This window comes from Durio zibethinus, chromosome 3, assembly GCF_047325235.1.
Source record: "Durio zibethinus cultivar Kanyao isolate XHJ-2024 chromosome 3, ASM4732523v1, whole genome shotgun sequence".
NCBI lineage: Eukaryota > Viridiplantae > Streptophyta > Magnoliopsida > Malvales > Malvaceae > Durio > Durio zibethinus.
This window is the reverse complement of record NC_143164.1, coordinates 29,129,814-29,201,902: the sequence shown is the minus strand read 5'-3', so window position 1 is coordinate 29,201,902 and position 72,089 is coordinate 29,129,814.

Here is a 72,089-nt window from a genome sequence, read left to right as displayed (position 1 = left end):
GGCGTTTATCATTTTCATCTTATTTACCCTTATTGGCTTGCATCCAAGGCCAAATCTATCCTTATTGTGGGTATCATTTAAGGCTTTTTGATCCCTTAAAGATTCTTTCCTAGTCTAATCCTAAGACACCAACTATTTTTTATTACTTGTTTGATATTCATGCCAGTTGTTACAAATAAATGAGTAGTATAGCGTTTAGATCCTTCCCCCATGAAAGTTGCATTAATCATTTTAAAGGATTTGTAAGAGCATTTTAATGCTAGCATTTTAATGTTTCATCTATTGCTTTCACATATGGAGTAGATAATGGCTGTGTCACCAACAAATCTTCTTCTCTAGAAATAAGACCAGATAACCATCAACAATAAATTTGACTTTTAGTGCAAAGAGAAAGAGATAGTTTCTGCCATGTGAATTCATGGTCTTTTTAATAGGCAATTATATGTTGGAGAAATGTCTATAACTTGAAATTTGACATTGAAAGTGCAAGGACCAATTGACAATGGTATTTCAATATCTCTCAACATTTTCGTTTGAGAGCCGTCAAAAGCCCTTACTATCATATGGCTAGCTATTATATAAAACGTATTAATAAGGAGCCTAGCCTAAGTACTAGTAGGCATGACATTGATTGAAGAGCCATTATCAATAAGAATTTTGGCAATAGTTTGAGTCTTGCACCTAGCACTAATGTGAAAAGCTTTTGTGTTTCCTCATTCTTTAGGAATTATCTTATCATTATTAAAAGTTATGTAGTTTGTGAGTACTAAATTTTCAACAATATTACCAAAATCTTCCACATATATGTCATTGGCCATATATGTTTGGTTTAAAACTTTACCAAAGCATTCTTATTGATTTTGAAGAAAGAAATAGTGATAGAAGCAAAATCCTTTAAGGTATCTTATTCAACTGTTCCACTGCACTATATTCATTATGCTTGATTAGCTTCAAGAATTCACATGTTTCTTTTTCAATTATTGGCTATTGGTATCCCACATCAAGAATCTCTACTAGATTATTTTTGTCACATTTTTCTTTTTTTTTTTATTTCTACTACACCTATTTTAAGTTTCTCTTGTTCCTTTGCATCATCTAAATTAGGAACTTGAATTGGATTAGATGCTTTGATATCATGAACAAAAGTGATGTGCCTTTAAAATGAGTAGGAATAGTTGTTGAAGGTATGTCAATATGCATATTAGGATAACCTCTAGTAAATGGCATTAGTTGTGGCCCTTGAAATGCTTATGCTTGTTATGAGTCAAAACTAGGGGGATACAATGGATCATTTTCATTTTTGACAACCACTTTTTTAATCACTTTCTTCCTTTTGTTCAGATTTTTTAGCAACTTAGCTATATTTTCTAGTTGTCCCTTCAACTTCTTTTATGCTTTTTCTATATTTTGGGTACGAAGAGCATATTCTTCTTCCATGGTCCTAACTTGATATCGAGTATTGCCTCATATTATTTAAAGATTAAGCTATCCTTAAATTACGATTTAACATAATTTTAAAATTAGGATGACATGTTATTATGCATATTTAAAAAGAAATTTATAAAATCATCCCAAATTTGGAGAAGTTTTGTATAATAATGATTAAATGCAAGCAATAAAAAGGATTTACCATATAACCATTATTAACAAGAAAAATTATTAATGAATTAAAAGTTATTTTTAACCAAATCTAAAATTACATCCATAAAAAGCCTAAATTTTTTTAGGAAAGAAATCCCTAATCTATCAATATTGGCCTTATACTTCATTTAGAAATCTAGTAGTCCTTGACCAAATGCTCTAATTGGTAGCATCCTTGTCTTTCACTTTCAACCTTTCTTACCATGTCTTTAAGTTTATAAATACCCATAGTGAGTTGATCAAGCAAGCACTTTAACTAGTTATGTTTCCTCACATATACATCTTTTGGTTGCTCAAATTCCTTATTCAAAACCACCATTTGTTTTCCAACTTCAAGAATAACCCCATTAAGCATTTGGATGTGCTTTTGTGCCTTAAAAAATACCTTTTCACCTTTTTATACCTTTTTTTGTAATCGTCCACTTTCTTTTAGGAGTTGTGCTAGCTCATAAATAATGGATGATTGCGTTATGTTAAAATCTATGAATAGACTATTCAATTCATTCCTTTCTTGTTTGAGTTCTTGAATTTTCCTATCTTGTCAATCTAATCTTTTTTCTATTTCCCTTTTAAACCTTTTGTTTTCAAGCTTCAATTCATCCTTTTCAACTTGGAGCTTTCTTTTCTTGGTTTTGATTACCACTAGTAGATTAAGAGGTACCTATTTGACTAAAACATTTAAGACCCTTTCTTTAGGAAGTATGATGTCTTTGCCTCACCTAATAGACCACACAAAGTATATAAGGGTAACTTTATTTGACCACCATCTTTTACCTTCTCTTTAAGTTTTCTTCCATGCTTGCATGGCCTTTGCTATTTTCATGAGGCATCAGCTTCAGCATATGAGAATTCTATCTAATTGAGTTCAAAAGTGGTTAGGATAAACTGTTTATAGCCTAACTGTCTTTAGACCATAATTGGCAAGTAACTTATTACCCCCCAAAGGCCTAGAAGTGGAATCCAAAGTTTGTCTTTATAACCATATAGTATTAGTCTATGTGGCATCCGTAGTGCTCTCCATATCACTTATTAACTTGTAAGCTTGCACAAAAATGAGACCAATGCTTCTTTGGACTTTTGGTTAGGCCATTTATTCTCACAAAATTCTTTGACAGAGGTGCTTAAAAGAAGATATGGTTTGTGAAATTTACCTTTATTGCACTCAAAGTGACATTTCATCCAGATGGTTAATAGTTGTGCACATTTGGTTAAGCACCTTTTTTCATTTCATCGGCAATGGTTCAAAGATCTGATAGTTTTTATCAATATGGTAGAGACCAATTGATTCGATAGTCAAGTTGGTCGAAGAAATCAACTACCACAACATCTAAATATCTTATTGCCATTAGGAATATCACCATCCTATAAAAAGGCCAAGGCCATCAAGTTCGTTCCTTTTTCATCATCCAAATGCTTGTATATGAAGTCACGCATAACAAACTAAGGAAGGCCAACACTTTCACCCTTTTCTTTCAACGAAGCATCAATAGTTTGGACATCCATTGCCATCAAATGAGTAAGCTTTTTTTGGTACCTTATCTTCTTACTCTTCCAATATATCTTGTCTGGATTGGGAAGGTCCAAGCAAAGCAAAATTAGTATTTTTCAATTATGGTCGCCATATCAACCTTATTAAACACCAAGCAACAATATGACGGATCCCAAAATTGTTTCATGGCTTTAATTAGATGATTATCGATAGTGACTAAAAGAAGTTGCATAAGATCTCCATACTTCCTTTGAAAGGTTTCTTTAGTAATGACATCCTAACGCTTCCCAATGTTAGCCAAATTGCCTAAGATCATTCCTTTTGAGATTGAGATGAATCCTAGCTAGGAGAGTGGATATATAACGGTTTGGTAAGCAATCTCCTTCTTTGAGTTGAGCTTTCTTGTATCTCATTTTCAAGCCAATATGGGACTATGCTAGGCTTTTCATAGATGTAAGTAAGATTTTTTTTGTTAAAATTGCTATGTAGCAATCATTCCTTATAATAGATTTGATGATGCAAATGCATGAGCATATCATAAAGTAAATGTGTTAATAAATAGCTAGAAAAATACAATTTTACAAGTAAAAAGTAATAGATGTTCCTTCATGTATCCTATTTTAGGATTTTCTATATAAAGGGGAGGGCAAGATTCTAACTTAGGTTTGGATCCTAATAGTATCATACACTAAATGTGTTAGTAAGACAAATACAATTTTACAAGTAAAAAGAAATAGATGTTCCTTCATGTATCCTATTTTAGGATTTTCCATATAAAAAAGGGGCAGGATTCTAACTCAAGGTTGGATTTACATGCTTAGTTTAAAGGCCTTGATGATATAGAGGTTCTTAAATTATTTCTCACATCATCACCTATTATAGACAAGTAAGGCACTCTAATTTTTACCCATTATAGGCTCAAATGGAAAAGATTCGATTTGAGTGAAAGTCTTTCGTTAGCTCGCACGAAGGTTTTCACCTTGCAAGAATATAGATGCTCGTTTCTTCCTAAAAAAAAAAGACAAAGGTCAAGTTTAGAGCTTACGAATGACTATGTATGTGTAGTGTGTGTGAAAGGACATACCAAACCTTTTTATTCATAAATCCAATATCCCAAATCAAGTACTATACAAAATTACAAAACAAACAAATAAATTAGTATACATGAAAAATCAAATGCTACAAAAATACAAAGCCAATAGATTAGTACACATGAAAAAATCATAAATAATCACATAAAAAACCATCGAAATAAGGCTTAAGATAACATATAATTAACTAATAGCTTAACTCTAAAAAGTTTTTAGTAGAGTCACCAAACTGTTATAACATTCAAGTTAGAAAGCCTACCCATTAGACACAAAAATATGGTGTGACCACCAATCTTTTCTATCTAGCTATGATTGGTCACCTATGTAAATCTATCCTTTTTAAGATTATTCTAAGCTTAAATTAAGAGTTTTTAAAAAGAATAAGTTTTGGTCTATATCAATAAAATTAAGTTTGGGAGTCAATTATGTGTGGGGAAGGTTTTAGCATCCCACAGTGTCCAAAATTGCTACCAAATTAGTCTTATGTTATCTTGTATAATCTTTAATAAAAAATAGTTATATTAATTTCAATATTTAAATAATAAAAAATATCTTTAAGCTTTCACCAAAAAGAAAAAAAAATTTTTCTCAAAATTATTCAAGATAAACTCATTGTTTACTTGAAGAAGCTCTATAGTTGAATTTATTAAATATCTTATGTCATAGAAACCGATTTTTCCTTTTTATTTATTTACAAAATAATTTCATACAAAAATATTATAAAAATAAAAAAATAAAAAAATAATATCATAATAAAAATATCATAAGAAGATCATGCAAAATAATCCTAGTAAAAAATATACAAAAATAAATCATTTACAAATATCATAATAGAATCATGCAAAAATATCATAACAGATACATGCAAAAATATCATAAGAAAATATCATGCAAAAATATAATAAAAATGTAATAATAATAAAAATCATACAATAAAAAAAAAACAATCATGCAAAAAATTCAATTAAACTTTCTTTTTTCTTTTCTTTTTTTTCATTGTTTCAAATTTAAATAAAAATAAAAAAATAAAAGATAAATTAAACCCAAAAAAGAAAAGGAAAGGAAAGGAAAGGAAAAAATACCAAAAAAAAGGAAAAAGAAAACTTTATGGGATGAGCCGGATCTAAAGCCAGGGTAATACGTGGGTTTTGTGAATCAAGGCATTAGAAAAAAAACCCTTAAATGCCAAAATGGCGTCATTTGGTCTCAAGTATAAGAGTCAAAATCCTTATTTTTCTTTTAGAATTCCTTTTTCCTTTCTCTTTATAGCTCTAAATTCCTTTACATTGTCTCTAAAAACTTCACGAAAACTTTAATAAAATCACATAATTAAGCCAAAAATTCCAAAATCTGATGTTAGGAAATTCAACCTTGCCTAGGAAAATTCCAGAAACCCAAAAACCGATGAATCTTTCTATTGTCAATTGCCATCAATCTTGCTAGAAAACTTAAAATCATGTCGAAAAATTCAAAGATTCAACCTAAAAAACCCAAAAATTCAACCAAATTTCGAAAGACCCAGAAATTCAAAAATTTTTTATAAATCTCAAAAGAACCAAAAAAGAGTTTCAAACAATTTCCTAAACTCTACTCTTTACTAGAATTACCATAAACAAATTTTAGAAACACCAAAAAAAAAAATGAAGTAACTTTTCTAAACGAAAAACTAAAATTCAAAAACTTTTGTTTGCCTTCTTATTGTTTATTGCTTAATTGCTTGTTTGCTAATGAATTCCTTATTTGTGTGTTGTGATCTTTGTATAGATATCAAAATCTCAAACTTAGTAGGAGAATCTCCAAGCAACCAAATCAATCAAAATTTTGTAAAATTTTTTTTAAGATCTTTTCTTTTGTCAATACTTGCTCAAGTATTTCGAAAACTAATTGAATCCTTAAATTTTAAATCTAAACAAAATTGAAAATTTTTTATTTTCGATTCCTTTCCCATTTTCAATCTTGGTTTTCCTTTTTCTTAACAAAAATAAACAAAGAAAATAAAAAAAATTAAAATCCCCCTTTTACTTTGACTTGGATTCTTTGACCAAATAATAAGAATAAAAATAAATAAATAAAAATAAATGAAAATGAAAATGAAAATGAAAATGAAAATGAAGATGAAAATAAAATAAAAATAAAAATTCATTTGGGTACTAAAATTTGGACTTAAAGTTCAATTTCTCAATTAAAGTCTAATAATAAAATTTGAATCCTATTGAATAGAAAATAATTTTGGACAAAATGGGATATCTACAATGTCAAAATTTGGTAGATCTAATGAAAAGACAATGACAAGGGCAATGCTTGCTCTAATCCTATATTAAATTTTAAGATGGCATCCAATGCAAAATCAATTAGCAAATAATGTAAATCACACATCTAAATTAAGGGCACATAAATTTAACAAAAATTATCTAATTATTGTCAATTGATTTTAGGTTTGATACTTAACATTGTGTCATCGCATACATATTCGAAAACTTTATCGTTAGACACAAAAAGAGTCAGTACTAAAATTTTTTTATGTGTGATTGGCAACGTAATTGAATTTATTCCCTTTAGGCAATGTTTGGTATCTTTTGCAAAATCATCATGGTAATGTTATCATTGGGTTATCTTATTATCAAAGTGACCTTAACTCTTGTAATTTGAAATCACTTTTTTTTGTTTAACAATTATTAATTATTAGGAATTAAAGGTCATTGTATTTGGTATACTAAAAATCAAACATTATTTTTTAAAGTATGAAAATAACCATGCATATTATAATAGTTATATAAATTAATAATTTTAAGTTTGTTTAAAAATAATAATTTGTAAAATATTACTAATATTTGTTTATTTTATAATAAAATACAATTAAATTATTAAATTAATAAATATATTTATTAATAGGTAAATTGATTTTAATAACACAAATTATGTAAAAAATTTTGAATTAGAAAATAAAATATTATATATTATATATTATATATTATATATGCAATAAAATTTATAATGAAAGACAAATAAAAGGATTATATTATATATAGAATATTAAAAAAGTAAAAAAATACATACATTATTTTTGAATTTATTATAATGAATATTAGTTTGAAAATATACAATTTATAATATAAAATAATTACGATTTTAAAATAAAATAAGTTTTTAATTTACATATTAAATGCATAAAATTGATTATTATTAATTTTACATATTATTTTATCTCAGTGACAAAAGTTTTCTACTCATTTATATAGGAATTACATCACCCTCCAAAGCAATGATATGATCACTCTTTATGATTCAAGACCACCATCACATAAGATCATTGAGTGTTTCTCAAACACAGTGATCTAATCGTCGTGTGTAAATCACTATGATTTTTGAAGTGATCACCCTATATTAAATTTTACTTTAAAGAAATATCAAACTTAACTTAGGCTTCTTAAAAGGAATAAGTTATAATTTTCGAAACCAACACAGATTCAAAAATTCGATTATATGTAAGAAAGGTATTAATTAATACCCTTACAACACTCGTCAAAAGATAATACTAATTGATTTCGTGTTATCCATAGCCTCAAAAACATCTTTGAAAACTCTTTTAATAATTATGTTAAAATTATTCTTAATTATTCAAATATTTTGATAACAATTTAAAAATATTTTTACACATCAAGAGTATTCAAGAAAACTATTATTTTTTGTAAAAAGGTTCCGTCTTCTTATTCATTAAAATTTTAAACAAAAACTTTATTCCAAAAAATACCATTTAATTGGAATCTTAATATTGGAAAAACTTTTTTAAATTCTTCAATATTTTGATAAAATTTTTATTTGCAATTTTCTAGTAATTTTATCGTTGAAAGATTTAAAAATTAATTTATCACATGCTTAAGATGCACATGAAAAACATTTTAATTCTCCAATATTTTGACAAAATTTAAAACAAATTTTTCATCTAAAAATTTACATAAAAATTACTATTTATAACTTTTTAGTAATTTAATTATTAAAAAATTATAAAATTAATTTATCACATGCGTAACTAGTTAGAAATATAATGCACAAGATAAACCATAATTATTTAATAATTATTCTTTTTTTAGAAAATCTTTTATTGTAAAAGTTATTTATAAAATATTCCACTATTTTGATAAGATTTTGTTAATCAAATTTATCGAGAAATTGTGTAAAAATTGATATTGCAACTTTTTTCAAGAAAAATATTTTTAGAAAATATAAAATCTTTCAATATTTTGATTGAATTAATGTTCATAAATTAATTGTCAAATTAATAAAATTTTTCAATATGTTGACAAGATTTTATGAATTAATCTTCAAAAAGTAATTTTCAAATCAATAAAATATTCTAATATGTTGGCAAGATGTTATAAATTATATTTTAAAAATTAATTTTAAATTTTATAAAACCTTTTAATATGTTGATTGGATTTTGTGAATTAATTTTTAAAAAATTATTTTCAAACTTATAAAATCCTTTAATATATTGCTAAGATATTACGAATTAATTTTAAAAAATTCTTTGTTTTTTTAAAAAAATTCCTAATTTAAACAAATAAATTAATTAAAAATACCAAAATTGGATTGATCAACAAGTCAACTAACAATCAACGGCTTGGCTAACTCAGTTCAGCGACCAACGGCTCAATCCAGGTCAATCAACGGCTTGTTGTCTGAGCAAGTGAATTGGGTCACATTTGGGTTGAGTTTTTCCGGGTTGATGTGTGAATCAAATTTTTTTTTATTCTTTTAAAAACTAAATCTTAAATTTTTTCCTTCATTTTTCAAATTCCATCATTTCCCTACTTTCTCTCTCTTGCCTATTCTTTCTTATCTCTCTAAAAATCCCAAGGTCACTGTCAAAATCTTCAAAATTTTCAATTACCGATGGGATTTTTTCAAATTTTGATGTGTCCCCTCTATATCGAGTGTCATACATCACCAATGGCCATTATTCGTCGACGACAAAAATTACCTATAAATTTTCAAGAAATCCTTTTAGTTTTTTGAACATTCTGATCATACTGAAATTTTAAAATAATGATACAAGTTAATTGAAAATGAAGAATTTAGGTTGATGCAAGTGTTACGGGTCGAGACTCAATCTTTAAGCCTATGCAACTCTAGGATCCGAACATGCATTCATCTGATATCTCAAATTAGCTTAAGGTCTACACTCACGTGAGATATTATCCTTTCTGACCCCTCTGACCTCACGGTTTTATCCCACAAAAGGTACCTCACAAGGAGAGAGCAATGTGAATCTATATATCTCAAGACCAACTCTAGTACACAGTTGATGTGAAATTCCTATCTCCTCTCTAAGACCGTGATATCTTCCCCCACTTCAACGGAGACCCACCATCTTTGGTGGTACATCGCTAATACCCCTAGAGCTGGCTTTGATACCACTTGTTATGAACTAAGACTCAACCTTCAAGACCTGGGCATGCACTCATCTAGCATCCCAAATCAACCTAAGGTCTACATCCTTGTGAGGTATTATCTACTTTAGCTTTTCTGATCTTACGATTTTGTCTCACAAAAGGCGAAATCATGATCTTAGAGAGGAGCCATAAATCTCACATTGACTGTGTACTAGAGTTGATCTTAGGATATATGGATTCACATTGCTCTCTCATTGTGAAGTACTTTTTATGAGATAAAACCTTGAGGCTAAAGGGACCAAAGTGAACAATACCTTACAAGGGTATGGATCTTAAGCTAATCTGGGATGCTGAATGAGCGTATACTCAAGCCCTGGAGCGGCATGGGCCTGGAGGTGAAGTCTCGATTCGTGACAGTTAGTATCGGGTAAGTTTCAGCAAGAGTGGTATCAGAGCCATTTTGGGGGTATAAGCGATGTGCCACTGAGGATGATAGACCCTCGTTAGAGTGGGGGAAGATGTCACAGTCCTAGAAAAGAACCATGAATCTCACATCAGTTGTGTATTAGAATTGATCTTGGGATATATATAGGTTCACACTGCCCTTTCCTTGTGATGCGCCTTTTGTGAGAGAAAATCGTGAGACAGTAAGGGTCAGAATAGACAATACATCACAAAGATGTGAACCTTAAGTTGATCTAAGACGTCGGATGAATATATGCCTGATCTTAAAATCGTGGGACTTGGAGGTGGAGTCTCAACCCATGACAAAGAATCTACCCAACCTTGAGTAAGAGAGGAAGAAAAAGAGTATGAGAAGAAATAAAGAGAATAAAAGAAATCAATTTTTTTTTCTATTGTATTATGGAATTGTCGCATTACAACCTTTACGTTAGCTAAATACCCATTCACAAGTAGTGACTCAACACATAATTAATCCCCTTGATTAATTAGGACATAATGCTAATTACCAGACCTAAAATATTTACTTTCTAGAATGAGATGAACACACTACCAGCCTAACTCTCTAAGCCCAATATCAACCCAGATGCCATTTGACCTGTAACAAATAAGCTCCTAAAAGTTCCTAGGTTTGAACACCTAAATCCCTCTTAAATCCTAAATGGAAATTCTTAAAAGGTTTCAACCAAAAACAAAAATGTTGAAAAGTCACTTCTGTTTATTTTTGCTTGATTATTGTTCTAATGTCTATTGTTGTCCCTGTTGTGTTTTATTGTGCTTTTTTATATGGGCAAACAGTCTTGATTGAAACAGGACTCCAAACCAAAGAAAAGTTTCACATTTCTATCTTTACGGGATTTGAATCGAAAATTTGTCTTTTTTCATTTCTATTCTTATCAGATTCAATCTCTTTATCTTTAAGAGCTTGATCAATCTTATTATCTTCAATAAAATTCATTTTGAATTGGTTTAGGATTTTTCCTTTTATGAATATCCAAAATTTTTTTTGTGATTTTTTTTTCATCTTTTTAGAAAATAATAAAAGAAATAAAAAGAACGAAGATCAAGAAAAAGAAAGAAACGGACATGGAAAATTTGGGTCTTTTGTTTACTTGGGCCTGAAACCCAATAAGGAAAACTAAATTAAGTCCCAAAAAAAAAAACTCCAAGTGCAAAAGTAAATCTTGAGCCCATACCAATAAAAATTTCTGAAAGCAAACCTCAAAGTCTAATTAAAAATTTAGAAGTCCAAAAATAAATCTCAAAGCTTCGCTTAATTTGGATAAACATAAGAAACAAATTTAACTTGAAACTTGAATTCAAATAAATTTTAACAAGGTAACTAAATTGAACTTGTCAAAATTGCTTTTAGAAAATTTTTTTTAAAAGATTTCGAATAAAATAGATTGTGTACACATGGTATCTAAGCAGGCATTGTTCTGATCATTGATGCCAGTGATATGTTTGTTAATTATGCCTACATATAAATTCATTGTTTCTGCACATGAGGCGAGGATTAAAGTGAAGATAAAGTGAACTCTCTGAAGTGTTATTAATTCGGTGCTGCCATTGGCAACTCTGCCAATAAGGCAAAACCCATGACACCACGAATAAAGATTAGAGTACCTGCGTAGTCGTTTTCAGAGTCGTGATATAAATTTTCTATGAAGTGTTCATCAATTATCGCCTTTGTCGGGGAATTAGGGGAAACTTTAAATAGTCATATTTAATACAGTCGGATTGATTTCAGGTTTCACCTGTGTTTAAGTTCTTCGAACGATTTTAATTACGTGCTTTCTCAAATTGGGACAAGTTTCATCGCCGGTTATAATAAAAATTCTACTCCATGTCTCCATCCTGTCATGAGTTTGGGAAAAATGTACTCTTTTTAACAAAATTAGAATTGGGAGAGATAAATTTTCAACTTGAAAAAGTATTTTTGAAAGCCAAGCTTAGTTACTATCAAGCTGATATCTCAACCCATAACTTCAATATTGACTACTTAAATCTTCAATTCATTGCTATGGATCCTATAATTTACTAATATTTCCTTATTTAAATCGGTTATTTTAGCTTTTATGATTGACATGAGGAACATAAGAAAATTGCTATAATTGTCACATGCTCTCTAACTCATATCAAGTGGATAATCTCTTTAAAGTGCAAGAGATTAGACGAAATCATGATTTAAAAAATATCTCTAATCGTATTATAAGAAAACTAAAATAAAAATCTTTAATCCACCATTGGTTTTAAGGTAAACATTAATACATGGTAGCTAATTTAATTTGCAGTTGCTGGCACATTATACCATATATGCGACAGCAGCTGGAAGCCAAAAATACTTCAAATGCAAGAAATTGTTGTCTGGTCATGGTTGTAGATTCTTGGAAGAGACATAAGCATCTGTGCACATAATATATTAATCTATTTTACAATTAAATTTTATTCATCTAAACTTATCATTTGCAGACATTTTCAATAAATAAAACCAGGTAGCTTAGAATTGATAGGAAGATTGGCAACATTTTTTTCGTGATGGATCTGTATATTATTATTATTATTATTATTATTATTATTATTTATCAATTTATCAATTTTTCACAACAAGAGCCAATAAGCAATCAGATTATGAAAGATTTTAAATCTAATCTTTTCCCTTTTGACAATGCTTATTATTCCATTCCATGCATACGGGATTTAGGAAGATCATGATTCATGTTTTTTCTTTCTTCTTTTAATTAATTGTTACTGCTAATTCTGCAGTTCTGGTGTGTTACGTCACATCTGATAGCTCCATTTTCATAGAACAGTAAGAAATTAAAACTAATTTATCCAGAAAGCTATTGACTTGTTAGCCAAATTAAAAAAAAAAAAAAAAGCAATTGCTGTTATCTTCATTTCATGATGAAAACGATATATTAATTTAATAGGAACAAGAAATTAAGATGCTTCAAAGTAATCTCACATATGTATCGATTCATTAATTCGTCAGGTTTCTAGTTAAAAGATACAACATGATTTGAGATATAAAAGAGGTAACTCTTTCTTATTCATTAATCTCACGTTTCTATTCTCCATATTCAAACTCGAAACTTTGATCAGAATAAAATTTTAAGTTTGACATCTTCGCCTTCTTTTGATTTTATCTATAAAACTGTCCTGACCTACGAATCATGAACATAACCCTTATTAATTAAAAAGTAATGATTTTTTATCTGATTACTCATAATTCGTAAATGATATAAAAATAATATATAAGAATTCTACAAATATTTATTATTTTCCATAAGTGGACAGGAAGAATTTTGGAGACTTTAGCATTTTCCACACTTAAATTTAATTTAATTCCTCGAGTTTGTGATCAGTCGGTCCATAAAAATTTTGTTTGGTACTTAATTATTTCTTAATTAAAGGATAAAATATTAAAAAAGTGTTTGAATTATTCTACCTTTTTAAATTAGATTTTATATTTTTATTGTACTTAAATAAATTTTTATTTTTTAATTTATATCTAAATAAATTCATAATTAAATAAAAATTTGATTTAATAAAAAGTTTATTTGGATAAATATTAGAGGTTAAGGGTTTATTTGGATAGAAATTAAAATTTAAAAATTTATTTGAATATAAATTAAAAATGAAGGATTCATTTAGATATACCAAAAATATAAAGATTTATATAATTAAAATAATAAAATTAATTTAACTTATTTTTTACATAATTATTTTAACATTAATTAAACCACTTTCATTAATATCATTCAATCACCTACCTACTGAAAAATTCGAGTAATTGTTTACCTCTCTCTCTCTCTCTCTCTACAAAAGAAAAAGAAAAAAAAGGCGTAGCCATTCTTTTGTTTCAACGAGTGTGAAATAGCCAATCAATATATGTCCCATAAAATTATTAATCATATCTGATTTCCTAATCATATATGTATATACCCTACTTTTTCTCGATTTGTTAGTTTCAGTTATCTCATTTAAGCAAATATTATTAATATCGTATCGGATAATGTTTTAATTTTTTTTAAATATGATATATGTAGATATCAGTTGTTTTGATATATTATTTTAGGTTTTTTGATTTATTATAAATATATTTATAAATATACATAAACTTGTGCATTATAATCATATTAATAATTTACAAAATAAATCTACAATATCTTCAAAAATCAAATAAATAAGTTTAAAAGTATAAGAAATAATATCATAAATTTTTCATGATTTTTTTAAATAGTTAATCTGATAATATGATTTTTAAATAAGTATTTTTTATGCAAATATTAAGATAAAAATAAAGAGATGAAAAAAAAAAAAACTAATCATGGTTTCATGATTGTTAAACTTTAAAAATGGAACACAATTACTTTTTTGAAAGAAATTAAACTACTTATGAACTTTGGTTTGGAAAAAATAAAATATAAAAGAAAACAAGTTATAATAAAAAGATAAAGAAACTCAACTTTTAAAAATTATTTTGTCAATTTTTTTTATTTTTATTAGATTAAAAATACTCAAACAACATAAGAAAAATTAAAATATGTTTCACATTCACGTATTGACCCAAATACGTCAATCCAACAAAATTTAATGAAATCAGCCGAAATGAATAAAAACAACCGGTATTACATGATATTAAATCCGATACGAAAAATTATCTTTAAGTATATCATATTTTAATATAACTGAAACATACCAATTGATACAACCGATTTCGAAATGAAATTAACAATTATGATTTAAGTAGACATGCCAATATTTAGAAAATCTGTCAATTTGAAGAAATGACCACATCAATTTCTTCAACTGATCATAGCAGAAAATATATAGCAAACAGCTGGTTGAGATGCACGAATCATATTAACTAGGCTAGCTAGAACTTAAATTAATTAATATATATGTACAGAGATATTTAAGAAGACAACTGATTATTTTTTTTCAAAACAGCAAGGATTTTTCATCTCTTTGAATTAATTCTTCATTAGCAAGCAAAACTCCTTAACGAATTGTTAGTTTTTTGGATGTGAGTGAACTGGATGACGATTTGAAATTTATATTAGGAACAATCTAAATTTGTAGTAAGAAAATATGATCAAGGGGTGTTGGAAATGGATCTCTCAGATGTATTCCAACGCTTAAGTCAGCCAAGTGTCTAGGGTGTGTTTAGGAAAAAGGTGAGTTGCAGAGAATGCCAAGGAATCTTAGAGGAGAAAGTTTTTAGTTGTCATACTTGGACCTCTTTTTTACTTTACATATGAAACCATGGATGGTGATGTGATTAGAATTGTTGACAGTTGATGTTAAATCTATATGGAGCTCGAGATAGGGTCACGTAGATGAGTGTTAGTTGTCTTTAATGATCTTAGGCCAATGTAAATTGTATTTAATGATCTTAGACAAGTAGGAGCTTAGTTTGTCTGTTATGAGGTGATGCCATGATGGGATGTTAGTGGAAGGAGGTAGCTAGGCGAGTAGTCCATAGGCAAAGGCAAGCCCGCATTGTGGTGAGGAGTTTGTGATAACTTTATAAAACAAAGTTATTTTTAGTTCATAATTATGTGAATTTTACCTTGTTCTTGACAAAATAATTTAATTTGGTTCCTTAATTAGTTTAATTTGTTCATGTGTAGGAAATTTTCAAGAAAAGATGGAAAAGTTGAATTTTTGGCAATTTCGGTTGATTTTTGGAGCAAATATGGAAGATTGACTAAGAGCTCAATTGATGCAAGAAATCAAGTTGGAATTGGTCTCTTAGTTTTAACTGAAATGGCATAAATAAGAATTAACATGGGCTATTGACGTGAAGGCTTGGGAGATTAAAACTAAATTTTCTCCTTCTCATGAGGTATTCAAAATTAACAAGGAATCAAGGTAAGAATTTATATCAATTTTTGAGAGCCTTAAAGCTCTATTGGTTCAAAGTTTGTGAAGAGTTTTACTTTCCTTCAATCAAAATTCAAGAAGCATTCCAACTTTTATACAATTCCATCCAGTCAAAATCTTTAAGATTTACGTCTATAAATAACCAAGATTAGATTTAGAGACGGCATGGTTGGAGTGATAGACCAACCTATCTCTAGTCTTCTTTAATTTTCTTGTTCTAGTTCTTTAAGTTTTCAAGCTTCTTTAAGTTTCTTTTACAACAGGTTTTAATTTAGTTCTTACAAATTTAATTTTCAGTTTATGTTTCATGCAATTTAAATTTTGTTTTGTTTCAAGCGATTTAAATTTTGTTCTTACAATTCCTCAAAATTTTTGGTTTAGTTTCTTGCAAAATTTAAGATTTCGGTTCATGCAATTGGTGATTTCAAGTTCTTAGATTCTTGTTTATAGTTCCGGTTTGCTTTAAGTTTAGCTGGTTTTAATTTTGGTTAATGCAGTTTGTGATTTTTAAGTTTATAAGTTCTCGCTAGTTTCAGTTTCACTTGATTTTCCAACTTTAAAGTTTCTAGATTTCAAGTTCAAGATTCGGGTTTAGTTAATGCATGGTTACAATTTAATTTTCCTGTTTTCATTACTGCATATTGTCATAATATATTGATTCAAATACTCGATTACTAGAAAGTAAAAGTTTAAAATTATGAAAACACAATGAGTTACCACCTAAAAATTTTAATTTTTAATAAAATAATAAAATGGGTTTAAAGTTTATTAAAAAAAAATATAATTTTGGTTTACGAAAATAAGATTAGGTTCAAGAATCGGTTATGTGTAGAAAAATATTAGCATCTTCACTATGCCCATAAAATTGGTACTAATTAATCATGTGCTGTTTATAGTTTTTGGACAAAATAGTTTTTATATGAAATTTAATTATAATTTTTTTTATTTTTTAAGAGATAAAATTATTAAAAATCTTTATTTAGAAATATTATGAAAATCTCTAAATTAAAGAAATATCTTAAAATTCTCCAATATAAAAATAGAATTCGAATATAATCCTTTTCGTTTATGATTATCACAACATTTCATTACAAATAAAAATAAATTTTTTTTGAATGATAATTGTTGATGACTCTTCAACATAGAGGCAGAGTTTCAAAAATTAAATATTTCATAATATTATTTTAAATTTATCTTGTTTATTTATTTTTGAAACCAATTTTTTTTAAAGGAAGCTTTTTATGTAATAAAAATTGAAAAGGCTATAGTAAACATAAGCAACAAAATTGAAATGCATGTATATGCAGAATGAGTGCAAGAAAATAAATATATGCAAATATGCATAAATGACAAGGATATTTAAAATTGAGATCGAGTTTCTGAATATAAAAAGATCACTTAAATTTTTCAAACTCTAAGTAGAGCTTGGGTGCGATATTTTATATTTGAAATCTTATTTTTTTATTTTCTTATTCTTTATTCTTTATTTAATTTTATTATTTTAAAATTTGAAAATATATGAAATTTTTGATAAAATGAAAATTTTTAATACTCCATCAATTAAGTGACATTTGAGAATAGATTATTTCACAAAAAGGTTTTTATACAAATCCTTTAAAATTTAGGATAATTTTGGGGTTTTGGGACTTTAAGGCTTAGGCTTTCATTTAGGGTTTCACCTAGGGTTTTGGATTTTTTAGTTTAGGGTTTCACTTAGGGCTTTTGAATTTTATGTAGGGTTTAAGGTTTTTAGTAGGGTTTCACTTTAAGGTTTCATTTTAAGGTTTCACTTTAGGGTTTCATTTAAGGTCTTGTATTAGGGTTTCACTTAAGGCTTCAGGTTAGGTTTCACATAAGATTTCACAAATTTACAAATATCTTTAGAAAATTTCAACATCTAGACAGATTTTTTGGAGCAAGTTCATTTTTCACAATTTCTCTAAAAAATAAAATTTTTTTATATTTATATATTTCTCTTTTATTAAAAATTTTATTATTATATATTTATTAATCTTTTATTATTTTATTTATTATTTAATAATTTCCTAACATATAGGCGAAATTAAAATTCTTAAAACATGATTTTGAATTTCCTCAAACTTCTATGTATGAATTCCAAAATCATTTTTTAAAAAGGTTTTATTTTTATATGTAACATGGAGCCAAACAAATAATGTAAATACAAACTAAAAAAGGTGACAACCAATGTGACTTATTTTATTTGATCTTATTTATTTTTCATTAGAAATTTTACATCTTGAGAATTTTTCCTTTTTTTAATTAATTTTTTATTAATTTAAAATTTCTTTTAATTTTTCAACATCTAAACAAAATTAAAATTTCAAAGACACGATTTGGATTCCCTCCATTATTTAGGCAGGATTTTTAAGATTATCATTTTCATTTTTTTTACACATTTTTTATTCTTTTTTATAATTATTTTTTATTTTACATAAAACTAAAATGCATGGAAAATGAATTGCATGAAAACTTAAAAGATTTAAGTTACATAAAATTGGCATAACTTAGAAATTCAACACAAAAAAATAATAATAATAAAATGCATGAAATTAAGATTGTAATTAAATTTAATCAACATAAAAGCAACGTGCATGGACATGAGGATATGACATATGCATGAAATCAAACATAATTGAGAACAAACGAGCTTCGGGCTTCCTACTTAAATATTTTTATTTTCTAAAAAAAAGACACAGGACAAAAGATGTAGCTTCAGACCAAAAAACATGAAATAATAAAAACCAGTGCACTCTCCTCAGTCTTATATATTGTTTTGTGTAAAAACAAACTCTTTTTGCCATCCAAACTAAAGAACCACAGATACCAGTGCTTAGAACTCCTATTACAATACAAAGAGGACCCAAAACAGGTTTAATGCTGCCATTCACAGGCCACCTCTTCTCTTTGCCTTTATGTGGTTTTCATTTTTCAATTAGGGAAAGGAGCCTTTCTTTTTTATAAACCAGAGGAACCAAAACCGAAAAGTGGAGTTTTAAATTTTCATGTGCAAAGGATTTCAAACCAGTGTTCAAAACCACAGGGAAAAGAATATGGTGATTTTATGCACGAAGACGACTCGTGAAAGAAGAAGAAGAAAAGAAAATAAAAACAATTACCTTTTATCAGTTTTCCTCAAAGACTATGGCTTTCTATTGTTGACTTCTTCTTCTTCAAACTCTCTCCTTTTTTCTGGTGCAAGTTTTTTTTTTTTTTTACAGTTTCATGCTTATGCTTGCATTTTCTGGTTCAGTTTTTTATTTTTGAATGCCCAACTTTCCTTTGCTACCAGCTCTTTCTTTTGCTTGTACTGCCTCTGCCCATTTTTTTTTTTTTTTTTTGCGGATATCACGTCTGCTGATATGCTTCACGCCTTCTTCTTCCGCTTGCTATCTCCTTTATTTTTTGGTCTTCGGTCCTGCTTCCTTTGGCGTTCACTGCTATTTTCACTGCTGTTCAAGTCAAGTTTTTTTTTTTTTTTTTTTTTTTGCTGCAAACTTCCTAGTTCCATGCAAGTATACCAGTTTTTTCGTTTCTGCTCAGGTTCTTTTTGGTTTCTGTTGCTTTTTTTTTTTTTTTTTTTGCTTTTCTGCTACTGCTTGGCACGTCTTCCTCCGTTTGTTTTTGACGCTTGCTACCCCTGCTCACAAGCCTCAATTCTTTTTTGGTTACTGCCTAGTTTCGCTTGCTGCCAGTTTTCGCCTGCTACCTGCCCATCGTTCACATTTTTCATTTTTTGTTTTTGATTCAGTTTTCCCGTTTTCTACTTCACCCCTTATCTGCCCTCTTCACGTTTTCTGCCCTCTTATTCTTTTCGTTGGCTGACTCTTTCTTTTTTGCTATCTCTTTTCAGTTTTTTTGTTTTGTTTGCTTCAACTGCCCCCTCCTTGCCTGGCTTCCTTTGTTTTTTATTTTTTTTATTTTCCCGTTTCTGCTTGGCTCACCCACGAATGACCCCATGTTCCTTTAATTTTTTGTTTGGTTCGGCTTTTAACCCTCCTCTAACGCCTCCCCTCCAATTTTTTTGAACCGTTTTTCCTTACTCCTTTCACGTACCCACATTCTCCCCACCATGTATTTCATGCATTTTTTCTATTTTGTTGCTCACGTGTCTTTAAACATCTTCACTTTCATGCAAAACTCTAGCTAGGTCAAATGGCCATGTCTTGGGGTTTTATTTTTGGGCTAATTTTGGGCTTTTTCACTTGTTTTGTTTTAGCTTCAATTAAGCCCTTACAATTTTATTTTAAGGCCAACCCATTTTTTATATCTACTCTTTATTTTATTTATTTGTTTAAATTTAATTTCTTATTTATTTTTTTCGATATTTAATGGCCAACAATGAGCCATGGATGGGCTTTAAGGGTGACTCTTTTATCATGCCTTTTATTGGAGAATTTTGGGCTTTCATTTGGGCCTATACAATGGTCTCACTATAGGGCTCATAGCTGGCCTCATTTTTGGGCATTCAAAAATTGATCGTGTAATGGGCCAAAAAAATTATGGTCAATGCCCAATTACAAACTAAGCCCAGGTTAAAATAATAAAATATTTCAAATAAAATTAGGTGTTTATAGTTGTCCCTCGTTATATATTTTTGAGGATCAGGAATAATATAAAGATATAAACAACAATTTTATTCGAATACTTCCTCTTTTTTTTTGTTTCCTTTTTTTGTGTTTTTTTTTTTAATTTATGACACCAAGATTAAATCATGAGTCGAAGAGAAAGATAACTGGGATTAAACCGTAGGTCGAATGTAATGATTGGGACTAAACCCCAAGTCGAGTGAGGTAACTAAGATTGAATTGCATGTTGAATAGGGTGACCTCCAATGTGAGCTTGCGTGCCAGCTAATCTGAGCTTTCATGTCAGCTATATTGGGCTTAATTTTTATAGGTACCATTTAATTTAGGCTTGCATGCCAACTAAATTGAGTTTAAATTTTCATTGAGTACCAGTTAAACTAGGCTTAAAATTTCATTGGTGCCAGATAATTTGGCTTTAAATCTTTTTCCACAAGTGCCAGCTAAACTAGGCTTAAAATTTTTTACGAGTGCTAGCTAGACTGGGCTTATATTTTCCTTAGTACCAACTAAAATGGGCTTAAATTTCATTGGGTGTTAGCTAGACTAAGCTTAAGTTTTCTTTGATTGCCAGTTAAAGTGAGCTTAAATTTCTTTTAGTGCCAACTAAACTGGGCTTAAAACCTCATTAGGTGCTAGCTAAGTTGAGCTTAAATCTTTTCATGAGTGCCAGCTAAACTATGCTTAAAACTTGAATGAACTTAGATTTTTCAAATAACTGGCAATCTCTATTAATAAATGAAAGAGGAGAAAATTTTCTTTCCAATGGATTAGATGGTTTTGCACCCAAAGATTTCTCTTGATTCAAAAAGACTTTACCATTTAAAGGGGATACAAAGAGTATACTTTTTCAGCTAATCTGGGCTTGCATGCCAATTAATCTGGGCTGATATGCTAGCTAAACTGGGCTAATGTACCAACTAATCTGGGCTTATGGCAATGTAAGCTAATATTGGGCTTACATGCCAGCTAATCAGGATTAAATTTTGATTATGCCAGCTAAACTAAGTTGAAAATCTGGGTGCTAGCTAAACTAGGCTTAAAATCTATCTTAGAAATTGGTGATCTCTATCAAAAATAAAAGAAGTGAAAAATTTCTTTCTAAATTGATCAAATGGTTTAGCACACTGAGGTTTTTTTGTACATTTAAAAAGGTTTCTTTGCCTAGTGGTGTTCAAAACATGGCCATAGTGTCGGAGGTAACTACAAGTTAGGTGGTTGTGTGCACAACTAAGTTGCTATTTCATAATAGCGAAAGTGAGATACGGCTAACATTTCCCACAGATAATGCTAATTATTGATAGTTTTTTTAGGCTGTGAGTGAGCTAGATGATGACTTAGAAGGTGTGTTGGGTGCAACCTAAACCTGCAATAGGAAAGTATGATTAAAGAGGGCTAGAGTTGGTTCTTTGGGATATGTTTCAACGCTTAAATCAGTTAAGTGTTTAGAGTTTGTTTAGGCGGAAGATGAGTTGTCAAGAGTGCTAAGGAAGCTTAGAGGAGAAGAGTTTTTAGCTGTCATACCTAGAACATTTTTTTACCTTATATATGAGATCGTGGGTGGTGACATGACTAGGGTTGTTGATAGTTGATAATAGTACATATGAAACTTGAATAAAAGTCATATGAGTGAGTGTGAGCTACATTTAATGATTTTAGGCAAGTTGAAGGCCAATTGATCTATTAAAAGGTGATGTCTTGATGGGATGAGACTTTAATGGAGGAAGTTAGGCAAGTCTTCTATGGGCGAGGGCAAACTAGCATTGTGATGAAGAAACTAGATATCGACCCTTTTCAATGGTGTTGTGGTAGTTAAGTGTATGGTAACTTGATAAGCATAGGAATTAATTTGAATAAATGGGTACGTGTAATAAACAATTAATTTCCAATACATGCATATTTTCCCTTGAATCTTATGCTATATATGTAACACCCCTAATCCCACAATGGAAGCATGTATGGATAAGGTATAATATATATGTAAAGATCTAAACCCAAATCAATGAGGCACCTTTTGTGGGATAAAATTGTAAGACCTTTAGGTCGAAATAGATAATACCTCGCAATTTGGGTGCGGATCTCCATAAATAATATCAAAGTGGTCACTAGTTGGCGGAAACTAAGTGCTATACGGTAGGGACGTAGGAGTCACTAAGTGCTACACAATGGAGAACCACCTCTGGAATTCTAATGTCTGGTGTGATCTTGGTCCTGTGGTTAGACTCGACTTGACAAAGACGTCAAGCTTTAAAGGTGAAGAGATTGTAACGCCCCTAATCCCACGTTGGAAGAATATATGGATATGGTATGATATATATGTAGAGATCTAAACCCAAATCTGCAAAGTACCTTTTATGGGATAAAATTGTGATACCTTTGGGTCGAAGCGAATAATACCCCACAGGTTGAGTGTGGGTTTCTACAATATTTATGGCTAAATCACATACCCTACGGTCCCATGTGTTAATATTTCTTCACATTTATCTCATGTCTATTCTATTAATCCACTGGCATGGTCGGTTCAGTGTGGCTGCTGCCCCTATATATGTCCATTCTATCCCACTTTTGTTTCTCATGAGGATTGATGAAGATAATTCATAACAAGAGTGATATGATAATGTTGCTTCCAACTTCCAAGGATACACCCAAAAATCCAACACTCCAACGAATAAAACTTAATGTCATCTTAAAGATTTCAGAGTTTGAATTCTCGGATGAATTGAAAATTTCAATGGAACGATAGAGAATTACCTCTCATAAATACTTACCTAGTTCAAAATTCTTATATAAAATTAAGGGAAATTGTGTGGAGATATTTATACTTTTTATTTATTCATTTTGTGAAGTCAATTACAAGTAAGATGCAAGACCATGAACGAGCCTCTAATTATGAACTTCAAATATATATATATATATATATATATATAAATGAAATCACTCTATACCAAAATGATCTTTATGTTCCTCTGTTCCCCATCCTGCTCTCGCCTCTTTCATAAGAAACTAAAGTATAATTCTCAAGAACGTTTTTCTTTTTCTCTTTAGGCATTAAATTTATAGCAACTATTTGAGATCAATTTGGTCTGATTTTTTCATTTATTAAGAGATCAATATATACATGCGTACGGTCAGGTAATAAATATACGTGCAACTGGCTCTATGTCTACCAAAGTATCACAGCACTTCTTTCACTTCCATTTTAATACTTTATTGTTAGTTGCCTCCAACTAGATTGCAAACAATGGTTTTCCATGCAAAGATAATTAGGATGTTTTGTCCTTTTAATTTGTTTTGTATAAAAACGATTGTTCATAATTATAAAAGCAGGTGTTCTCATTAAAAATAATTTGGAAAAAAATCAATTTTTACGTTTTGAAACAAAAAAATATATGTGCATCAATTATTAAATCAAATCCTGTATACAAGAATATTATAATAGCAAATTTTGACAAACCGACAGTTTGTGGTGAAATTCTAGCAACACTTTCCCCTGGCATTTTACTTTCCGAAAGAGGTCAATATGTGACTTCTATAGTGTTCAGAGATTAGATAGATGCTGATATATATTTTCTCTCCTACTTATTAGTATAAGTTATGATATAAAAGAGACGACATTGATTAGTTGAATGATGTGAAGGAAATGAAGAGAATGGGCCACCAAACTTTATTTTTCATCATTCGGTTTCTGCTTTCAGCACTGTCTAAGACTCCTAAGTTCTAAAGAATTGTCAAAAAGAGAAGGTTCCACCATCACTTTCATTGCATATATACTATGCATATAAGCAATACAAAAAGGAAGAGAAGGGAACGAACATAACTGCCACATGTTTCCTGGGTTCTTCCCTTGGAAACTATGGCACATGATACTTAAATGCTTGTACGATTTCTAACATGGTCCCCATTATTCCATAAGGATAACGATTTATACACCCATTTATTTGTCTTCATTATTTTTAATTGGATTAATGTTATGGATAGTTTTTAAATTATATATATAGTAAAAATTTTTAATGTGTTATTTTAATTATAAATTTGTTAACTCAAGTAATATTTATATGATTTTTTATCTATCATATGTCATTATTTGAAATTAATTACTTTAACAATTAACATTACATTAGTTAATAAATTAATAATTTAAATATTATATTAAAGATTTTCAAATTTTATGTATTATATTAAATATTTTATTATAATTCAAAAACAATTCATAATATTAACCTTTTCTAATTTAGTTATATACATATAAACAATATAACCCTTATTTGAACGAAATTTACTGATTGTGTGCTAATAAGACCTCATCTCAATAAAAGATATTCATAGGTTATTTTGATATCTGTCACTCTTGCTCTTCCCTAATTTTCTAATAAAAAAATTTTGGCTTAGCAAAGAAAAAAAAAAAACAAAAGACCTCGTCACAATGGTAAAGATCGAAGATGCGTTAGAATCATGAAATCCCATATTCAACTTCTAACATATGTTGATTTCATTTAAATTTATATTAAACTTATTTAGCTAGTTTTGTTAATTTGTTTTCTTTTTCTTTTTTTTTTTTTTTTGTTTTTGAAAGAAGGTTTGTATTCATTTACTCATAGGTCAAGTTTGCATCAGTTACAATAATATCATGCACGAAATTAGGGCAATCCTCGTCCCAATACATTCCTTCATCTAACGAAGCCATACACTGCTAGTCTGTGGCCAGCTGTATTGCCCGACCTTCTAATATATATTGCTTTGCATCCATGTGGTTCTAACATTTTTTATCTTGCCTCTTCAATTATTATTCCTATAGGAGACATATCCTGAGTCCATAATCGAAGCTTGTTGATAATCGTCAGTGCATCTCCTTCCAACTCAAATTCCTTAAACCCTAGCTACTTCGCAAAATCCAAAACACATACCGCTGCCGAGGCTTCCACAACAAATGAATCTATCATCCAAGGCAATCTATCTTTATGGGCTCCCAAAACTTTTCCTTCCTCGTCCTTGATGATCACCCCTATCCCACCTTTCCACCTTGCCTTATCCACTGCGCCATCAAAGTTCACTTTGATAGAACCTTGTAAGGAAGTTTCCAGCACCCCCTTCCACTGTACTATTTTCTATTTGTTTTTAGTTTGTCATGTGTAGTAATGGTTTTGAGGGCTGCTACATGAATTTGGAAATAAAACGAATTGCCATCGATCTTTTATAGCTAGGTGTGATTGATCACCTATTAAGACTTACCTTTTCAATAAAAATTTTAACATTAATTAAAACTTTATCAAAAAGATAAATTTTGGGTCTGCAAAATAGTTTAGGTTCGAGAGTTGGTTATGCGTAAGGAAAGATTAGCACCACCATAACACCTGTTTAAAATGGTACCAATTAATTATGCATTATCCTTTAATTTTGAGTAAAATGGTCTTAATTTTGATATTTAAAATTTAATTTTCTTAATTTTCTTTATTGTAAAAAAACATATTTTATTTTATTACTATTTTTTAGCACTTTTGGTTAGAAAAAATAAATGAGAACCTTGTTTATTGAAAAATTCTTGAAAATATTCCAATGCTTTGGCAATATAAAAGAAACTTTCTCACTTAAGGATATCTTAAGAATCACTACTCAGAATTCTCAAAACTTCTATCATTGGTGGTTCACATTTATTTTTGAAATTAATATTTATAGTGCATGTAATAAAATATGGTAACTATAATTTAAATTCAAATAATATTTTGTAAAAATTTATTTCTTATTCTATTAAAAAAATGAGTAATCTTTATAAAAAATTGTATTAAATGCTTCAATACATTGGTAACATTTTAGATAAATTTTCTCATATAGAGATTCTTAAAGAATTGCTACTTAGATTTTTTTAGGATCTTATCTTCGAGTTTCTTTTATATTTGTTATTATTATTTTTTAATAATTATTAATATTTAAAAAATTTATGTAATAATATCATTATAAATTTATTTTCTAAAAGATGCATACTTTTATAAACATCTTATATTTTATTTCTTAAAATTTCAAATTAAGGAAAAATAAAACTTTTTGTATTAAAAAGAGTTTCTAAATATTCCAATGCTTTGGTAATTTTTAGAAATCTTTCCTCACTTAGGAAATTTCATGGGAATTGCTACTCAGGCTTCCCAAAGTCCCATCATCAAAATTTTTCATTCACTTTGCTCTTGTTAAATTTATAAATATAATTTTATAAGGTTAAATTAAAATTATAATCTTAATTTATGTAATTGTTTCTTAAAAAAATGAAAATAATAAAGTAATATATATAGATTTTCATTACCAAAAACCTAAAAAATAATAAATAAATAAATAAATATTTATATAAAAATGTATGCAAAATAAATAAGTAAATGGGTTATATTGAATTTACCAAAAGTTGGGTTTAAACCCAATTTAATAAAGGAGCCCAAAGCAAGGCCTAGGTCCAATCTGTGCTAGGTTGAGACAAAAGAGGTTCCAATAGGTGCAAGCCTTGGTCATGGATTGGATCTTGCTTGGGAGGGATCGATTTGGATCTTATATGGGTCGGATTGGTGGATTGACTAAAAAATTCCGCTTTTTGTTATCAAAATGATGCGTTTAGCACCGAAGCCCTTTTTTTTTGGTAACTATAAATGCTTTTTTTTTCTAATTCATTTTTATTTTCTTGTAAAAAATAACCTAACTTTGTTTGAAAAAAATCCTCCAAGTAGAAATCGATAGCAAATTGCCACCTCTACTATCGCTTGTTGCTCTTGCTGCCTTTTGTCACTTTGGTTATTAGAGCTTTTTACACGTTGCTGTTGTTGCTTCTCTTTTTTTCCTCTTTCTATTGTCACAGCTTCTTTTCTTCTTCTTCTTTTTATTTTTCTTTTTTTTTTCTTCTAGTTTTTTTCTCCCTCTCTTCTTCTTTTTTTAATCTAATGCTCTAAGTGAAAAGCCCTTTTCTCTTTTTTTTTTTAATTTTTTTACTAAATTTGATTGTTGTTTTCTTTTTTTTTTCAAGGTTGCTTGGCATTGGGTTCCTCTTTTAAGAGAGGACTGTGTTTTTTTAATTTTGGTTTTGAAGTTTTTTTTGGGTATTTCTAGTGGTTTTTTAGGTATTTCCTAACTTTGAAGGGCTATTTTTTGAGGTGGTTCCTAGTTAGGCTTAGGGGTTTTATGGTGGGCAATAAAGTTGGGTACGGGCGAATTAATTGGATTTTGTTTGTTTGGTGGTTCATGTGGTTTTGGTTGAATGGGGTTATTTTTGGTGGGTATGTACCGAGGCCTTAGGTTTTGTGACGGTTGTTTGGTGGGTCTGTACTGGGGTGATGAGTGGTGTAAAAAAAGGTTGTGGCTTAGGGTTGGTTCTAAGGTTTATCGAGACTGGGCAAGATAGGGACAAGGATGGGCTATTGCATAGGTGAATAAGCTATTTGGTTGAAGGGCTATGGATGTGTAAAGGCTCTAGTTGATTGGAGTTTACAAGGGTAAGGAGTTTGGGAAAAGCTGCTTAGGTGCTAAAGAAAGGCTAATGAAAATAATTGGGTGCTAGACCAAGGTAAAGGTCTTACATGATTTGGTGATTAAGGGATTGGTGCATTGCTGGGTGATTAAGGGAGGTAGTATGCGCTATGATGTTTGCAATGGTGCCCTAGCTTTGTAAAAGTGTGGGCGAGGTTGTCTTGAACAGGGTTGAAACCTAGGTCTTAGCGTTGGTACATGCGCTAGATGAAAAGATGATATTAGGGTCCAAGGTGGCTTCTCCTATGGATAAAGGCAAAGGTTCATGTGCGTGAAGGCTAGGTTATCGAAAAGAGTATAAGGTTATGCGAATGCTAGTTCTAAGAATAGTGCTCAAGCATCTACGGAAGAGAAAGGCTCTCCAGGGTGATTATGGGTGATGGCCTCTCTTTATGCATGGTGTTTGTGAATTTTCATCTATAAATTTCATAACGGGCAAAATTGTAGCATGTTGCAGGGATTGTGAGGGCTAGGCAGTGTGCAGGGTAGTGGCTACAGCCATTACCATTTGTTGTTTAGTTTTGTATTTTTTTGTAATATAATTTTAATTAATAATTAATTAATAATATTTTTGTAACTTTTCAATTAATTTGATTAATTCTAAATAATAATAATAATATCAATAAAATTAAATTAAAAATAACTAATTTGGAATAAGTTTGAACAAACCAAATTTAATTTAACGCTTAAACCGACTTAAATAAAAACATGCAAATTAAGCCTAAAAAATTGAACAAATTTGAAAATAATCCTGAACAAATTGAATGTTTACAGCTAGCCCCGCTTTGCATATTATTGAGAATCAGGAATAGGGTAAAGATATAAAAAAAAATTTTCTTTAGAGTTAATGGTTCAAAGTTTTTCAAAAGTTCTTTTTTCTTATTTTTTTTTTAATTTTTTTGACTTGATTGATTTTTTTTCAATTTTTTTCTTGAATTTTGGTTATTTTATTTTTTATTTTTTTCATTTTTGTAAATTAATAAACTTCACTATTTGAAAACAAATTTGAAAACTCTTTTAAACAAAAACTTAACAACTTTTGAAAATAAAACAAAAGATCATAGTTGGAGTTCTTGCAAATCTCTAAATTAAAATAGATTCAGCTCGAAAGACTTACTAATCCTGCCCAGAGGATTTAGAGATTACACTCGGAGGTCTTACGAATCTCAAAATTATTGAATGCTTCTTATATCAAAGGCATTGAAACTTGAAAATTTAAAATGTTTTGCCTGAAGGTCTTATAGATTATAACCAAAGTCATAAAGATTATGCTCAGATGTCTTACCAATCTTAAAAATCTTCGAATACTTCTCATAGCAGAGCCATTGAAACTTGAAATTGCATGGAGGTCTTCTATATTATGCCTAAAGGTCTCAAAGATTATGCTCAGAGGTTTTACAAATCTTAAAATCTTTTATTACTCCTTGTAGTAGAGGCATTGAAACTTTGAAATTTTAAAATGTTTTGTCCTAAAGGTCTTACAGATTATGCTCAGAGGTCTTAGAGATTATGATATGAGGTTTTAGAGATTATGCTTGAAGGTATTATAAATCTCAAATTCTTTGAATGCTCCTCTAGTGGAGGTATTGCAACTTTGAAAATTTAAAATGTTTTACTTGAAGGTCTTACAAATCTTTGAATGCTCCTTGTATCAGAAGCATTAAAACATTGAAATTTTAAAACATTTTGTTCAAAGGTCTTGGAAATCATCTTGGGTGCCAACTTAATCTGGGTGTCAGCTAGATTAGGCTTAGTTTGATCTGGGTGCCAGCTAATCTAGGCTTAAAATGCTAGTTAATCCAAGCTTACAGTGCTAGCTAATCTTGGCTTAGGTCTTATCTTGTATCATATCTCATCTTTTCTTTCATTTTTTCAACAACCCCTTTGTTTTTTATAGATCATTTTTCTTTCAACTTTTCAAATCTTTTTAACATTTTGGTCACCTGTCAAACTATTTTCTTTTTTTTCTCTCATTTTTTCATGGTAGACTTTCTTCTCTTTTTTCGCCCCTCAAAATAAATATAAGTGACTTTGCATAATGCAAATGCCAATGTTCCTTTCATGTAAATACCCTTATAAATATTTTTTCTATGATGTAGATGTAATGATGAAAATGCAAATGCCTTTCTTACGACGCAAATGCAAATGTCATTCTCATGATATTGATGCAAGTGCAAATGTCTTTTGCTAATGTAGATGTGAAAGTGAATATCTTTCTCATGATGCACATGCAAATATAAATGCAAGTAATGCAAATGCAAATGTCTTTTATTTTTTGTAACATACAGATCAAATGACTTTCTTATGATGCAAATGCAATTGATACAAATGTCATTTTCTTTTGTTTTTTATTTTTTTGTTTTTGTTTTTTTATAGCTTGCATGTCAAATGTCTTTTGCAAGTGTGCAAATGCGAATGTCTTTTTATTTATTTTTTTAAAAGATCTTTGTTCAAATTTTCAATGTTCACTCTCTACCAACAATGATCTCAATATTTTGTACAAAATGCTCAAATAATCTCTGAACTTTTCAAAAGTGATCATAAGATTGCCTCGTATAAAATATCTTCGTAATCAATGAGAAAAATTGAAAATTCATGACTTTCAAATCTCTAGAAAATTAATGATTACTATTTAAAACGCTTGAAGATTGGGGTAATCAATAATTCAATTCTTTTAACTAGTGGACATATCTTAAGGAGGTTTGAAGAGGGTTGCAATGATTACTGTTGGGCTCACAAAAAATATCATTTTTCTAAAACACTTTTCTTTTATTGAAAACATGATACTTAAATGTGAGTCAAAACTAATCATTATTTTTCATAAAAAGATTTGGGAAAAGAAAAAGGTTGGGTTTTTTTTCACGCTTTGGTGAAATGCAAAGTCATTAATGAGTATTGATCTTTCAAAAGCTTTTACATCGTGACTTTTTATTCTGGATAGAACCTTGGAACTCTAAAATTCTTTTCGGGACTCAAGAGTAGCTTTAGCTCTAAACTATTTTTTTTGGGTTTTCACTTAAGAGCTATATTTTCTAACAATAAAGAACTTGATAAAACCTTGCCAAATACTAACCAGTATATACAAATTTTCAAGGTCATAACTCTTCAATTCAAGTGTCCACATTTGATTAGAATGGACTTTTTAAGGTATGTAGTGTAGGCCAAGGTTCAACGTTCTGAAAAAATGGATAAATAGGCTAAAAATATCATACTCGAGGTAATTAGGCAAATGATCTTCTGGAGCATTTTTTGGATGAAAAGCCATGTGCCTTTCTTTCTTTACTCATTTTTTTATTTTTGGGAAACATTTGATTATGACTTTAGCATTCTGCTTTCTTAAGTTTTATCTTCCTTTTTATTTAGGATTCTAACTTATACTTTATTTACTTTTTACCTTGAGCTCATCTCTGAGTACATGTCTTCCTTTTTTTGCTCTTTCTTTTATTGGAAACATCTAACTTCCACTTTAGCATTCCACTTTCTTGAATTCTTTCTTTTTTTTTTTTGGAATTCTAACTAAAGCATTATTCACTTTTTGTCTCGGACTCTCATATCTGAAGTACATGTCTTTCTATCTTTACATTTTTTTATTGGAAACATTTAACTTCAACTTTAGCATTCTACTTTCCCAAATTCTTTTTTTTTTTGGAATTATAACTAAAGCTTTATTCACTTTTTGCCTAGGTTCTCATCTTCGAGGTGCATGTCTTTCTATCTTTGCTTTTTTTTTTTTTGCTTTTTTTTTGAAATATTTGACTTCATTTTTGGCAAGCTACTTTCTTGAATTCTTAAGATTCCAATTGAAACCTCATTCACTTTTTACTTTGGACTCTCATCTTTGAGGTGTATGTTAGGTGCTCTCAATATTAGATGCTTTCCTTGAATTTGAGCTTTTGAAGATATCTTTATTTTACCCCCAATGTAAAAAACGATCATTGGTAAGTATTCATTTTGGAACAAGAAATTTAATAGGCTCAAATAGGTAGCAAATGGATAATTTTTCTATACACAAAGGATAGAGAAAAATGGCCATTCATCATTTCAAACACAATCACTTAGTTGGAAGAGTAAATTATTTGAAAAAAGAGATAAAAGGCTTCATTTTGTTTTTTCTTTTATTTTTGTGTTATAATCATCAATCATTTTTGCGTGACTGATGCTCGATCTTGTTTTTCACTAAAGGTTCTTATGACGGTGAAAATTAGGTTGTATGGGATGTCCTAAATTTGATCACACAATTCATAGAAAGGCTCATTTTGGTTCCAAATTGTTTGGCATTTTTGGTAAAATGAAGGGAAAAAATATTAATGCACGAAACAAATTATCTTAAGCGAGAAGAAATTCTACTTTTTTTAGTCAATATGCTTTAAGACGTGAAACAAAAGCTGCTTGAGAGAGAAAGTTCAAGCATTTTTTGTGTCTATGGTCATTAAGAAAATGGATTAGAAACTATTAGCAAATTATGTTGAAATTGTTGATGGTTGTAAAGCCATTGAATAAAACCACATGTGGGCTCTATCCCATTGTGTTATGGGAAAAACCCTACACTTTATGACATCTAAGGCATTGTGGATGTCTATAAAGATCCTGAAGTGGTCAAAGTGGTTCTCAGGGTTAGTAGTTCCATTGTAGGTTTCTTTGGGAAGTTTGAGGAAGCTAGGTATGTTGGCCTAGCTAATTGTTGTGGATAAGGGGTTATGATCATCTTTTAACCACTGTAACTCTTTGTTTTCTTCTTTTATGATATCCACAAGCTTTTTACGAAGAAAAGCAACTTGCATTATGAGTTCATAATTAGGACTAAGGTTGGTGACAGTTTGGTTTTATGTTGTAGGTTCATAAGGGTAAGCATTGTCTTAAAAGGTTGCTGGTAGCTCTTGGCATGTTAGGGTGGGGCTTTCTATGGCTTTCAAAAGGAGGAAGCAAAGCTCTTTTTAGGGTGAAGTTTTTCTTGTGATAATTCTTGGATGGCTTATTGATAATGTTGGAGTAATCTTTATCAAATAACTACTTGGGCATTTAAAAGTTGTATTTGGTCATTAATGCATGGTAAAATTCTAAGGGATTGTTGCATGTTTGTTTCGTATGAGGGGATCTATAGGGCTAAGAGTGTATCTTGTACTATAAAGGTAGTAGAAGGAATGTTTTGCCAATAGGTTGAATTTATTGATTGTGGGACCTATATTTGGTGTGGGTGGAGTTGGGTTTAATGGTCCAACAGTAGTGGTATGGACCAAAGAGGTTTTAGGTCATATTGAGAGATAAAACTCCCATCAAGTTTTAGTAATAGTTTGTCGGTTACAATGTCCAAGCACTCAACAACATAGGTTTACTGGCAAATGGAAGATGGTGTCATACCTTGGTGTCCATGGTGGGAGATTTGATGATGAAATTTATGACGGTGTTCAAAACATGGCCACAGTGTCAGATATGACTACAAGTTAGGCAATTGTGTGTACAACTAAGTTGCTGTTTTAGAATAGTGAAAGTGAGATATGGCTAACATTTCCCTCAGATAGTGCTAATTATTGATGGTTTTTTAAGGTGTGAGTGAGCTAGATGATGACTTGGAAGGTGCATTGGCTGCAACCTAAACCTGCAATAGGAAAGTATGGTTAAGGAGGGCTGGAGTTCGTTCTTTGGGATATGTTTCAATGCTTGAATCAAGTAAGTGTTTAGAATTTGTCTAGAAAGAAAGTGAGCTGCATAGAGTGCTAAGAAAGCTCAAAGGAGAAGAGCTTTTAGTTGCCATACTTAGAACTCTTTTTTACCTTCTATATGAGATCATGGGTGGTGACATGACTAGGGTTGTTGATAATTGATAATAAGTACATGTGAAACTTGAAGAAAAGTCATGAGTAAGTGTGAGCTACATTTAATGATTCTAGGCAACTTAAATGCCAATTGATCTGTTAAAAGGTGATGTCCTGATGCGATGGGACATTAATGGAGGTAGTTAGGCAAGTTTTCTATGGGCGAGGGCGAACTAGCACTGTGATGAAAAATTTGGATATCGACCTTTTTCAATGGTGTTGTGGCAATCAAGTGTATGCTAACTTGAGAAGCATAGGAATTGATTTAATTGAATTGGTACGTGTAATAACCAATTAATTTCCAATGCATGCATATTTCCCCTTGAATCTTATGCTATATATGTAACACCCCCAATTCCACATTAGAAGCATGTGTGGATATGGTATAATATATGTGTAAATATCTAAATCCAAATCTACGAGGCACATTTCGTGGGACAAAACTATGAGACCTTCTGATCAAAGCGGATAAGACCTCACAATTTTGGTGCCGGTCTCCACAATTTGGAGAGAACTAAGTGCTACACGATGAGAAACCACCTCTAGAAACCCAACGTCTAGTATGATTTTGGTCCTGTGGTTGGACTTGACTTAACAGAGATGTCAAGCTTTAAAGGTGAGGAAATTATATTGCCCCCAATCCCACGTTGGAAGAATGTGTGGATATGGTATAATATATATGTAAAGATCTAAACTCAAATCTGTGAAGTGCCTTTTATGGGACAAAACCATCAGACCTTTGGGTCGAAACGAATAATACCTCCTAGGTTGAGTGTGAGTCTCCACAATATTTATGGCTAAATCGCATGCCATCTAGTCCCGTGTGTTAATCTTTCTTCACATTTATCTCATGTCTATTCCATTAATCCACCGGCATGGTCGGTTCAGTGCGACTGCTGTCCCTATATATGTCCATTCTATCCCACTTTCGTTTCTCATGAGGATTGATGAAGATGATTCATAACAAGAGTGATATGATAATGTTGCTTCCAACTTCCTAGGATACACCCAAAGATGCAACACTTCAACGATTAAAACTTAATGTCATCTTAAAGATTTCAGAGTTTGAATTCTCGGAGGAATTGAAAATTTCAATGGAACGATAGAGAATTACCTCTCATAAATACTTACCTAGTTCAAAATTCTTATATAAAATTAAGGGAAATTGTGTGGAGATATTTATACTTATTATTTATTCATTTTGTGAAGTCAATTACAAGTAAGGCGCACGACCTTGAACGAGCCTCTAATTATAAACTTCAAATATATATATATATATATATAAATGAAATCATTCTATACCAAAATGATCTTTAAGTTCCTCTGTTCCCCATCCTGCTCTCTCCTCTTTCATAAGAAAGTAAAGTATAATTCTCAAGAACTTTTTCCTTTTTTTGTTAGGCATTAAATTTATAGCAACTATTTGAGATCAATTTGGTCTGATTTTTTCATTTATTAAGAGATCAATATATACATGCGTACGGTCGGGTAATAAATATACGTGCAACTGGCTCTATGTCTACCAAAGTATCACAGCACCTCCTTTACTTTTATTTTAATACTTTATCGATAATTGCCTCCAACTCTTTGTTATTTTCAGATTCTATTTAATCCTTTTTCTACTAGACTGCAAACAATGATAATTAGGATGTTTTGTCCTTTTAATTTGTTTTGTACAAAAACGATTGTTTATAATTAGAAAAGCAGGTATTCTCTCTAAAAGTAATTTGGAAAAAATCAATTTTTACGTTTTCAAACAAGAAATATATATGCATCAATTATTAAATCAAATCCTCTATACAAGAATATTATAATAGCAAATTTTGACAAACCGACAGTTTGTGGTGAAATTTAAGCAACACTTTCCCCTGGCATTTTACTTCCGAAAGAGGTCAATATGTGACTTTTATAGTGTTTAGAGATTAGATAGATGCTGATATATATTTTCTCTCCTACTTATTAGCATAAGTTATGATATAAAAGAGACGACATTGATTAGTTGAATGATGTGAAGGAAATGAAGAGAATGGGCCACCAAACACTATTTTTCATCAATTGGTTTATGCTTTCAGCACTCTCTAAGACTCCTAAATTCTAAAGAATTGTCAAAAAGAGAAGGTTCCACCATCACTTTCATCGTACATATACTATGCATATAAGCAATACAAAAAGGAAAAGAAGGGAACGTGGTTCTTCCTTTGGAAACTGTGGCACATGATACTTAAATGCTTGTACGATTTCTCACATGGTCCCCATTATTCCACAAGGATAACGATTTATACACTCATTTTATTTACCTTCATTATTTTTAATTGGGTTAATGTTATGAATAGTTTTGAAATTATATATATAGTAAAATTTTTAATGTGATATTTAAATTTTTAAAATTTTTAATACGTTATTTTAATTATAAACTTGTTAATTCAAATAAAATTTATATGATTTTTTGTTTGTTATATGTCATTGTTTGAATTTAATTACTTTAACAATTGCCATCACATTAATTAATAAATTAATAATTTAAATATTATATTAGAAATTTTTAAAATTTATGTATTATATTAAATATTTCATTATAATTCAAAAACAATTCATAATATTAACCTTTTCTAATTTAGTTATATATATATAAGCAATATAACCCTTATTTGAACGAAATTTGCTGATTGTGACCACATCTCAATAAAAGATATTCATAGATTATTTTGATGTCTGCCACTCTTGCTCTTCCCTAATTTTCTAAGACAAAATTTTAGCTTAGCCAAAAAAAAAAAAAAAAACAAAAGACCTCGTCACAATGGTAAAGATGGAAGACGCGTTAGAATCATGAGATCCCATATCCAAATTCTAACATATGTTGATTTCATTTAAATTTATATTAAATTTATTTAGCTAGTTTTGTTAATTCGTTATCTTTTTTTTTTTTTTTAAAGAAAGGTTGTATTCATTTACTCATAGCTCAAGTTTGCATCAGTTACAATAATATCATGCATGAAACCAGGGTAATCCTCGAGCGAATACAATCCTTCATCTAACTCCGAGCCATACACTGCTAGTCTTTGGGCAGCTGTATTGCCCGACCTTCTAATATATATTGCTTTGCATCCATGCAGTTCTAACATTTTTTATCTTGCCTCTTCAATTATTAGTCCTATAGGAGACATATCCTGAGTCCATAATCGAAGCTTGTTGATAATCGTCAGTGCATCTCCTTCCAACTCAAATTCCCTAAACCCTAGCTCCTTTGCAAAATCCAAAACACATACCACTGCGGAGGCTTCCACGGCAAATGAATCTATCATCCAACGCAATCTATCTCTATGGGCTCCCAAAACTTTTCCTTCCTCGTCCTTGATGATCACCCGTATCCCACCTTTCCACCTTACCTTATCCACTGCGCCATCGAAGTTCACTTTGATAGAACCTCTGTGAGGAAGTTTCCAGCACCCCCTTCCACTGTACTATTTTTTATTTGTTTTTTGTCATGTTTAGTAATAGTTTTGAGAGCCGTTAGACGAATTTAAAAATAAAAAGAATCGTCATCGATATTTTTTAATTAAATGTGATTGGTCACCTATTAAAATTTATATTTTCAATAAAAATTTTAACATTAATTAAAACCTTATAAAAAGGATAAATTTTGAGTCTGTGAAACAGTTTAAGTTCGAGAATCGGTTACGCATAGAAAAGAATTAACACCGTCACAACACTAGTTTAAAATTATACAAATTAATTGTGTATTATCCTTTAATTTTGAATAAAATGATCTTAATTTCGTTATTTAAAATTTAAGTTTCATAATTTTCTTTATTGTAAAAAAAAACATATTTTTATTTTATTATTAGTTTTTAGTACTTATTGTTAGAAAAAATAAATGAGAACTTTATTTATTGAAAAATTTTCAAAAATATTCAAATGCTTTGGTAATATTATAAGAAACTTTGTCAGCTAAGGATCTCTTAAGAATCATACTCAGAATTTTCAAAACTCCTATCATCGGTGGTTCACATTTATTTTTGAAATAAATATTTATAATGCATGTAATAAAATATGGTAACTATAATTTAAATTCAAATAACGTTTTGTAAAAATTCATTTCTTATTCTATTTAAAAAAAATGAGAAATCTTTATCAAAAATTGTACTAAATGCTTCAGTACATTGGTAGCATTTTAGATAAATTTTCTAACCTAGAGATTTTTTAAAAATTGCTACTTAGATTTTTTTAGGATCTTATCTGCAAGGTTTCATTTATATTTATTATTATTGTTTTTTAATAATTATTAATATATAAAAAATTATGTAATAATATAATTATAAATTTATTTCCTAAAAGATGCATACTTTTATAGATATCTTATACTTTGTTTTTTAAAAATTCAAATTAAGGAAAAATAAAAATTTTTGTATTGAAATGAGTTTCTAAATATTCTAATGCTTTGGTAATTTTTAGAAATCTTTCCTCACTTAGAAAATTCTTGTGAATTGCTACTCGGACTTCTCGGAGTCCCATCATTAGAATTTTTCATTCAATTTACTCTGGTTACATTTATAAATATATATATTTATAAGGTTAAATTAAAATTATAATCTTAATGTATATAATTTTTTTCTTAAAAAAATGAAAATAATAAAGTAATATATATATATATATAGATTTTCATTACCAAAAACTTAAAAAAGTAATAAATAAATAAATAAATATTTATATAAAAAATGTATGCAAAATAAATTAGTAAATGGGTTATATTGAATTTACCAAAGTTAGGTTTGAACCCAATTTAATGAGATAGCCCAAACCAAGGTCTAGGTCCAATCTATGCAGGGCTAAGACAGAGGAGGTTCCAATGGGTGTGAGCCTGGCTCGTGGATTGCATCTTGCCAGAGGGGAATCAATTTAGATCTTATATGGGTCGGATTGGTGGATTGACCCAGAAATTCCTCCTTTTGTTATCTAAACGATGCGTTTACCCCCAAAGCCTTTGTTTTTTGTTTTTGGTAACTATAAATCCTTTGTTTTTCTTTTTTCTAATCCATTTTTATTCTTCTTCTAAAAAATAACCTAACTTTCTTTGAAAAAATCCTCCATGTAGAAACCGATAGCAAACTGCCACCCTTACTGTTGCCTGTCGCTCTGATTGTCAGAGCTCTTCGCATGTTGCCACTACTGCTTCTTTTTTTTTTCTTTTTTTTTCTACTTTCCTCCTCTTATTGTTGCAGTTTCCTTTCTTCTTCTTTTTTTTCTTTTTTTTTTCTACTTTCTTTCTCCTTCCTTTCTTTATTTTTTGGTCGATGTTCCAAGCGAAAAGCCTTTTTTTAAAAAAAAAAAATTTTTTTTACCAAATCTGATCGTTGTTTTCTTTTTTTTTTTTTACAAGGTTGCTTGGCATTGGGATCCTCCCTCAACAGAGGACAGTGTTTTTTTTTTTATTTTGGTTTTGAGTTTTCTTTTTGGGTTTTTCTAGTGGTTTTTTAGGTATTTCTTGGGTTCAAAAGGCTATTTTTCTAGGTGGTTTCTGGTAGGGCTTGGGGGTTTTATGGCGGGTAGTGAAGTTGGGTATGGGCAACTTAATTGGATTTTTTTTGTTCGATGGTTCATGGGGTTTTGGTTGAACAAGGTTATTTTTTGTGGGGTTGTACTAGAGGCTTAGGTTTTGGAACAGTAGTTTAGTGGGTTTGTGTTAGGGTGAGGAATGGTACAAATAAGGGTTGTGGCTCGAGGTTGGTTTTAGGGTTGACTAAGACTGGACAAGACTATGGATGAGGATAGGCTATTGCATAGGTGAATGAGCTATTTGGTTGAAGGGCTATGGCTGTATAAAAGCTTTGGTTGATTGGAGTTTACAGGGGTAAGGAGTTTGGGAAAAGCTGCTTAGGTACTATAGAAGGGCTAATGAACATAATGGGGTGCTAAACTGGGGTAAAGGTTTTGCGTGATTTGGTGATTAAGGGAATAGTGCATGGCTTGCTGATTGAAAGAGATAGTATGGGCTATGGTGTTTGTAGTGGTGCCCTAACTCTGTAAAGGTATGGGCAAAAGTGTCTTGAACAGGGCTAGAGCCTAGGTCTTAGTGTTGGTACTAGGGCTGGATGAAAGGCTGATATTAGGGTCCAGGGTGGCTTCTCCTATGGATGAAGGCAGAGGTTCATGTGGGTTAAGGCTGGGTTGTTGAAAACAGTAGAAGGCTATGCAAATGCCAATTCTAAGAATAGTGCTCGAGCATCTGTGGAAGAGAAGGGCTCTTTGGGGTGATAATGGGTGATGGCTTTTCTTTATGCATGGTGTTTATGAATTTTTATCTATAAATTTCATAATGGGTAAAATTGTAGAGTGTTGTAGGGATTGTGAGGACTAGGCAATGTGCAAGGTAATGGCTATCGGCCATTACCATTTATTGTTTAGTTTTGTATTTTTTTGTAATATAATTTTAATCAATTAATTAATTAATAATATTTTGTAATTTTTTAATTAATTTGATTAATTCTAAATAATAACAATAATATCAATAAAATTAAAAATAACTAATTCGAAAAAAGTTTGAACAAACCCAATTCAATTTAACGTTTAAACTGGCTTAAATAAAAACATGCAAACTAAGCCTAAAAAATGGAACAAATTCAAAATAATCTTGAAAAAATTGAATATCTATAGCTAGCCCTGCTTTGCATATTATTGAGAATTAGGAATAGGGCAAAGATATAGATAACAATTTGTTTCAAAGTTAATGGTTCAAAGTTTTTCAAAAATTCTCTTTTTCATTTTTTTTATTTTTTTGACTTGATTGATTTCTTTCAATTTTTTTCTTGAATTTTGGTTTTTTTCTTTTTTAATTTTTGTAAATTAATAAACTTGACCATTTGAAAACAAGTTTGAAAACTCTTTGAAACAAAAACTCAACAACTTTTGAAAATAAAACAAAAGATCATATCCAAAGCTCTTGCAAATCTCAAAATTAAAATAGATTCAGCTTGCAAGACTTACAAATCTTGCCTAGAGGATTCAAATATTACACCTGGAAGTCTTACAAATCTCAAAATCATTGAATGCTTCTTGTATCAAAGGCATTGAAACTTTGAAAATTTAAAATATTTTGCTAGGAAGTCTTACAGGTTATGCCAAAGTCTTAGAGATTATGTTCAGATGTCTTACAAATCTCAAAATCTTTGAATACTCCTCATAGTAAAGGAGTTGAAACTTGAAAAATTTTAAATGTTTTGCTCAAAGGTTTTATATATTATGCCTAGAGGTCTTAGAGATTATGCTTAGAGATTTTACAAATCTTAAAATCTTTTATTACTCCTTGTAGCAGAGGCATTGAAACTTTGAAATTTTAAAATGTTTTGTCTAAATGTCTTAGAGATTATGCCCAAAAGGTCTTAGAGATTATGCCTGGAGGTTTTAGAGATTATGCCTGGAGGTCTTACAAATCTCAAAATCTTTGAATGCTCCTCGTAGTGGAAGCATTGAAACTTTGAAAATTTAAAATGTTTTACCCGAAGGTCTTACAAATATTTGATTGCTTTTTGTATTAGAAGCGTTAAAACTTTGAAAATTTAAAATATTTTTCTCAAAGGTCTTGGAAATCATCTTGGGTGCCAGCTAGGTTGGGCTTAAAATGCCAACTAATCTGATCTTACAATGCTAGCTAATCTTGATTGAGGTCTTATTTTGTATCATATTTCATCTTTTCATTTATTTTTTCAACAACCCTTCTATTTTTTGTAGATTTTTTTTTCTTTCAACTCTTCAAATCTTTTTGACATTTTGGTCACTTGTCAAACTATTTTCTTTTTTTTTTCTTATTTTTCTCTCATTTTTTTCATGGTAAACTTCATTCTCTCTCCCCTCAAAATAAATACAGGTGACTTTTCATAATGCAAATGCTAATGTTCCTTTCATATAAATGCCTTTACAAATATTTTTTTCTATGATACAGATGCAATGATGAAAATGCAAATGCCTTTCTTATGATACAAATGTAAATGTCTTGGTTATGATGCAAATGCAAATGTCATTCTCAGGATATAGATGTAAGTGCAAATGCAAGTGATATAAATGCAAATGTCCTTTGCTGATGTAGATGTGAATACGAATATCTTTCTCATGATACACATGCAAGTGTAAACGCATGTGATGCAAATGTGAATGTCTTTTTTCTTTTTTGCAACATACAGATCAAATGACTTTCTTATAATGCAAATGTGATTTTCTTTTGTTTTTTTGCAGCATACAGGTCAAATGTCTTTTGCAAGTGATGCAAATGCGAATGTCTTTTATTTTTTTTCTTAAAAGATCTTTGTTCAAATTTTCAATGTGCACTCTTTTCCAACAATGATCTTAGTATTTTGTACAAAATGCTCAAATAATCACTAAACTTTTCAAAGTGATCACAAGATTGCCCTATATAAAATATCTTCGTAATCAATGAGAAATGTTGAAAACTCATGACTTTCAAATCTTTAGAAAATTGATAATTACCATTTGAAATGCTTGATTATTAGGGTAACCGATAATTCAATTCTTTTCACTAGTGGACATATCTCAAGGAAGGTTCAAAAAGGGTTGCAATGATTACTCTTGGGCTCACAAAAAAAGATCACTTTTCTTAAACACTTTTCTTTTATTGAAAACATGATATTTAAATGTGAGTCAAAACTAATCATTATTTTTTAAAAAAAAATTTAGGAAAAGAAAAATGATGGTTTTTTTTTTCACTCTTTGGTGAAATACAAAGTTTTTAATGAGTATTGATCTTTCAAAAGGTTTTGCATCATGACTGTTTATTTTGGATAAAACCTTGGAACTTTAAAATTCTTTTGGGGGCCTTAAGAGTGGGTTTAGCTCTAAACTATCCTTTTTAGGTTTTCACCTAAGAGCTATATTTTCTAACAATGAAAAACTTGATAAAACCTTACCAAGTACTAACGAGTATATACAAATTTTCAAGGACATAGCTCTTTAATTCAAGTATAAACATTTGATCTGAATGGGCTTTTCAAGGTATGTAGTGCAAGCTAAGGTTCAAAGTTTTGAAAGAATGGATAAATAGGCTCAAAATAGCATATTCGAGGTAATTAGGCAAAGGACCTTATAGAGCATTTTTTGGATGAAAAGCCATGTGTCTTTCTTTCTTGACTCATTTTTTTTTTATTTTTTGGGAAACATTTGATTTCAACTTTAGCATTCTTCTTTCTTAAGTTCTAGCTTCCTTTTTATTTAGGATTCTAACTTATGCTTCATTTACTTTTTGCCCTGAGCTCATCTTCGAGGTACATGTCTTTCTTTCTTTGCTCTTTCTTTTATTGGAAACATCTGAATTCCATTTTAGCATTCCACTTTCTTAAATTTTTTTTTTTTGGAATTCTAACTAAAACATTATTCACTTTTTGTCTTAAACTCTCATCTCCAAGGTACATGTCTTTCTTTCTTTGCTCTTTTTTTATTGGAAACATTTAACTTCAACTGGAGCATTCTACTTTGCTAAATTATATTTTCTTTTTTTTTTTGAATTATAATTGAAACTTTATTCACTTTTTGCCCAGATTCTCATCTCTAAGGTACATGTCTTTCTTTCTTGCTTTTTTTTTTGTTTTTTGTTTTTAAATATTTGACATCATCTTTAGCAAACTACTTTCTTGAATTCTTAAGATTCCAACTGAAACCTCATTCATCTTTTGCTTTGAACTCTCATCTTTGAGGTGCATGTTAGGTGCTCTCAATATTAAATGCTTTCCTTGAATTTGAACTTTTGAAGATATCTTTATTTTGCCTCCCATGTAAAAAAAAATCCTTAACAAGGGTTTATTTTTGGAACAAGAAATTTAATAGGCTCAAATAGGTAGCAAGTAGATAATTTTTCTATATGCGGAGGATAGAGAAAGATGGCCATTCATCATTTCAAACACAATCACTTAGTTGGAAGAGTAAATTATATAAAAAAAAGTGATAAAAGGCTAAATTTAGTTTTTTTTTTTTAATTTTTATGTTATAATCATCAATCATTTATGTATGACTGATACCCAATCTTGTTTTCCATTAAAGGTTCTTATGATGATGAAAATTAGGTTGTATGGGATATCTAAAATTTAATCATACAATTCATAGAAAGTCTTATTTTGGTTCCAAATTGTTTGGCATTTTTGGTAAAATGAGGGAAAAGGTATTAATGCTTGAAACAAATTATCTTAGGAAAGAACGAATTTTACTTCTCTTAGTTAATGTGCTTTAAGCTGTGAAACAAGGGCTACTTGAGAGAGAAAGTTCAAGCATTTTTTGTGTCAATGGTCATTAAAAGAATTTGGATGGTTTAATCAAATTGACAAAATTTGATACATATTAAATTACCAATAAAAAATTTGACAGAGTACCTTGCTTTGTTTTCAAAAATCAAAATGAATTTTCAAAATTGGCCTCTTTTGTTCATTGCCCAAGAAAAAGATTATTATTTCAATTTATCAAATGACAACAAAGTTCACAAATTGAAATTCATGCCCCTTAAAGGATTATGACTAGTGAGTGAGGTTATTCAAAAGGATTAAAGCATGTTAGTGGTCAAGCAATGGTGTGAAGGTATTGAATAAGTTTATTTTTAATAGTAATCACCAATTACTTCGAGACTCATTCTATCTTTTATTACAAAAGAAAACTTCTTTTTCTCTTTCTTTTTCTTCCCTTTTTTTTTTTTTGTAAAACATTTTTCATTTTATGGTTTTGGAAATTAATTATGTGGGACAGTTATTCAAACAAATGTATAAAGATAAAATTTTATAGAAAAATCAAAAGCATCCATTTCTTCCAAAATAACCAAAATAACTTTTAGAGACACTATACACTTGTCAAACACAACAAGTCAAAGGTTCAAAAGAAAATCATCCTATCTTGATCTTTCAACACTCGATACCTTCTATCACATTTCAACTCCTCACATTTTGTAGTTGAATAAAGTTAACTTCCATTGTTCCATTAATTTTGGAGTCAAAATACCACTCTTGATAAAATCTTTAACCTTTTCCTTTAGCTGTCTATATTTTTTAGTTGAGTGATTGATTGCCTCTATATGATAATCACACTTAACATTAGGAGCATAATTCTTTGTTAATGGATTTGATGTTCTTTTCGGAGGCATAAGAGTGAGGTATCGGCCTTTTATTAGCAAAGGTAAAAGGTGAGAAATATAGATTGAAAGTTTCTTTCGATCATTTCTTAGTCTTTTTTTATTCTTTGTTGGTTGGGTGATAGGCTTAAAGGTAGGGACTAGATCGTAAATGGTCATTTAATGATGGAGATTTGCTAAAAAACCTAAATGCTAGCTTGGTTGACAAAGATATAGGCTTTAAGAGATACGGCCTATGACTGAGAAATAGAGTTTATGAAAAGAATAAAAATTACATGGGATGAAGTTCCTAGGCAAATACCACTCATGTGTGATTACTTGCACCTCCCTTTTATTATTTTTTGATGTATTTTTCTTTTCAATATTAACTACATCTTTCAACTTAATCTTGCCATTCTTAATTGCATTTCTATCATTTCCCTGACAATCACAATGTTAGTAAAGTTTTTGAAAATATTCCTAATCATTCTTTCGTAATAGAGAGTGTTCAAGGCATTGACAAATAAAACTATGATCTTTTTCTCTAACAAGGGAGTTGTACTTGGGCTGCCATGTCTCTCTATTTGTGTACAAATTCTTTAAAAGTTTTAGTTGCCTTTTTTTTATGTTTTGTAAGGACAACCTATCTGGTGCCATATCATTAACATGTTTGTATTATGCTAGGAAGGCCTTAGCCAAATTATTCCAAGAGCAAATCTTACTTCAATCTTACTAGGTATACCACCTTATTGTAGACTCGGTGAGACTATCTTGAAAGCAATGGATTAGCAACTTACCATCATAAGTGTGACTTGTCATTTTTCGGTAATACATGGTGATGTGTGTTAAAGGGCATTTCATTCCATCATACTTCTTGAAATCTAGAGCTTTAAACTTTGACAGAGTAACAAGATCAAGCATTAAACTAAGCTCATTAGCATCAACACTTTCATATATATCATGGCCTTTAATGGCCTTCAATCGCCTTCAGTCTCTCTTTTAACAGATCATATTTATCCTTTATCATTGTATCTTTTGATGCATTCGGGACCCTTTTTACTTGCTCCTATTCTTTTAGATGATCCAAATTAGACACATCAATGGAGTCATAAAAAGTAGGTTCAAGATTGACTTTTATCAATATAAGGTTGATAAGTTGCTAGAGGTGCTTGTGACATATGAGGATCTTGAGCATATGGAATGTGAACCTAGGTGGACACAATGGTGCTTCAACAACTGTTTCCTCCCCTGCCCCATGTGTTTCAACAATTCCTTTTCCTTTTGTCAAACTTGCTAACATCTTTTTTAATTATATCAACTATCTATCCATATTTTATTGCATTCCCATAATTATTTCCCTAATCTCGCCTTAGGCCCTTTCCATTCTATCCATCCAACTTATATTTTTATTTTCCATGATTCTAATACATGCTCAAATGTTATAAGTGCATAGATTTAACTGATCTTGTTTCCTAAGACGTGCTATCTTTCAACCTTTTATTAATTACCAAAAGTAAAAAATGCATTACCTGAATTATATTATTAAAACTTTTTAAAAAATCATTTTGTTTCAAAGGTTTAACGAAAGTATATTCACAATTATCACTCATTATCCTTAGTTGGCATAAAAAATAATGAATTCAAACAAATGATGCATGATATGCAAGTCAAATTTTATTATTGAGAATTAGCTCAAATTCCCTCTTATATTTGAGTTAGGTTATTATAAACATTCTTTCCACCTCAAAAGTTTGGTGAAAACATATTTACAACCATCCTTCCTTTTCATGAGCTCTTTTAAGGGTACCATTATTTAAAAATGAAATGTAAACAAAGACGTCCATTCATAGAAAATTCAAAAGTTTTCATTCATTCCCAAAAGTTTCAATTTTATACATCATGAGCCATCATAGAACAAGGGCCAAGAGGTATTAAACTAGCTCTTACTCCTCCTTGCCTCACCTAAGAAATCCAAAAGAAGTTGACAATAATTGTTAGTAAGGATGACCCTTTGCTTTAAGGCTTTTACTTTTTATTCATTATCTTGGCCAGTTTGACTACTGCCTACAACACTTCTTGCTATCTCAGCATGGATCAATGAAGGATTCCTATAAATAAATGGCTTCCTATAAATAAATGGCTTCATTTTGGCATCAAAACCCTAAAGTCCTTGTACCTAATATTTCAAAGACATGTGATCTTCCATAGAACGGCCTACAATGCCAAGATGGTATTCATATTAGGTATTAATGTTATACCATTTGGAAGAGATGGTTTGAGGAGTTTAACATGAACAGAGGCAATAAAGTAGTTTTTCTGAAGCAGTGGATATAACTCTATGTAGGACATGGGTATTAGGTCAATAGGAGCTTTTCCTTTGGTGTTATGAGAGTTTTTCTATTCTATGGTTGGTTTGCTTTACTAGAAAAATGGTGGTTTAGTTGGTCTTAGAGTGCATTGGGAAACTCTAGGATAAAAATTGGGTTGAGAAGGTGGTGATGGGATAGCTTGTTGAACAAGTGATTATGACATGTGAGATGGTGGACATGAATTCAAGTATGGAATTCTTAGAGGTTGCATGAAGTTTGGGGGACGAATCCTAGCCACTTAGAAAGGAGGTTGAAAACAATCATGAAAAGGATTTAGGTGAAGGTTTGGACTCGAGATAGTTGGTAATGGTTGTTTGAAGCCAGGTGACTCCATCTTAGAAGTCAAACTTTTGAGTTTAGTCATTTTTATGGCCAGTTCATCCATTCCTTTCTTGAGCTTGCCCAAACTTTGGTCATTGTTCAAATCACCCAATACCTTAGTATGCTCAAGAAAAGTGCTAGAGCTAACAAGAGCCAGTTGATCTTGATTTAATGGAATCGAAAGTGACAAAAATCTTTGTGGAGCAACAAACTTCACCTTCCACTACCATTAACCATTTCTATCAATTAAGCCATTTGTTGTTTTATCTCCAAAAGCTTAAGCCAAAATTTCTATTGATTTAACTCCAATGCACTAATTCTTGCTTTTGATTGATCTCTCATTTTTGCCATTTTGATACCCACCAAGACAATAATTTTATTCTATGATTTAGACCAAACATTCTATATTATTACCCTTATTTAATGAATGACATAAAAATAATTTCTAACTTATATAACACGTAGAGTGTGTTTATGAATATGATGAGGATGTAAAAAAAGTCATGAAATGTTGAAATGCCTAAGATAATGAATTTTCGCATATATAAGCCCTAATGATAAAAATTTCATGATCTATGATTATAAATACAAAGAATGTAATTTTATGTTGCAGGGATGGTGGGATATGAAATGCAATGAATGTTCTATAAAACCCTACCATTCATGAATCCATATGCATGAAATGCAATGACATACTTACATAAGTCATGAGATATATTCCTATGACTAATGCCACCTACTTGTATGAAATGCACAGACCTATCGTGTGCATAAGATATATCTATATGGAATGCAATGTATATGTTGTGTTAGCCTAATGAGGTTGACACTGCCTTCGGATATGTCATGAGATGGAATGCGTGCACTACCTATTAATATGTGCATGGGATACATATGCACGAATGGAATGCAAACACTCTTTATTAATGTGGATGAGATAGAATGTATGTATTATCATATTATGATATTTATGAGATAGGGTACATGTATTATCTATTAAGATGCTTGAAATGTGATGCATGTATTATCTATTAGGATACATGGGATAAGGTGTATATACTATCTAATTATCTCATTTTTTAATTAACATGATAAAAATGTATGTGAAAGATCAAATTAAAATGTGAAAGATGAAACAACATTCAAACTTAAAGTTTTTTTTTCTTTTATTTGGAAAAGAAAAAATTCAAGAACACATTTTTTATCACATAGAATAACTGGATTCGAAGATTTTTCTCTTTTTCATTAATTTTTATTTGGCCAATAAACAAAGAATTTAAGAAAAACCTTTAATTTTGCTTGAAAATTTTTGCTTTTTTTTTTGGTTGGATAATGCTGAAAAAAGTTCTTTCATTTTATTTTAAAATTTTTTCTAAAAATACAAATTTTGGATAATCACTGAATGAATGAACTATATGTCAAAAGAAATTTTTCTTTTTTATTTTATGTTTTTCTTTTATTATCTATTTCTTTTTGTTCTAAATTTTAATACATATTTGGGTTATTTCTTCAAAAGGGTCAACAAGGCTTTATCAAAGGCAAGCCCCTAAAGTTCGTTATATGCTAAGTGAGGATTTATACATCTAAAAATTTCCAAATTGTTCCTTATTGGTGTCCACACAAGACTAGTAAGGCACCTTGATCCTTATTCATTACAGGCTACGAATAAAAATGGTTCAATTTGAGTGGGAATATTTCACTTGCCATTGTGGAGGTTATTACCTCACGAGAGCATGGGTACTCTACTCCCTCCTAAAAGGGACAGAGCTTGGGTATAAAACTTATGTATGATATGAATGCATTGTGTGTGAATAAGAGAATATAAAATTCTAATTTCTATCCTATATGCACCGTAATTTATTAAAAGTAACATATACAAAAAATAAATAATGACAAATGACATAATGAAAATGAAATGCATGTAAATTTTTTATTATTTTTAAAATAAAATCAAAAAAAAAAAATTAAAGTTAAATGCCAATTATGACCATTAAATCAAAATTAAGTTAATTTTTGGCTTGACTCTCTAAAAAAAATGGCATCCCTAGTGTAGTCGCCAAGCTGTCGTAACGATTTTGAGAGTCATTAGACAAATTTGAAAACAAAAGGAGTCACCACCATTTTTTTTTGGCTAGATGTGATTAGCCACCTATTAAAACTTACCTTTTCAATAAAAATTTTAAAATTAATTAAAATTTTATCAAAAAGAAAATTTTTGGGGTCTGCAAAACAGTTTGGATTTGGGAGTCAATTACGCGTGGAGAAAGATTAGCACCACAATTTCCATTTAAAATGGTGCCAATTAATTATGTATTATCCTTTAATTTTGAGCAAAATGGTCTTAATTTTGGTATTTAAAATTTAACTTTTTAAATTTTTATTGTAAAAAAACCATATTTTTATTTTACTATTTTTTTAGCACTTTTGGTTGGAAAAAATAAATGAGAACTTTGTTTATTGAAAATTTTTCAAAAATATTCCAATTCTTTGGCAATATTAAAAGGAACTTTCTCACCTAAAGATCTTTTAAGAATCACTACTCGAAATTCTCAAAAATTCCATCATCAATGGTTCATATTTATTTTCAAAATCAATATTTGTAGTACATGTAATAAAATATGATAACTATAATTTAAATTCAAATAATATTTTCTAAAAATTCATTTTTTATTCTATTTAAAAAAATGAAAAATCTTTATAAAAAATTGTACTTAATGCTTCAGTACATTAACATCATTTTAGATAAATTTTCACCTAGAAATTCTTAAAAAATCATTACTCGAATTTTTTTAAGATCTCATCTTCGAGATTTCATTTTTACTTATTATTTTTTTAATAATTATTAATATTTAAAAAATTATGTAATAATATAATTATAAATCTAATTCCTAAAAGAAGCATACTTTTATAAACATTTTATATTTTATTTCTTAAAAATTTAAATTAAAGAGAAATAAAAATTTTTGTATTGAAAAGAGTTTTTAAATATTCCAATACCTTGGCAACTTTTAGAAATCTCTCTTCACCTATGAAAAACTCGAGAGTCACTACTTGAACTTTTCGGAGTCCCATCATCAAAATTTTTCATTCAATTTTAATCTTGTTACATTTATATATGTCATAACGTCTAGATCCGAGTATTTATCGCTGGACATTGGCTTGAAGGAGTCGCCACCAATCTTTTTTATCTAGGTGCGATTGGTCACCTAAGGAATATATCCTTTCAGGGAACACCTAAGTTTAAGGGTCCCTAAAAGAATAAGTTTGGGTCTACTAACCAGAACAGGGTTTAGGAGTTTGGTTACGTGTGAGGAAGGTTATAACACCCTCACAACGCCCATCAAAAGATGGTACCAAGCTTAATTTTGTGTTATCCAATAAGCCTTAAAAATTTACCAAGTAATTAGTTGTTGAAAATTATTCTCAATTAACTCTAATACTTTTAGCAAAAAATTGAGAAAATCCCCTCACCTCAAGAGTATGCAAGAAAACTACTGTTTCACTTGCAGAGACTCCATCGTCGGATTATTTAAAAAGAAAATAAAAAGGAAGAAGAAAAAAATGACTGCTTTTGTGCAGGAAAAATTGATACTTTCAACTTTTCTTCAAAAACCTTTTTTGAAAATTTATTTTTAACGAAAATTGATACTTTCAACTTTTTTCCAAAAATATTTTTTAGAAAACTTTAATTTCGAAGAAAATTGATACTTTCAACTTTTCCTAAAAAAAAAAACCTTTTTTGAAAATTTATTTTTAAGGAAAATTGATACTTTCAACTTTTCCTAAAAAAAAAAACCTTTTTTGAAAATTTATTTTTAAGGAAATTGATACTTTCAACTTTTCTCCAAAAATATATTTTTTTGGATTTTATTTAAAGAAAATAAAATAATAAAATAAAATAAAAGTGAAAATAAAAATAAAGAAAAGTAAAATAAAAATAAAAATAAAATAAAGATAAAAATAAAAGAATATTAAACAAATCTAATCTAATAATAATAAATAAATAAATAAATAATGAAAAAAAAAACCTGGGAATGGCTCGACTCGGCTCGCCTTGAGGAAGAAAAACAGCTCGAAGACTCGGCTCAAAATTCTAACACACCAAAACCCTTTTTTAACTTCTGTTTCTTCTCTGTGTCTGCCTTTTTTCTGTGTTTCCTTTGATTCTGAAGGTCCTTTTATAGGGATTGATCAGAAGAGTTTCTGATCAATCACAACTCCTCTTTGGATTGAGATTCAATTATTGAATCCAACATTGACTCTTCTGATTGAATCCCAATCCAACCTTCAGCCAAATAAATCAAATAAAAATATTAATGAAAATAAATCAGATAAATCAAAAAATTAACAGATAAATTAAAATTAAATAACAGATAAATTATAACATATAATCTGATAAATATACATATAAATATTAACAGAAAAAAATAATAATAACAAGGATATATATATTAATAAATACATAAGATAAAAATAAAAGAAAAATATATATAAAAACAATAATAAAAATAAAAATAAAATAAAAATGTAAAATACAAAAAAAAAAAAAATAGACTTACCTATTTGGACCAGGCCCAATTGATCCAGACCTGGACTAAATTGGGTGTCTACAGCTACCCCTCTTTGCACATTTTCTGTGAAACAGAAATTGTGCAAAGACGTAGACACCCAATCAAGACTCAACTCGATATTTTTTTTTTTAAGATTTGATCAAAACTCCTCTAAGCAGAGGCTCAACAACTTTGAAAAAATAAATGGCTCCTCTAATTAGAGGCTCAATGACTTTGGAAAAATAAGTGGCTCCTCTAATTAGAGGCACCTCAACTTTTGAAAAGTACATTGCTCCTCTAAACAGAGGCACCACGACTTTGAAAAGTAAATTGCTCCTCTAAACAGAGGCACCACGACTTTTGGAAAGTAAATTGTTCCTCTAAACAGAGGCAACCACGACTTTGAAAATAAATTGCTCCTCTAAAGAGAGGCAACCACGACTTTGAAAAATAAATTGCTCTTTTAAATAGAGGACTTTAAAAAATAAATTGCTCCTCTAAACAGAGGCAACGAAACTTTGGAAAATAAATTGCTCCTCTAAATAGAGGCAACACGACTTTGAAATGTAAATTACTCTTTGACAATCATGTCCAAAAGAGTTGATAGATCGTGATTAAAGAAATTTTGTAATGGGAACTGAAAGATTCACAATTTGAGTTCACATTCATAGGTTCAGATTCACAAGAACCTTCAAACTTCGTAAGAATTTACTGAAATTTAATTCTCAAAATTTCAGTTTCATTCAAGATTTGTATTTGCAACTTGCAAGACTCGCATCAAAGATCCTCATTGGAATTTTGGAGGCTCACATCCAAAAGTTCAAGGCTTTTCAAAGGTTCTCATTTGGCAAACTTGGAATTCATAGCCAAAAATCTAAAGCTTTTCATTTGAATTTTGGAAATTCACATCCAAAAATTTAAAGCTTTTCATTTGAGTTCAAAGGCTCACATGCAATAAACTTAGAGTTTCACGTCTAAGTTTAAAGGTTCTCATTTAAAACATTAGAAATTCATATCCAAAAGGTTGAAGCTTTGTATTTTGGAGATTCACATCCAAAAGTTTAAAACTTTTCATTTGTTCGAAGATTCACATTCGAAGAACTTTAGGGTTTCACTCTTCAAAGATTCTCATTTTGAAACTCAAAGATTCTCATTTGAGTTCTCAAAAATTCTCATCAAAATATTCACAATTTGTTTTTCAAGTGACTCAAAAATTTGCATGAATGAATGTAATGACCAAATATGCACATGCCTTTTTAATGATGCAAATGCGGCAACCTATATTCTCATAGTGTCATGCATGTTTAAACAAAGTTTAATTTATCAAATTATGTGCATATACTATTCAAGCGACGATGTCACCATGATGCATGTAATACAGATGTCTATGTAACAAAATTCTAAATAATTGTGGTGATATGGCTCTCAAAACTCTACCATTCCGCATGTCTTCCTTGTTCAGTTTCTCAATACTTCGAAATAAATTTTATCAATCGATCATCATTTGACCATCATTCATGGACTTCTTAGCACTAACCATTCCAAACTAGGTCACACTCATAGGTTTCTTAACCTTAACCATTCCAAAACAAACTTTGTCCACTGATTATTTTTATCATTCAATCATAACTTGCAAGTCATGTCGACCAATTCATCCTTGTACTTATCACTTGGTCATCATTCATAAACTTCTCAGTACCAGTTTCGTCTATTGCTCTACATTATTTTCCTCACTTAACCATAACTCATAGGTTATATCAACTAATACATCCTCATATTCATCACTTGATTATACCATTTTTCAAGATTTGCTCCATCTTCATTTTATTATCTAATCTATCACATATTCTTCATTTGGTCACACTATATGTCCTTTCAAATCATCTCTTTTAGGTTTCTACCATTTCTTCATTTTGTTACCACCATCATCTTAGATTTCTTTTCAAATGAATGCAAGACCTTTTTAAGCATATACTCATTCATTCATTATCATTTCAATTCTTGACAAATACAATGCAATCAAGCATTTTTTCAATTCATTCTAGGGGTGTAACAATAAGAGAACACAAGGTGAATTATGGTAAAGATAATCAATAAAGAACTATTTTGGCACAAAACAAATGGGAAAGGAAATAAATTGAATACATGTCATTGGAATGAATGGTATGTCCAAACGATGAAGATTCGGACAATTCTCAACATTAATCTAGGATTCTTTTTCAAAAACTCATTCCATTTATTGTTGGAGTCATTTTAAGCTTGGCGAACTTTGCCCCGTCTTTGAGGGATCTTTAGATATCTTTGATCTTCCATCTATGTGAACCATTTGACCTGGATCTTTTTCTACCAAAATCACCCTTTTAGGTTTTGAATTTGAATATCTTTTTTTCATTTTCTTATTTTTTCTTCTTCTTTTTTTTTCTTTCTTTTTTTTATTTTTTTCCTTCATCTTCTTTTTTTTCCATTTTTCATCCATTATTGATATCTTTCACACATCAAACTTTAGAGCAATGTAGCATGATTCCATTGTTTCATCATGAATATGTCTTTGCCCAATATATGATCATTCAATTTGAGCATTCACACTTGATCTAAATGGATTTTTCAAGGTTGTAATATAGGTCAAGGTGAGGGGTCATAAAAAAAATGGATATAATGGGCTCAAAACATGTATTAAGAAGGTTCAAGACTAAAGGATCATTTGATGCAACTTGGCATTTTGTCCTCACATCATTTCACTACTTTTTCTTTCATCACACAAAAAATTTTCATTATTTTGCCCCAAATCATGTGTGGCATTTATTTATTCTTTTGCTTTTCTTTCTCTTTCCATCTTTGAGACCTTTTATGATATTTTTTCAAAAATTACCCCCAGTATAGAGGGTGATTCTTGGTTAGGGTTCTTCAGAAAAAGAAATCATAATAGGCTCAAAGAGGTAGCAATAAATGGTTTTTCGAATGGTAAAAGAAAGATGGTCATTTTTCATCTCAATTGTGAATACTTTTCTTGAACATCATCTATTGAACAAAGCTCATGAATCTGTATAAAAGATTGCATATCTTCAAGACATATCTCTTTCACCTCTGGTAATGGCTTACCCTTTTTTTTCTCAAATCATCTCCTCATATTAATGTAGATGAGTTCTCAAAATTAAATCCCAAAATTATTGTTATCATTGTCTAAATATTCATCATCTGAAATTTAAGAATGGGAGTATAAAGTTATGAAAGGTAACAGAGCATGGAGTAATGGTCGAGTGAAAGAGAAAAATGTAATAAAATGCATTAACTTGCCTTTATTAAAATGATAATAAGTGAAGTCATATTGCAAAAAAAAATCTAACATTACTCGAAAAGAAATCCTAAAATGACAAAAAAAACCTTCAACCAGCCTTATCTTCATTCTTCAAAATTATCCTCCTATGCGATCAGGTGAAGAATCTCTATTGACATCTTGCCTCTCAATTCATTGTGACTTTCTAGACCCTTTCTGACCAATGTGTTCTTGATTGTCACTCAGAGCACTAACATCAGGTGTTGTTGCTTTTCCTTAATCAAAACTTACCATTCTATCATTGATCAACTGTTGCACCTTTTGCTTTAAAGCAGTGCAATTTTTAGTAGAATGACCAGTAATTCCATAGTGGTAGTCGTAGTGGGTTGTAAGATCATACTACTTAGGATAAGGTGGCTTAAATGGCTCCACATGGTTGGGGGCAATCAAATGGCTATTATAGAGTTCTCGATATAACTCCGTATAAGTCATGGGGATTGGATCAAATATAGATTTTTCTCGAGTAATCCGTTGTTCTCGTGAACCACTTACTGGGTTAGTAAGGCGAATTTGGGTTCTTGCAGAAGCTTGAATGTTAAGGCTAAATGTAAGATCTTAAGGGCTAAAATTTGATCGGTGTGTGAATGAATAAGATGGTTGTAGAACTAGCTGGTATGGGTAGGATGAGGCATTATTCATAGCAGGATAGTATGGAGAGTAACCTTGGGGTGGATAGGGTTGATAACCCCTGAATTGTTGTCTATCAAAGTTCACAGCTTGAGCTTGAGCTTCTTTCTTTTTTTATGCCTTCTTGGTTTCTCCTCCTTTCAACTTATCATTTTTTATGGCACTTTCAATAATTTCTCCAGAGATCACCATGTCGATGAAATTCTTTGTTGCATTCCCTATCATCTTTTCATAATAAGGACACTTCAAAGTGCTGACAAACAACTCTGTAGTTTCTTTCTCAGTCAGAAGAGGCTGTACTTGAGAAACAATATCCCTCTACCTCTGGGCATACTCTTTAAAAGTTTCATTGGCCTTTTTTTCCAAGTTTTGTAAAGACAAACGATCAGGGGCCAAATCCATGATATGTCGATATTGACTGATAAAATCATGGGCCATGTCACTCCAGGAATGGATGCGAGTTCTGTCTAACTAGATATACCACCTAATAGCAGAACCAGTAAGACTATCTTGGAAAATATGCATTAGTAGCTTTTTATCAAGAGCATGGGCTACCATCTTTCGACAATACATGGTAATATGAGTTTTTGGGCACTTTGTGCCATCATCTTTTTCAAATTCTGGTACTTTGAACTTAGGAGGAATGACCACATCAAGGACTAACCAAAGCCCAGCAGTATCAATTGAAACATAGAAACCAATTCCTTTCACAGCGCGTAGCCTTTGTTCTAGTATACTAATTTTAGAGTTTTCTTGAGTTTCCACTTTTATCTTTCCCTTGTCTTTTTCTTTCAGTTCATCCAGATCAGGAATTTGAATTGGTTCAACTGTCTTTTCAGTAAAGATAAGATTCACATAGCTATGGTAATCCCTAAATTAGAAGCTAATGGCATTCCAGGATATATAGGATATGTGAAGTGTTATGGTGGAACCTTTTGTGTAGATTGGGCTTGAAGTGGACCAAAACTAGGTGGATATAGGAGGTCAGTCACTTTTTATGATACAAAACCTTGTTGGCTTGTGTTCTCTTCTACTCTTTTTCCCTTATTTAACTTGTTGATAGCATCCAAAATTTTACGTAACTTATTCTCAATCTTTTCCTGTGCTTTTTCTAGCTTTTCAAATCTATGAGAGTTTTTTTGCTCCATTTGTTTAGCTTTGGCTCTTGTGTTATATCGATGGACAGGGTTCTCGCTAAATGGAGCTATCCTTGAACCTTTAGCACCACAATTATGATTAGAAATGCTATGCTATGCTTTATGTATGATACGTTGATGGACGAATGAAATGTACATTTTCATGAATGAAATCTAATATGAAATGGATGTAGATGATAATGTTAAAACATGATCATGAAAATAATACATACGCACAAAATCAGACAAACAACATGGTCAGTTTCACAGATGAATTGAAAGTGATGTCGATGTATAATGTTACATATGATAATGAAAATGATGTACAAAGTCAGATAATCAAAATGATTAGATAAATATTCTTCTTGTGTCCTAGTTTCAAGGTACACCTATCATTGGGTATAAAGGGCTCTATCTTAGGTTTAGGCACTTCTAAGGTTCACTATATGTGGTTCAAGGTTAAAGTTTAAAGGTTTTCAAATTGCTCCTTACATTATTGTCCATCACAGACTAGTAAGGCACCCTAATCCTCACCCATTACAGGCTACAAGCGGAAAAGGTTTAATTTGAATGGGAGTATTTCGCTAGCCACTACGGAGGCATTAAACTTCACGAAAGCAATAGGTACTTTACTCCCTCCTAGAGGGACGAAGCTCGGGTATAGAGCTCATGTTATGCATATGCATATGAATGACATAATTAATAAAGTAAATAAACATGAATGAACAAAAAATCTATACAAAAGGTTCAATTTTATTAGGCTTTTGGATAACACAAATTTGTTTGCTGGCTTGACTCTCAAAGTGTCCCTAGTGGAGTCGCCAAGCTGTCATAATGTCTAGATCCGGGGATCTATCGCTAGACATTGGCTTGAAGGAGTCGCCACCAATCTTTTTTATCTAGGTGCGATTGGCCACCTAAGGAATCTATCCTTTCAGGGAACACTTAAGTTTAAGGGTCCCTAAAAGAATAGGTTCGGGTCTACTAACCAGAACAGGGTTCGGGAGTTCGGTTACGTGTGAGAAAGGTTATAGCACTCTCACAACGCCCATCAAAAGATGGTACCAGCTTAATTTTGTGTTATCCAATAAGCCTTAAAAATTTACCAAGTAATTAGTTGTTGGAAATTATTCTCAATTGACTCTAATACTTTTAGCAAAAAATTGAGAAAATCCCATCACCTCAATAGTTAGCAAGAAAACTACTGTTTTACTTGCAGAGACTCCATCGTCGGATTATTTAAAAAGAAAATAAAAAGGAAGAAGAAAAAAAATGACTGCTTTTGTGTAAGAAAAATTGATACTTTCAATTTTTTCCCAAAATAGTTTTGGAAACTTTAATTTCGAGGAAAATTGATACTTTCAACTTTTCCCCAAAAATATTTTTTTTTGGATTTTATTTAAAGAAAATAAAATAATAACATAAAATAAAAGTGAAAATAAAAATAAAAAAAAAGTAAAATAAAAATAAAAATAAAATAAAGATAAAAATAAAAAAATATTAAACAAATCTAATCTAATAATAATAATAATAATAATAATAATAAATAAATAACAAAAACAAACCTGGGAATGGCTCGGCTCGGCTCACCTTGAGGAAGAAAAACAGCTCGGAGACTCGGCTCGAGATTCTAACACACCAAAACCCTTTTTTAACTTCTATTTCTTCTTTGTGTCTACCTTTCTTCTGTGTGTTTCCTTTAATTCTGAGGGTCTTTTTATAGGGATTGATCAGAAGAGTTTTTGATCAATCCCAACTCCTCTTTGGATCGGGATTCAATCATTGAATCCAACATGGACTCTTCTGATTGAATCCCAATCCAATCTTCAGCCAAATAAATCAAAAAAATAAAAAAATCAAATAAAAATATTAATGAAAATAAATCAGATAAATAAAAAATTAACAGATAAATTAAAATTAAATAACAGATAAATTATAACATATAATTTGATAAATATACATATAAATATTAACAAAATAATAATAATAATAATAATAATAATAATAATAATAATAATAATAAAGATGTATATATTAATAAATACATAAGATAAAAATAAAAGAAAAATATATATAAAAATAATAATAAAAATAAAAATACAAAAAAAAATGTAAAATACAAAAAAAAAAATAGACTTACCTATTTGGACCAGGCCCAATTGATCCAGGCTTAGACCAAATTGGGTGTCTACAATATATATAATTTTATAAGGTTAAATTAAAATTATAATCTTAATGTATATAATTTTTTTCTTAAAACAAATGAAAATAATAAAGTAATATATATATATATTTTCATTACCAACAACTAAAAAAATAATAAATAAATAAATAAATATTTATATAAAAAATGTATGCAAAATAAATTAGTAAATGGGTTATATTGAATTTACCAAAAGTTCAGTTTGAACCCAATTCAATGAAAGAGCCCAAAGCAAAGCCTGGGTCTAATCTGTGCTAGGTTGAGACAGAGGCAGGTCCAACGGGTGTAGGCTTGGGTCATGAATCGATTTGGATCTTATACGGGTTAGGTTGGTAGATTGACTTGGAAATTCCTCCTCTTGTTATCTAAAAGGTGCATTTAGTACCAAAGCATTTTTTTCCTTTTTTTTTTGTAACTATTAGTTCTTTTTTTTCTAATTTTTTTTATCTTTCTTCTTAAAAAAAACCTTACTTTCTTCGAAAAAATCCTCCAAACCAAAACTGATGGTAGAATATCACCATTGCTACCACTCATAACTTTTACTGTCATTTACTATTGTAGCCATTAGAGCTCTTCGCACACTACCGCTGCTACTTTTTTTTTTTTATCTTTTTATCTTTTTCTTTATTATTCCTCTCAACATCGTAGCTTCCTTTATTCTTTTTTTTCTTTCCTTCCTCCTCTCTTCTTTTTTTTTTGGTATGACGCTCTCAGTAAATAACCCATTTTCTTTTCCTTTTTTTAATTTTTTTTACCGAATCTAACCATTGTTTTCTTTCTTTTTTTCACAACGTTGCTTGGCGCTAGGTTTCTCCTTTAGGGGAAAACTGTGGTTTTTTTTATTTTTAATTTTAGTTTCGAGATTTTTTTTTAGGTTTTTCTAATGGTTTTTTGGGTATTTCCTAGTTTCAAAGGGCTATTTTTCTAGGTGGTTTCTAGTGGGGCTTGATGTTTTTATGGTGGGCGATGAAGCTATGTATGGGCAACTTAATTGGATTTTTTTTTGTTTGGTGGTTCGTGTTTGGTTGAATAAGGTTATTTTTGGTGGTTTTGTGCTGGGGACTTGGGTTTTGGGATTATGGTCTGGTGTGTTTGTACTGGGGTGAGGAATGGTGTAGATAAAGGTTTTGGTTTAGGGTTGGTTCTAGGGTTGATCGGGGCTAGGCAAAGTTAGGGACAAGGATGGGCTATTATGCAAGTGAAGGGGCTACTTGATTGAAGGGCTATGGCTGTGTAAAGGCTTTGGTTGATTAGAGCTTATAGGGGTAAGAAGTTTAAGAAAAGCTACTTAGGTGCTAAGAAGGGGCTGATGAGAATAATAAGGTGCTAGGCTAGGACAAAGGTTTGCATGGCTTGGCGATTGAGGGAGGCAGTATGGGTTGTAGTGCTTGCATTGGTGCCCTAACTCTATAAAGGTGTGGGTTAGGGTGGCTTGAATAGGGTTGGAACGTGGGTCTTGGTGCTAATGATAGGGCTGGATGAATAGCTAAAACTAGGGTCGAGGGTGGCTTTTTTTAAGAGTGAAGGTAGAGGTTCATGTGGTTAAAGGTTGGGTATTAAAAAGAGTAAAAAGCTATGCAAAGGTTGGTTCTAGGAATGGTGCTTGGGCATTTGTGGAAGAGAAGGGCTTTCTAAGGTGAGAATGGGTGCTGGCCTCTTTTCGTGCATAGTGTTTATGAATTTTTATCTGTAAATTTTATAATGGACAAAATTATAGGGTGTTGTAGGGACTGCGAGGGATAAGGAGTGTGCAGGGTAGTAGCTATCATTGTTGACCACTGCCATTTGTTTTTTAGTTTTATTTTTTTGTAATATAATTTTAATTAATTAATTAATTTTTGTAATTTTTCAATTAATTTGATTAATTCTAAATAATAATAATATCAATAAAATAAATTAAAAATAACTAATTAGGAATAAGTTCGATCAAAGTCAATTCGATTTAATGCTTAAATTGGATCAAATAAAAACATGCAAATTCACAAAAAAATTGAACAAATTTAAATAAACCTGGACAAAATTAAGTGTATACACTATGTTAAATTCCTCCATGTACGTCCTTACAAAAGTAGCTACAGCTTCTAGTTCTCTCTTTTTTTCCCCGTGGTATTTCCTATTTGATTGGTTTATCAGTAGTTGAAGAGGGTGAATAAAACTCTGTCTATTTAATTAGAAAAGCTTTAAACATTTACTTAAAAATAGTGGACCTTTCACAATAAATTAAGATAGGAAACATGCATACTTTCTAGTGCTAGAGAAATTAAATTTGCCACCAAATTTGGCCATAAAAATTTTACAATTAAGATAGGTGGTACAAGGTCTTAAATTTTAGCTAGGATCATAGTCGTAGGCTTTAATTTAATTCTAGTACGATACCTAAATTTGCTTCTTACATATAGCATGTGAATATACTAAAGTTGGATATGATGAATTTTAATGTCAATGAGCAAACTCCTTCTTTTGTTACAAATATTAAATATCATTAAAAAATTATTATAGAATTGGTAAAAGTTTTTCAAAATTTTACTTGAACTTCTAAATTTACTCCTACTTTCAACTAAATGATAGTAAAACCTTTTAAGTTGACGTTCATCCTTTCATCCCACCAGCTTTTAAGTATGTAAGCATATGTATTTCTCTATTCAAAAGGTGATTCCCCTTTCTTTCAAAAAAAATTCTTAATTGCCATATTTTTAAATTCTTAACCATTGTAAATATATGTTTAAAAGTTTTTCAAAAGAAAATAAAAAGATAAAATAGAAGAGAGGGGAAAAGAAAAAAAAGTCAAAGTACTCCTAGATCAAAACCTTGGAAGCATGTCAAACTTCTTCAAATTGGAAATGGAGATTTATTATTTTTTTTTAATTTTTGAAATTGGAAATGGAGATTTATTTACTAATTGTCAAGTAGTAATAAAGAAATGAAGGTGGGTGTCATGTGCACAATTAGAATATTATTGCCTGATAATGCTATAATAAATATGTTGTGATAACTATTCTAAATAAAAATAAAAATATAATAAATATTAAATATGACAAAATAAATAATCAACTAAATAAAGCTAAAAAATAAACTTGTTAGTTAAAATTCGTGTTTGGGTAGATTTGAATATATGTAGACACAAGACATTAATGTGTACACACATATATTTAATTATCATCTATTTTTATATAATATAATTATAAATATAAAATACATATAAATGACTACTGGATTGGATCGAATTAGGCCTTAACCTTAATTGCTATACTCAGGTCTCAACCCATTTTTTAAATGGACATTCAATTTAAGTCTAGACTCGTTAAACATGCCTAATATTTATGTCTAAATTCTTTTTAAATTTTGGATGTACTTTCAAGCTCAGATAGATGATAATATTTTTGTTTTTTTTAAAAGCTTTCAAATTGTGTTTTTATCTTTTTTAAATATATATTTTCTTTTTTATTTTATATTCTAAACTTATTTTTTATAATTTTTTTACTTTTTAAATGATAAAAACTTGTAAGATATAAATTTAAAATTTTAATATAAAATATATTTAAGTAAGTGAAAATCAAACAAAAGCAAACATTTCTTGTAAAACTTCATTTAACTTAGGATAAAGCTCATCCGAGAAAACAAAAAGCAAAAAAAGAATTGAGGCAAAGCTTAAATTTTTTTTCCCAATTTTATTTTACCCAATATCCTAATCTAGATAGCCTTTTGCTAATCATTATTTTTTGTCTTCATGGCGATGGGAAGCAGAATAGTCATGGTTTTTGTAAACAACATTCTTGCTAACGTACATTGGAGGCGGTTATGGAAAGTGTTTTAGAACCATGGTTAAGTTGTTGATGTGTTTCTACCTATGAAGAAAAGCTAGAGAGTAATGAGGTTTGGTTTTGTATGTTTTGGAAATATAGATGGGGTTAAAGGATCTATAAACAAGCTAAATGTTGCATGGTTTTTGGACTACTAAATTTAAGTGAATTTAGCAAAGTATAATGGGAGAGCGGAATATTGGAAGAAAGTAAAAACACAAGGAACACAAGCCTTTGGGAGAATAGGAAGGGTAGGTTTTGAAAGGAGAAACAAAAGGCAGATTGCTACAAAAAGAAAACGAATAGAAATTGAACTAACAAGATAGGGGAATGATGAATTGAAAAGAGAAAAAACATAAGTATAAGCCTTGTCGGATAGTTTAAAAAGCCAATTTGATGTTCAAGTTCTATTAAGGGAAAATGAAGGACTAGCTTATGTGAAAAAAGGTCACAAAATAAAAATGTGTTATAGAATGGTGAAAGATGAGGCATTGCATAAACTGGAGAAGTGCTTGGTGGGAACAATGAAAGGATGTTATGAGACATATAGACTGTTGGAGAATTTCACAATGCAAGTGGCGTTTGATGTAAAATAACAAAAACTTCTAGAAACAAGTCCTCGTTGAATTTGAGGATGAAGAAACAAAGGAAACTATGAAATGCCTTGAATGGGCATAGTTGAAGGAATGATTTGTAAAAGTGATAGCACCAAAATATATAAAATTTTACATGTCAAAATGGCGTTAAAAATTAAAATTTTGGATGATTTTTAGTGCTTTTCATGTTGTTCTTATGGCTTTAGGTTTTTTGAGCTTCAAAGACTCATTTTCATGCAAGCCATGCTTGTAACCTTGCAAAGCTCAAAATCAACCCAACCATGCAAGATTAACGCCACCTTCCATTGGTCCATATTCAAGCAATTACAAGCCCATTTGGACTCTCTCACATTTAGCCAAGATGAAAATTCAAGTTAAGCATGCATTCTTTGCTTAGCTATGAAAAGAATGATTTGCACAAGTACTTTAGTAGCCATACAAGAGAGAAAGAAAATTTGCAAGAATTTGGACTTCCAAGCTTAATCCATTTGGCCAAAAGAAGAATGAAGTTCATCATGAAACTTGACTTAGCCTTGAAGAGTTTTACTTGGAATAAAACTTTATATCTTCACAGGATGAATGAAATTAAAATTCCAACTCTTGAATCCTATCTTAGTCAAACCTAAGCGAGAAAGTTGATCAAAATTGCATCAAGATGTGATGAAGGGCCAAGATTGCTCCACCAAGACCCCATTTGGCCAAGGCTATCCAAAGGAGAGAGTTTCCCACAACTATGCCTCTTTGGAAAAGAAAGATCAAGCATATCCTAAGGCATTTGAATTTGAAATAATCACTTGTAATCTTTCCTCCCCTTACATCAAATCCCACTCTATAAATGGGGAGGCTATTCCCCTCATTCCATCATCTCACTTTTCATTTCTCTTTTTTCTTTTAGTTTCTAAGTTTCTTTTAGTTCTTTATTTCTTTTAGTTAAGTTATTGGCTTAGGTAACAAATTTGCCAATAACTAAGCTCTTGTTCTTTAAATATTTTTCAATCAAGAAGTATTTCATTCAAAGATCTCTTTATTGTTTTTAAGTTTGCAAATCTTGTTTCTTGTTTTCTTTACCATTCGGCAAAGCATTCTTTTTCCAACATTGATCCAAGTTTTTTTTACTTTCTTTGCAAGATTCGACTACACTTAACTTTCTTGTTTTTTTAATTTCTTTCATGCAATCTTTATTTACTTCAAAGCAATTCAGCATTCTCAAGGATTTTTTGTTTACAATCTTTAATTCTTTTACTTTAAAATCTTTTAATTCTTACTTTAGAGTTAGTTGTTGCCATTAGTCATTTACTTTCCAAGTGATAGTTGGTGAAGTTAAGAACCTAGCCTATATATTGCCTTTAATCTTGACTTAATTCCTATAGCCCTAAAACCCTAAATATTCAATTGTTTAGATATAAGATCTTAGCTTTTCACTTTCAATAATTGTGAGCAACCCAACATCATTTTCTATAATCCTTAAGGAGATGGTACTAAGAATACTTCACTTTATTACTTAATCTATGAGCTTGTAAGCTCTATATGAAAAACAACAATAAAAATGTCATGGAATGGTCCAAACATGTGAAAGTGAATTATAAAGTGACCAGGATGGTATGCTATGGAGTTCCCTTACATGCTTGGAATTATAATATTTTCATGAATATTGCAAATTTATAGGCAAGCTTGTAAGTCTGGATGGGAAGACACTGTGGTATCAAGACTAGTAGAGGCATAATAATGGTGATCACAAATAAAATTGACAAGATTGATGAGACCATCAAGCTTAATTGTAATGGTAGAAAGTTTCAAGTAGTAGTGATAGAAATAGGGGAAGAGGTCGTGTTCTTATTTCACTATTGCTGTAAGAACTTCAATGGCAACAAGAGTAATGTGCTTGAGAAGCGAGGTGATGCTATTTCGGATGATATTTTGAGAATATTGAAAGACAAAAAGATGGAAGAAGACACGAAAGGCAAGGATAAATAAGATGGAATTAATATACCAGGTGGGATTGGGGGAGTAGTAACCATGAATTGTTCCTTGAAAAGTGAGAAGGAAGGTAGCATGGGTGCAAAAAGTATTAAGTGTTTTGAATTTGAAAAGGACAACTTTAATAAGGACATCTTGGCATATACAAGTTCAAGCATCCTTAAAGAAGAATGAGATGCCTCTCTTAAGCCTAGTATAGAGGAAAAGGTAGAATCTAAAGAATAAAAGGGGCCTAATATGGGGAACAAATGCAAGTTTAAGGAAATGAAAAGGCTTGGTAAAAGCTCAAATGAGAAGGAAGCCTTTAAGGGTAATGAAAGTGTGAATGGTCTAAATCATGGTGGGTTTGATAAAGAAATAGATTGTTAAGCCCATTTGAGAATAAAGGAAAAAAATAAGAAAACTGACCAAGAAAAAAAGATAAAGAAAAATGTTGGCAGGAAAGTGAGAATAGCTAAAAGCTTGTAGGAGATTAAAAAAGCTTTATGCAAAACAAGCCAATCTTGTAAAAACAAAAAAGGAAAGAAAGTGGGTAAAACAAAAGAAAAAGAGCTTAAGTGCCCAGGATGACAGGGCTATTACAAATGCCTCATTACCAGATGGGGATTTTCACAATAAAGAATGGTTGCTGACTCTAAAAAAGGCCAAATCAACTTAGGAAATCAGTGAAATGTTAAGAATGTTTGGAAATTATGGGAGTGAAGTGATTATTGACAAATTAATAGAGTTGGAATCTATCAGTTGATAGGTGTTTTGTGTTTATAATTCCCATTACTTTATGCTATTAAGGTGGAAGGTTTTTTTATTTATTCTAGGTTAGGGTTAGGTATGAAAATTCTATCACGAAATGTTAGGGGATTGGGTATCTCAACAAAAAAAAGGGATACTTAGAAGAATGGTGAACCTGAGTAAAATGAGTATGGTATTAATTTAGGAGTCAAAGCTAGAAGAGGTCTCTAATAGTGTAATTAAAGGAATTTGGTTTGACAATGACTATGACTAGGCTTTCTTTGTGGCTTTAGGAAGCACAAGTGGCTTGTTGAAGGTCTAGGATGTAGGTGAGTTTGTGAAGAAAAAGATTGATTGTAGGAGAAATTTGATGTTTGTTGAATGATGTGATTCAGTAAACTCTGCGAGCACACAAGCCGTTTAAGTAATAATAAAGGCTAAAAAGACTAGATGTCGATCTCATGAGGATTAGTTTAAGACATTCCTAAGCTAAGTACCTGCTATTTTTATACCCTTCTAAAGTTGGTTCAATAAAAAATTGAACATGAAGTTAAACTAACTATGAAAATAAAACTAAAGAAAGCATCAAAATGTGAACTATGTAACATGAAAGAATGAATAAAAGCAATAGGTTAAATAAATGCTAAAAAAATGTAAAATATAGTAACTAAACTAAATGAAATCATATTTGAAATGAAAATTAAAAAGCAGGAGCTCAAAAATTCAATGAACAAGTAAAACAAAGCTAACATGAAAACAAGAAAACATGTAAAGTTTGGAAAATAAACTTGCACATTTAACAAACTAATTTTCAACCAGAGTTTCTAACTCTAATTCATGCAAGATCAAATGATTATGAGTTGTAAATTGAAAGAACACTAAATGAACATCATGAGATTTCAAATTGAAGACTAAAAACTAATGAACAAATGTAAGATCTAAGCTAAAAAAATGAAAACAAAAATTGCATTTGAAGTTGGAAACTAACATTTCATGAAAAAGAAAATTAGATCTACATTTCTTTAGAGGGAGTTAACCAAAACTGAGTTTAAGAAACTTAGATCTATGAGTTAACTACCCAAATCAACAAGAAAATAATATGAATCAACAAACAAATCAGCTCAATAAACTTAATTTTAAAAATAGTGTAGAATCTGAAAAAACAGCACATGTTCAAAGAAAATTAACCAAACATAAATTGAAAAGCATAAAATAAAATGAAAAAAATTAAACTAAGCAAGGTAAAAAGTACAAACAAAGATCTAAAAAAGAAAAAAGTGCAAACAAATCGCCAAAGTGGAGAGAAGTCCATGCATAAAATTGGAACTACTTTGTCATCGCATCGAGCCAAATCTTCCAAGATTGATATGGAAAGCTGTGCCACGAGTTTGGAGCTAAATTTTTAATATGTTGTAGCTCATTGAATTAGGAAACTACAAAAACAATTTGAGGAAAAACAAGTGAGATTTGAATGAGTTATGCTCTGAAAATTACAAATAGGTCAAAATTAGCATATTCAAAAACAAATTTGCATATCAACAAGAAATTAGTATATTTGAGCTGGAAAATGAATTCAAATGCAAATTTTATTGAAAGATTTTGAAAGAAAACTTGAATAAAAACCTTAATAATTAGTAAGATTGCAATGAAATTCAAAGGAAAAATGCTAAAATTAAAGTGTTTGGCTACTAAGAAAATTTAAAGTGCAAAATAGAAAGTGTAGAAAAAGTAAAAAAGAAAAAATTTAAATCCTAATCTAACTTACCCTAATAGCCAGCCCTTTTCCCCTATTTATAGGTAGAAGGTTGGAGCTTAAGATATAAAAAAATCTAGAAAAGTATCCCCTTGGCTAAGTCTTCTAGAGCCTTCTCTAACCTGCTGTGTTTGTGGTTGATGCTATTGCACGCTAGTTCTAATGCACTTCTTCAACACTTTGAAACATGTAATGTTGCTTGCACAAAGCCAAATTGTTGACCAATCAAAGCCTTTAAAAATGCCAACTTAGCCCTCAGCTTTGGTGCATCTAATCCCAACTTGAAATGCCTTTACATTTGCTTGATCCACTATCCATGCACTATGCATGTCCAAGCAACATTTCTTTGTTCCATTCAATTTTTTTTCTTCTAAAAAATATTCCAAACATTCTATGAATATTGTTATCCTATATTTTGCTAAAAGATAACTGTGAAAATAATATTAAAAAATTATTCAAGAAAAATTAAGAAAACTCCCTTAAAGTCAATTTTGCCTATTGACACTAGTTTAGTCTATTTGCACAATTTGCACCAAAGATCCTCCAAAATTGTATCCATATTGACTAAAATTTTTCTTTTTCTCCATTTTTACCTACACATGAGAAAAATGTGCACTTAAAAGTATTTTTGTCATAATTTGCAAGGAATAAGTTAAAAAATAAGGAAAATTACTTAAAAATAAGCATGAAAAAACTAAAATTTTAGTGCAATCAAACCCCCAAACTTAAACTTTTACTTGTCCTTAAGCAAAAAAAAATTGAACAAGAATCGTACTATACTTTCAATGCTTCATTCAACATGAATGCCTTATGGATTGATCAATGGATATTCCTAAAGTAAAATCATGAACAAGTGATAGTATACAAGAATCAACCTAGGCTAAGATCATTCCAAACTATAATTCCACAAGCAAACAACACCTTTCACATATTCTTGCATAAAATCTAGTAATGTTATGCAAAACATAAAACTTTAATAACACATATCAATAAAGTAAGCTCATATTCTATAAGTTTGCTTATCATATTTCTTTCCAATAATGTAGATAAAGACATGACTAAAGATCACTTAGGACTTTAATAAGCTTGTAATGTAAAGTTAGAGTCAAGGTATGATAATAGTCATTTAGGCTCAAGTACCCTAATAATGTATCACATATCAAGGATCATTCATCAATGAGCTTTCAAGTTAAGAAATGTAAGCTTAACTAAAAAATCATCCCCCCAAACTTTGATTTTGCTAAATTTTCTTTCTTTTCTTTGCTTTTTCACCATTTTATTGCTTTTTTTTCTTTTTTTTTATTTTCATTTTTACAACTTTTTTTCTTTTTTTTCTCATTTGCAAGCTAGCTTGACTTTTTTTTTTTTTTAATTTCCCATTCTTTTCTAAGCTTCACCTTTCCTCCCTAATAATGCATATCTCACAAAAAGATGCATGAATGTCCTAATGCATATAAGGCAAAGGACCAAAAAGATAGAAAATATACAACATAAGGCTATAGGCTGGTAATGTGGTTTGAAAACAAAAAAAATGCATCAAAAGTCTCAAATGGGGTGACTATGGAAGTATTATATCAAAGATGGCTCAAAAGGCTCAAACGATCTAAAAATGGCCTATTTCATTTCCCTAATCATGCGCCCTCCTAGATTTCACTTCGAGAAATGATCAAGACAAATTCTATAATCATGAAGCAAAACTCTAAAGACCAATGTAAAAACAATCTAATGCTCATATAATCAATCCTAGATAAAAAATACAATTCAATGTTCAAAAGCATCATTCACAAATGAATACCATAATCACAAATTCACTAGACCTAAGTATCATCTCATATTTCACACACATTCAATCCTTTCCTAAAGCTATATTCATTTTCAATCTCTACGTATCATTGACTTCATGAAGAACTCCGCAAAGAAAGCATACTAATGATTCAAGCTATTACAAGTTAAGCTCAATTTCAAGGAAAAACTCAAGGAAAATTCAAAAAAATTTTCAAATTTTGAGTAATTTTTCCATACCCTTAAACTCAAACAACACATTGTCCTCAATGTGTAAGCAAAAAGTAATGTAGCACAAGATAGAGGAATAAGAAAACTCTCTTATCAGCATGGAGGCGTGGTGGCTGAATGTTCACTTCTTACTTTAGCCTAAACTAGTGCATCCATTTCAAAGCTTTTATTGAACCTACAAAATAGGAAAACAACTACACCAAGAAACTACATCATTACGTATAAGAAAAGATAAGCAAAATTTATGAAAACAAAACTTGAAATGTAAAGTTTTGGTTGCCTCCCAAGAAGCACTTTATTTAAAGTCAAAAGCTAGACTATCATTGGTATTACAGAATCACACCACATTTCCTTTGTGAATCTACCCATTTCATTCTCTTTCTTTACACTAAATATGTATTGATAAGCTCTAAGTGAATATGGTGCTTAAGGGTAGAATTGTATCCCACCTCTATGAATATTTTAAACATATTGTAATATAGCCAAATAGAGGGGGTCACTAGCTTTAATACCAATTGGATGGGTACCATCATAGAGAATATGGATATAGGGTCTACAATGAAAGAATCTTTCATAGATGGTATATGTGTAAGCTTAACAAGGGTTATGTCTAATGGTGAAGTCAAACAACCTTCATCACAATCAGTAAATAGTGGGTTTTCAAACACATACATTTTTAACTCATCATATAATGGATTTTCAAGGCACAAAGGTAAATGCATTGGTATACTATGAGGTTCACTTTCTTGTTGATTAAGACCAATGCTAAAAGCTTCATGCAACTCAAGGTAGGGAATTGAACCATCTTTTCCAAAATCTATATCATTCATTTTTTTCTCTATGGATGGTCTATCTATAGCAAGCTCTAAGAATTAGGTGTTTATAACTTTGGGCATAAGATCATGGAATGAAAAAGCTACTAGACAAGTAGGTTATATCCTAATGAGTTCTTTCTTATCCTTAAGCTTAATGCTAGATTCAAGAAGGAATGTGTCTAAGGGCTTAAATGATCTATCTAGTAGGCTCCCCTTATCAACACAATCACGTAAATTATCATCAAACAATTCAAGAAATGGCATGAGTGGAATATCAAGCTCTATTTCTTCTTGTATGCTTTTCTCTTTCTTAACTTTTCTAAGTCATCCATTATCATCAACTTTTTTAGCCCTAAACTTATCCTCTGCCTCTACTATCTTTCCTCTATAATTTTTACAAAATATGGTGTTACAAACACAATAGGCTCATCATTATCATCATCAATCTATATCAAATCTCTCTTCAAATGATTCCCTAATGTATGTTCCTCTTTCTTCTCCCAATAAAATGTTGACTCTATAGTCCTAGGCATACTATCTAAAAGGTAAATATTTAAGATATGTACATTTTGATCATAATGCCTGGAATTCTTAATGCATGCCTCTAAGTCTTATTGTTATTTTCTTGAGTTTGGAGCAATTCAGTAAGCATTTCCTCAAAAGATGGTTTCTTTTCTTGTGTAGGAAATGGTGGTGGTGTGAATGAAAAGTGATGTGAAGATGAATGGCATCGTAATCGAGAAAAATGTTACTATAGTAGAGCATAATATGGCACTTGAGGAACTTGTAGTGATGGTAGAGAATATTAGGGTGGTGGAAGGTTTTGTGGTAATGCAAGCTTAATAGGATAAGTCAGAGTGTACTTAGGTGATGAATTAAATGAATGTCATGA